Genomic DNA, 72,089 nt, shown 5'->3' with positions numbered 1-72,089 from the left:
CTCGATATTTGGTTTTCATTGCAGCTAGTGCCGAAAAGCCCGTTTCGCATAAATAAGACGTTACGAACGGTAGCAACACTTGCATTTCTTTGCAATACAAAGATTCATACTCTCCACTAGGATTCATCCAAAATTTAATTATGGTTTCATTTTGAAACTTTTGTTTTAGTGAGCTATCGCATGATAATTCATCAATTTTTTTTTTTCGATGGTTCTCAGCTTGAATTTGTCTTTCTTCATTGTACTTAAATGGATTCTGTATCCACAAAAACTTTGAGAAATCAAGGTCTTTGAAATAATTGGAAAAATGCAGCACTAAAACATCCAAGTGGTCGGTAAAATTACTTTACTTGCTTCAATATTGGCTGTGGCCCAGAAATCTTTGGAAAGTGAAAACCTATCCAACCCATTCTTTTGTAAATTTGATTTCCATAACTTTAATTTTTTAATGAAAGCTTTTACTTTGTCTTTTTGAACAAGTGGGTGTATTTGTGATCCCTGCATTGATTTATTTAAACCGCTCAATTTTCCAAAAATTTCAACCAAATAGGCAAGTTTAACAATAAAATTATCGTTCGTCATACAAAAGTGAGGTATAATTAGCTTCCATATCAGCACACAGCTTTGCAAACAGCTTTGCTCTCAAAGGACTATTCTTAATGTTGTTTATAATTTTTATAACTTTTGTAAAAATGCTGTTCAATTCCTCGCTCATATTTTTTGACAATAGAGCTGCTCTGAGAATCATACAGTGTGTCCAGATAGCATGTGGTGCTTTCTTTTTGATCAATGCATTAAGACCTGCTTTGTGTCCGGACATTGAGTGAGCTCCGTCGATACACAGTCCAATTATTATTTTATGTCGTTCACAACGCAATTATTTCACTTTATGTCGTTTTCTTCAACAAAACTGTCTATTATATTAAAAACTTCAATGGATGTGGTCTTCCCAAGAATGTGTTTGCAAAATAATATATCGTCTAATATATTATTATCCGCGACATATCGAACATATGCAATTAAATGGGCATCTTTAGCTAAAACAGAGCGTATGAACAATTTTTACGTTATGAACGTAAAAAACAGGCGCAATTTTTAAATTCTTCTTCTCCGGATAATTTTTTATAGGAATTAAATGTATATTTATAAAAATGAAAGAAAAATAAAAATAAACATTCATGCATTGAATTTTTACTGTTAAGCTACGATATGAAGTTTTATTTATTTGTAGATAATATGGTATGAAAATTATTTTTTTATTAAAAAGTTTTGGTGCCTCCCCTGGCAATAGTCGGCGCCTCCCAGTTTGGAAACCGCTGACCTAAAGGGTATAGACAATTTTTTGTAATCACCGAGACTCTTCACAAGTGTGTTAGTATGGTTATTAGTGATTCTGTCATAGAATCTACTGGTTAGTTTGTTAGTAATGTCTGTAACAAACGGAATATTATATATGGCATGCAGTTTTTTCAAGTTAGTATATATGGGTGTATTATAAATTATATTTAGGGATTTATTTTGTATTACTTGGAGCTTGGAAAGGTTAGTATTCGAGGCGTTATTCCATACAGGTGAAGCATAGGTTAATAATGGTAATATGAGCGCGCGATATAATTTTATTTTATTTTGATTTGATAAAGAACTATGGCGATTAAATATTGGATATATTGAGGATATACCCCGCATCGCCTTGCATTTCGCTCCCTCAATGTGTGGTGCCCATCTCATTATTTTATCGAAAGTTACTCCTAAATATTTGATTATGTTTGGACCACTTTATAGTGTTTCGATAATAATTGAAACAACCGTCTGATCGCATTTATTACGTTTGTGTTGCCAGTGGGTTTATCAATTTGAAATTTCCACATTTAATACTGAAAATAAACAAATTCCAGACAACCTAATTTGCATTGATCGAATAATAGTAAGCCTCTATACCGGCATTGTAATCGGGAGTTAATAAAACGCGTAATTTTGTTTTGTATCAAATTTGTGCATTTTTATTTAATGAAAATTGTCGTATGTATTTAAATAGTGCACACGTGTGTTATTGTATCGAAATATTTAAAAATTAAATTTACACAACACATCCACAGCTTCCACGGTAGCATTTTCCATAAGCTGTTTGGCTGATTGGCTGTGCGCCTTGTTCGCGTGTATTTATTTTAATAAATATTTCTAGGCACAACATATACTACTGGTATTCCAAAATTTGTTTTTATTAAATTCCCACACTTTATTTATTTATTAATTAATTAATTAAATAGCAAATTGCTAATGGATTATTTCACAATTTCACCACTAACAACTATACTCTAATAGACTTGACAAAATTAACAAAACTATAATTAGTAAATCTAAAATAATATAATACTATTCAACATAGCATTTTATCAAACTTACATATTTAATTACGTCATCTTCCACAGAGGTATGCATTAACACCCTTCAAGAAAGCACCTCTAATGCTCTCAGAAAGGGCATTGTATATTTGAACACCTCTGTGGAAAACACCTCCTGCAGTTTTTGCTTTCTTAACTTTTCCTATAGTTAATTTATTCTAGTTTTAAAATTATGCAAATCTCTATTCCTGACTATGTAATTATTAAAATACTTGGGTAATAGATTATTATCTAGCTTATATACCAATTTTAAAGTGCTTAATTTAAGAATATTTCTAATATCCAATCATTTCAATTCATCTAACATACTTCTAACATTCTTACGTTTCCTCACATTTAAAATTGCACGCATTGCTCTATTCTGCACTTTCTGCAGTTTGTCAACATTCAATCTGCTAAATAAATTGAGCACTGTAGCGCAATATATGAATGATTACAATACACTTTGACATAATATTTTGTATGGTATACATATTTGGATTTTGAATGTAGTTTTCATTAATTAAAAAAATCAATTGTAAAGAAATGTCGAAAATGTTTGCATTTGCGTAGAATCTAGGCCATAGATGATAAGATTATTTTTTATTTTTTTGTATTATTGTTAACAACTAAAATTGAAGTATTGAAGTGTATCAAAGTCTATTTTGTATACTTTGTACTAGCAAAGGATCCAATGGAATCTGCAAGGGTGGCAGATACATTTTTATGTATTTTTTTATGTTTATATTTTAAATTACAACTGCATCAATCGTCATCAATGGTTATCACGTGGAATTTTACCGTAAATGCATAATTGGCATTATCTGTCCTATTTTTTTCTTTGGTGTGATTTGAAATCAAAGCTAAGTTTATTTACGTATTATTAAGGGCGAGGATTAATTTTATAAATTTGGAATATAGGATTTTTTAATTATATTATATAAAAATCATTTAGAAGTGAACCTATTTTTTTCCTTTAAGATTTGCTTAAGAACTATCATTCTACTTAGGCACATATTTACACATTTATAGGTATGTATGTATATAATTAGCATCATTGAATAAAACCCATGAGTTTTTTGTATGTCAATTTATTTTAATGAAACAAGTACGAATATATTAATTATGGCATTCCACATAAACATTCACCATTGGCACAGCCTCCAGATCGTGCTTCACGTCCCCATCTTTTGACACAATATGCCTGGCAGTCCGATGGACACTTTTCCTTGGCTACAACTGTAAAGAAAAGTTATTTTAAACCTGTATTGAATCATTGTTAATGAATATTTAATAACGTAGACGTATAAAAAATCATACCGGTATTAGTATTCGTTCTGTAAGCGTCGACTCCAAACAGGGCGATCAAGAAAATCAGGAAAAAGTATATGAATTTCATTTTTGCGATGGCAAAACTTACAGTCCAATGTTTACACTGCAAATATTTGCACGCGTACGTCTTTATATACGAAAATGTTTGTCTGGGATAACCTTTTGGGTTATCTAAAAGTGGAAAAACCCATGACACCCACTTTGCGTAGATTGGGGGTTTTAACCAGTTACTATATTGATTTCAAGGATTCTGTAATCAACGATTTGGAAAATTTCAACTCAACATCTTCTTTTAAGCTACGGTTGATCAATTGAGTTTAAAATACGCTCCCGATCATCCGTGCTAATGGTTGGGAAACTAGCACGTTACAAAGTGGCACAGATCCCTAGTTTTAAATCAAAATTCTACCCAAAAAGCCGTGCTGCGTTCTTATATTATATCTACATTCTTGTCAATATTTCAAAATATTTATATATGTATATACAGTATGCACAAATATTAGGAATATAGACATTCTTAAACTTTTCGACAAAAATACTTACAATGCAGTTGCAATAAAATGAATCATATAATATGATAAGAGATTGCAATTTACCGTCATATTTCACAAACTGCTATTTAGTAAATGACTTTTCCCAATACCGGTATACCAGTATGTACCGGTAATTGAAAAATGTTTGTTTTTTTTTGCCAATTAGATAACGGTATTTGGGTACTTTGTCTAAAAACGTTAACCAACATAGATTGAATCGTTAATCATAAAATATAAATCTGAAGTGAATAGTGTCATTTAAATGCCTTAAAGTATATTCGTAATAATCATTTATTTTTTCCATTTTAAACCAATATAGTTTAGACCACTTTCGATCATAATTGAAACAACCGTCTGATCGCATTTATTACCTGTGTGTTGCCAGTGGGTTTATCAATTTGAAATTGCCACATTTAATACTGAAAATAAACAAATTCCAGACAACCTAATTTGCATTGATCGAATAATAGTAAGCCGGTATACCGGTATTGTAATTGGGAGTTAATAAAACACGTGATTTAATTTTTATTTTATTTGTGCAGTTTTATTTAACGAAAATTGTCGTATGTATTTAATTAGTGTACACATTTGCTATTGTATCGAGATTTAAAAATTGAATTTACAAAATACATACACAGCCTCTACTGCTGCTGCATTTTCCATAAGCTTCTTTGTTTGACTTTTTGCACATTCCGTTGCATTTAGCGTCATTGCATGGTATCGTTCTCCTTTGACGATAACTGCCCACAACTGAAATATTCGAAGATTGATTTTAATTATGGTTTTCGTATAATAAAGTATACACTAAACTAAAATTACCACTTACCTGAATCTGTGGGAGATGCACTCGCGAAAACTGCCATTACAGTCACGAACAGAAACAAAAAACCGAAGAAGAACTTCATGTTTGCTTATCAAATTGCGAACTCGCTCTGATGTGTGTTCGGCGTGTGCTTGTTATTTATTTAGGTGATTAAATGACCTCGATATTTATAATTGCAATCTTACTATAAAACAAAAAATATATTAAATTGTCTTTATATGATAATTAAATAAAATTCCTCTTCTTAATAATAAAAATTCGTTATCCAGTTATCAATAGAATTTTTGTTATTAATCGACAAGATTAGTCAAAATATGATTTTTCTTAGTGGAATTTTATTTAATTCTCATATAAAGACAATTTAATATATTATCCCTATTAATTCAATTCCGATTCGTGTAAATACGAGTAAATACTAGTACGAGTTTTTAGCTCGAAATTTTACCGATTTAAAATTCAGCACACTTCCAGTTAACCCTTTTAAACGAAAACAAAAAATAGTGTCACCAGAAAACTATCCCAATAAACATGTTTCAATAGAAAATACTCAATATAAAATAGTATTAACAGTGGGAAAAAATCCCAACTCAAAATACGTTATTTTGACTTTTGATTTGAACTGGACGACTACTAAGAGAGATTTGAAAGCTAAAAAGTACCACAAATGAAAGATAAAATACCCGACCGTAGATTTCAATATTCATTTTGAACAGGAAATTGACAAATTTTGAGACATCGACCAAATAACAAAATATAGAATAATCGCGCGATTTAAAAAACACATACATATATCTCCGAATTTCAAGCCAATCAACATTTTTTATTACCATATTCGTGTTCACTGGGCATAGATCTACATATAAGAAAAGTCATATTTCGTCTCTGAACCAAAAAAAAAATGGGAACTTAGCAGGGTAATATTATCAATTTTCTCTTTTACATATACTTGTGAGTCATTTTTTTCAGAAATGAATTTTATAAAATGTAGTTTAAGAAATAAAATGACTGATGAATCCAGTTGGCCGTGTGTATCACTAAAAGTGACGAAATACGAACCAAATATTAAGCATTTGTCATCGAATGTCCAACAGCAAAAATCTCATTAATAAATAGCTGATGTGAATTTTTCTTGATTATGACTTTATTGTAATTTTTAATCTTGTAAATAAAATTCAGAAAAAAAATATTTTTTAATTTTTTCTATTTTGTTAATTTTTTTACTGCTTGGGCACGCCACACAATCGAAAAATAATATTTGAGGATTTTTGGCACGCGGAGCCAAAAGGTTCGCCATTCCTGGCGTAGATGATAAGATTAATTTTTTTTTGTATTATTGTTAACAACTAAAATTGAAGTATTGGAATGTATCAAAGTAAACTTTATACAAGCAAAGGATCCAAAAGAATCTGCAGGGGCGGCAGATGTATTTGCATAGATTTTTTATGTTTATATTTCAAATTGCAACTGCATCTAGATCAGTGGTTATCATGCGGACTTTTACCTATACTATTTTTTCTTTGGTGTGATTTAAAATCAAAGCTATGTTTATTTACTTCTTATTAAGTGGGCTGGATACCCGAAACCTTAATTTTGTTGCCGTTCCTTTCTTCGATATATAATGAGTGAATGTATGTATATATTGAGTGAATGCGACACAACATATCAATATATATATTGAGTGATTGCGACAGTTGCGCCTCGACCAGATAATACCTATTTTAAATTGACAAAATCGAGGTTTCGTATTTTCCAGTTTTCTCCTCCGAAACTGGACCAATTTAAAAAAAAAATTCATCATCGGTATGAAAAAGATATTTTCTATGTTTGTGTTTTTGTATTTTTTTTTTAATCAACCGTTAAGTTAGCACGCTGGACTCTTTTCGTGGGTGTAAAAAAGAGGCGATTTTATAGATGTTTGGCGGCTTCTAGCTCCTATAAAAAATAACTAATCAAAAAAATAAAACTACAGAAACATGCCTATGATGAATATCCATAGCATATTAAAAAATAATTTCACTAGTGCCATAATTGAGGAAGGGAGAAGTGTAATACGTTTTGTATGGACAAGGCGCTGGTGTCCAGCCCTCTTTAAGGGCGAGGAATAATTTTAGCAATTTGAAATATAGGATTTTTTAATTATATTACATATATAAAAATCATTTAAAAGTGAAACTATTTTCTATAATTTTCCTTTAAGATTTGCTTAAGATCTACCACTCTAAATTCTACTTAGGTACATATGTACACATTTATAGGTATGTATTATATTATGTATACAATTAGTATCACTGAATAAAACCCGTGAGTATTTGTATGTGAATTTATTTTTAAGGAAACAAATACGATTATATTTATTATGGCATTGCACATACACATTTATCATTGTCACAGCCTAGAGACTGTGCTTCACGTCCCCATGTTGCCTTGCAGTATGGGTTGCAGTCCGATGGACACTTTTTCTTCGCTACGACTGTAATGAAAAGTGTTTTTAAACCAATATAGAATCATTATTAATAAGTATTTAATAACAAATGACATATACAAAAATTATACCAGTATTCGTATTTGTTCTATAAGCGTCGACTCCAAACAGGGCGATCAAGAAAATCAGCAAAAAGTATATGAATTTCATTTTTGAGTTGGCAAAGCTTTCAGTCCAATTTTTATACTGCAAGTATTTACACACAAACGTCTTTATATACGAAAATGATTTTTCTGGGATAACCTTTTGGGTTATCTAAAAATGGAAAAACCTATGGCACCCATTTTACATAGATTGGGCGGTTTTAACCAGTTACTATATTGATTTCAAGGATGCTTTAATCAACGATTTGGAAAATTTCAATTCAATATCTTCGTTTAGGCTACGGTTGATCAATTGAGTTTAAAATACGCTCCCGATTATCCGTGCTAATGGTTGGGAAACTGGCACGTTACAAAGTGGCACAGATCCCTAGTTTTAAATCAAATTCTAACCAAAAAACCGTGCTGCGTTTTTAAATTATATCCACATTCTTGTCAATATTTCATAATATTTATACTAATATATATATATATATATATATATATATATATATATATATATATATATATATATATATATATATATATATATATATATATATATATATATATATATATATATATATATATATATATATATATATATATATATATATATATATATATATATATATATATATATGTATATGTATACATATATATATATATATATATATATATATATATATATATATATATATATATATATATATATGTATATATGTATATATATATATATATATATATATATATATATATATATATATATATATATATATATATATATATATATATATATATATATGTGTATAAAGTATGCACAAATTTTAGGAATATAGACATTCTTACACTTTCTAACAAAAATACTTAAAATGCAATTGCAATAAAATGAATCATATAATATGATAAGAGATTGCAATTTACCGTCATATTTCACAAACTAGTATTTGATAAATGACTTTTCCCACTACCGGTATACCAGTATATACCGGTAATTGAAAAAAGTTTGTTTTTTTGCCAATTAGATAACGGTATTTGTGTACTTTTACCAAAAACGTTAACCAACATAGATTGAATCGTTAATAATTAAATATAAATCTCAAATGAATAGTGTCATTTAAATGCATTAAAGTATAAATTCGTAATAATCATTTCTTTATATACGAAAATGTTTGTGTAGGATAACCTTTTGGGTTACCTAAAAGTGGAATAACCGAGGGTTTTAACCAGTTACTATATCCTCTTCTTCTTCTAATGCCGAATCCGTATTCGGACGTAGGCGACTACCATGGGCAGACATCGTTTATGGCCCGTGCGAATTCTTCCCTATCATGGGCAAGCCGAAATAGCTTTTCGAGACCGAGTCCCATCCATGACCTGATCAGTTCCGGAGCCAAGAGAGCTTATTTCTCCCAAGCCACCGTTTGCCTCCTATTTTCCCTTCTATGATTGTTTGTAGAAGGCGATATTTGGGGCCGCGAATAATGTGGCCAAAGTATTCCATCTTACGGCACTTCACCGTGTCAAGAAGCTCTCTCTTTTTATGAAGAAGCTGGAGGAGTTTCGTTTCTTGCATGCTCCTTCCACGAGATCTTTAGCATACTCCGGTAACACCACATTTCAAAGGACTCTATCCTGTTCATAGATGCCACTAACAGCGTCCACGTTTCGCATCTAATCTTTAATGATTAGGCCAACCTTGAACTGAACCTAACCTATCCTTTATTTTAAGTTTTATTTCAAATAAGAATAATTTAGTTGTAGGTAGAGTAAGAAAAAGAAAGACAGCTGGGTGTGTCTTTCACAGGGGTGTACTAATGTATCATCAGGTCTTTTAAGTGCAAGTGCATCAGGTATTTTAAGACCATGGATGCATTCTTCGAGGAGCAAAGAGACACCTCTGTGAGGGACAGTACATATAACTTAAATATAGAATTATAGATATAAGTTATTGAAATGTATTTTTTTTTTTTTTTTGTAAATTAGCTAATAGCTAAAATTATATATAAATAAAATAAATAAATAAATCAATATTTTCACAAAAAAAAAGCATATCTTAGCAGCCAACACCTATTTATTTAAGGGTCAGGATAGGCTAGATTAAGTTAAGGTTGGCCCAATTCATTTAAAATTTGACTAAGAGATATGTATCTGCTGACGATATTTTGATAGAAATGCTTCGAAAACATTATGGGGCGGCAGGAAAAAACAGAAATTGTAATAAACATTTCGTTGCTACGATACAAATAAAAAAATAGTCGACTGCGATTCAAAGGTAGATCGCATGCTAAGGTAGACCGCATACCGGTACGCTGACCATACGACCATTGTTTGATAGGATAGTCCTTTATTTCACTGCTCTGTTCTTTGGATTTTTAATATTTTAAAATTGCCCTTTTGTCCTTTATTTTGTAATAGCGACTATGGCTAAAAATAATAACGCCAACATACATATTTAAAGATGCAATTCATAAATTTTATCAAATCTGTATTGATTACCCTGAGCAACAAAAAAAATTAATTGAGCGGACATAAATCAAATTTATTATTATTTACTTAAATTGAATTTGCTTGTTTGTCCGTGCTCGCCTTGTTCGTCTATGTGCATCTTGCGTCTTAATTTGGATGCAGCTTAACGTAACTGTAATCAGCTTCAAACTAACCACTCAAGCAACGAATTCCTGGAAAGCTTATGCATGGAATACCTCGAAGAGTTTGCGAAAGCCTCGAGAATTTGCCACTTATTGGGTAACTTTGAACCGAAATCGATCGAAGAGCCGACAATTCGAGCAATAAAAGCCTCCAAAGTGTTTGTCAAACATTAGAAGCTGTCGGGCACGTGATCCACCCCATTGCAAAACTAAACATGTGACCCCCTACCTCCCCCTAATACTGCAACAAGTCGTACAAGTTGCTCGAAAGTGCTCCTTAACTCTTTTCGCGCGGCTGGGCAAACTAATTTCAGCTCACTCCGAACGTTCAGGCGAGATTATTGCATTTGGAATAGAGATTATTGCATTTCGGACGCTTAAATCAATTTCAATTGCAATTTTGAATCAAAAGTTGACTTGCTCGAGGGCATGTAAGTATTATATTATACATAATGAGGCAGCAAGGCCCTTTTCGATAAGAGTATTTCATTTCAAAGCGCACGTGTGACGTCGTTAGCTGCGCCACTGTTGCATTTAATGATGTATCAGGTGTCGAACGTAAAGAATTGAAAACGTTTCTAAAGAAGGATTTATTCCAAAGGCTAATGAGGTCATTTTCTGTAAAACTATTATGCAATATGAAAAAATTTGATATTTCTACACAGTGTCGTGGCAACGCATTGGCAACGGGGCGGTTGCCAAGGGCGCCGGGGCGCTTTGGGCGCCTTCAACTATTTTTTTTAAATTAACAAAAACTATTTAAGATCGACCAGCGGTCAAGATCGCACATCAAATTTAAGCTTTTTTTTCACAGAACATGAACACTCGCCTTTATATAATACATTGACTTAGCCCTTTGAGTGCTGACGTCCTTTCTGTTGAAAGCCCGCCACGCTGAAAATTTCGCCAACATTTCCAACTAGATTTATTTAGAATTCCAATAGAAAGCATAAATTCCAATAAAAATTGTACTAACTACTTGTAATAACTACCGCCGAGGTTTCGAGTTTTGTAAAGGTGTGTTAGACTCTCTAATATATCTTGCAACAGTATAAAATAAACAAAAAAAGTCTATTAATTAATGTATTTTCCAAAACTAGTCAAAATTCATACTCGCTCCGATATATAATTCGGCATACAACTTAAATTTATAGAGATTATTTTAAAACGTTATCCACCCAGAAAGAAAATAAACAATTTGAATTCCTCGAAAATATTCGGTCAAAAAAATATATAGATAATGCTTGCCGTTTTGTTATATAAATGACAAATCTTTTAATTGTTAAGGTCAAATATAATAAAAAACAACTACACACACCTCATCATCAAGTAATGAAAATATCATAAAATTATGCTTATATGTACATATAGATTTTTCATTCCAAATTTACCCATTTTCATTTTAAATTGACATTGAAAAGGGTCAATTTTTAATGAAAAAGGTTTAATTTGAAAAGAAAAAGGGTTGATATTAAAAGAAAAAGGGTCAATTTGAAATTAAAAACCTGTATATTTATTAATAACTTTCTGGTAGTGTGACGAATACATACATTGATTATATAATATGATGAGCATTTATAAGAATTGTTTTTTATATAAGAATAGGTTTTTGAGCTATTTTTCCTATTATGCTGTACATTAACATTAGAATAATATAATTCTATGATTAGTAACAAAATTAAATTAAATTAAATGGAATTAAATTAAATTAAAATTAAAATAGAAAATGATCAGTAGATCAGTAGCTATTAAAATATATATAAGTTGTATTGTGAACATAATTTAGTAATAATAAAAAGCATTTAAAAATCAAATTCAAATCAACAATTAATTTTTAAGCGCACTTTTCAAGTTCCTAACTACATATGTATGTTTTGGTTATTATAAAAGTGGAATAAGTCATATATAATATTTCGTTTGAGATAATTGAACTTTTGCGTAAATTTGTTTTAAAAATTATTTTGATATGTACATAAAAATATATGCATACATTATGATTCTTAGCCTTATATATGTAGATATAATCTGTCATGTACTAGTGGAATTTTATGATTACCTTGTATAATATTGATAATTTTGGTATCATAAATGAATTATTTCACTTTAATAATAGCCCGCACAATTATAAAGAAAATTGTAAAAAATAAACTTTACTTCTTTTTTTTTGTCCATGACAATTTGCAACCCTAATCGGAAAGGAGAAGCCAATTTACAGGAATCGTTTCAATGAAAATCAGAATACTTGGCAAATTCTGATAAGAAACGATTGACCTGACGTCACAAACCATGATCTGGCCAGCAGCAAGACTCAAGTATTGAGCTCCAATATACCAAAATCTCAATTTTTTTACTAGCAATGGCGATAATGATAACCTTGTCGCTTTAAAATAAGTAATTCCACTCTTTATGGCTCTTTATTTGTGTTAAGACATGTACATATGTATTTACATATGATGTCTTTCATTAATTTTGACCCAGCACTCGGGACATGATACTGAAACTGCAAACAGCAAAGTATCCAATTTTCATTCACCTGGAAATTCATTTAGTTATATATTAAAAATAAAATAACTAAAACACATATGTATATTTAATATTCCACGTTCAGTCTTATTACAAAGGAAGAAAGCAGATGTATAAATTGAAACTGAGAAAATCTAAAGCTACATATGTATTCTGAAAACCACTATACGATACAGAGCCATATATAATGATTAGATATGTATATCGAACTTGGATATATATAACTTCAAATTCATATGCAATTTGAACACTTTAAACCTTTGTTCCGGGATCGTATGCAAATAAGTGCATCCCGACATGTGCATACACTTCCAGCCGGGACGCGTTGCAAATGTAAATGCACTTTGTTAAATAAACAGAGCGTATTTTCTTTTGAGCTCGCACTGTAGCATATTATTTCTATACTCATTACTTTCAATAACATTGTCTAGTTTTATCAACAGTTTGCAATGGGTTTTATAACACCTGCATTTTATTTAATCATCCCGAGCAGTGGAATATATAAAAATAAATGTCTTAAGCCAACAATTAACGGTACTATATATGTATGTTTGTATGTATCATATATTTTATTTATTTTTAATTTATACCAGGAAGGCCTCACAGGTAATATTAATATGCGCATTCCTGGCCAGAAACATTGTACATTTGTATTATTAATATTATTATACAAAGTAAATACATATCAACATCCAAGGAGACATCTATGGTCAAATTTGTAAATTTGCAGCATTTTATACAATTCAGTGAAATTTGAGATTGCTGAAAACTCGATATTTGCTAGAAAATGGATAAGGTTGCCAATATGTTGGAACCGTTTCAATGAAAATCAGATAAATTGGAAAACTGTAGTAGAAAACAATCAACCTGGAATCACAAATACAAGGTCTAGCCACCAGAAATCAGTGGGCTTTGAACCCGTGACCACTTAGTTCGAAGCATTATATGCTTTGAACCAAGTTATATAAAAACAATTCGTTGGGAGGGGGGGTGGCCTCATGTTGAGGACTTAAAGGGTCGAATTCTTTGACCTTTAAAGCGGGCTTTAATACTATTTTTGGGCTCTTAAATAAGGATTAAGATTATTAAACCAAATTAATACACGTTTTTATGAAATAAAACTTTTATTAAAACTTTATTTACAGAGGTTTTCATTAAAATATATATATAAATTTACTAGAATTTTAACAGAATTATTTGCAAAAAAATTTACATCAGATAACCATTTCATACATTCACCGATTATACGAGCAATCACTTCCTTCGATTATTACAACTTATGCTATTATTATAATAATAATATAAAATCAAACTACAACTGTATGCGAACTGATACTATTATAATATGATTTAAATGAAATTCATCACTGGAAATGTAAAAATAATAATAAAAAAACACACAAATACACATTCAAAGTTATAAATATGCATATTGTTGAACAATATTTAACAACTTACATTATATAATTTAAATAATGACGGAGAAATTACATATTATCAATTTGGTAGATCCTTATACGATGAAAAGGAACGTTTATACAATTAACCGAGTGCTTTTGATTCAATATAAATGGCACTGAAACATTCAGTTAAATAATAACACTAAAGAAAACTTTAATTAATAAATTAAATTTAAAAAAAAAAATGGCGCTTAAATAATGTACCAGATATGATTCAGAATTGTATAATAGAAAAGTTTGTGTGAAACAGTAAAGGAATTAATTATCACAGAATAACATATCCTAATAATGATGAAGGTTGATTTGGATTATAAATATGAAAGCTTAACAGTTTAGAGACAGTCCGAGGAAATGACAGTTAGACAGGCCGTATTGTACAGAAGAACATACATCGGAGAATTACAGACAACTTGCCCAACTGTCAATCTCGACGAACTCACACTAAACATATACATACAAATTTACCAATATGAGGCAACTAGTAGTATTATGCGTTGTTTAATTTATATTATATATATTAAAATATAACAAGATATGTTGTAATTTTGACGTTCAGTCCAATAACACGCAAAGTTCATCCGTTTCTGATAGAAAAATCTCCAACCGAGCGAATATTTCGATACGTTTTAGAGATAAATTGTGACTTTGTTTGATATTGAACCGAACACATTACTGAAAATCTAAAATATGTTTCTAATGTATACACATAGTAGTGTCATAGAATAATATAGTAAAAATACATTATTAGCATCCTTTAACATGTGGACGTTTTATCTTATCAAATAATATATACATTGATACAACGATCAAAACAAAATCCACCTAATGTTTTTTTTAACTACATATATAATAATTAAGAAAAGTTTACACAAATTGGCAAAGTGAAGTAAAATAGTAAATAAGTTTAATAAAAATAAAAACGAGGCATTCACACCTGCAAGTACAGAATCACATATCACATAAGTAGGGTTGGATTGAACGAAAAGCTATGACTGAGAAAGAGTATGTTATGACTGATTGTGAGAAGGGGATGAAAAGAGGCAGAGATGTAACGGTTAGTCGCAGTTGGACCTGTGCTCCGCGCGGTTAGTCGCTAAACCTCCGCAAGTATCGTCTTAATAAACAACATGACTGACAATGTACGTGTTTGATCTTCACCTCAACCGCCACATCCCAACCGTGGTTCTGAACAGCGTCATCTGTCAGGAATCTCTACCACATATATATATAAATGTTCCCTTTTTTTTAAATGGTAATCAAACAGTTATAATTAATAGGTATACAAGATGGATGATTAATAGGTGACACAAGTTTGAATGGGTGAATTAATTTGTCATTTGAAGTGTTGAGATGATTTCAATTAATGAAATTGAATTTAGCTGAGAGCAGAGAGAAACTTTTGTCTAGATTATATAACGTGTATTATATTTTCCTTATATTAAAGATGCCTGAACTTTTATGATGAGAAGTTCAATTTATAAGAAGACCCGGCTGAGCTAGATTCTACATATTTTTTTGGAAATTGACAAAAAGTTCCTACAGGTTATATATTCTGACCGATAGGCCATAGTTTGCCTCATATAACATATCATCGATGTACAACGAAAGTCCATTAATTTTGTGAAATTGGCTTAAGAATGCTATAAAGTGCATTATATTATATAATGACCTAAATATATAAGAGAGATAATGAGAACCTATAGAGCAAATTTCATAAAATATAGAGTGAATTATAGGCGTTTAAACAATTAAAATCTTATATCGCCATATCAAGGCGAACAGGTTGGAAGATACGGGACGAACGCTTATTAAACGTCAGGGAGATTTACTTTCCGCGTGTTTAAAACGCGTTGTATACGATATTTTATCTCCAACGTAACGGCAGACGATACATTAACGTGTATTGATGACCAAAATGAGCAATATGGCAAAGTATGAAAACGATCGGATAAGAGATAAAAATGACCACTGACACGAAAGCCATGTGAAACGTAAAGGAGATATGTAATAAATAGAGTTTTTTTTCAATCTTAGCATTTTCATGTTTCATTTTTGGATTCAATGTTGGGTTTTTGCATGTTTATAGCACAATTTTTGAAACGCATACAATTTCAAACGAACATAATAAATAAAAATCAATATAAAACGACAATTATTTGGAAAAAGTTCATTTAAAATAAAAAACAGCACAAATTAGCATGAATTGTAAATAAAAATGCTAAAAATATGGGTCAAATTCAAAGTTTATTTATGTAAATGACAAAATTGTCGTTTCATTCCAAGGAAAAATTTACATAAAGTGAAAATTTTATGATATTTAAAAATATACATATTGTAAATTCTAAGTTGTAAAAAAATCCTAATTTATTTCCTTGACTAAGGGTGATTTTTACTAGGCTCTATTTAGTTCGGAAACAATTTTGTCGTGTGACGAAGTTTGGGCTCTTATCTGATCGTTTTCAAACTTTGCCATTTTGCTGGGTTTGGTCATCAATATAATTATTATCATAATTTTCAAACACAATGAACTCAAAATCATAATGATACAACTGTTGTATGCCAACGATATGCATTATACATATATCGGTGTCAATGCCTCAATTAAAATAAAACCAATATAATAAAGTCAATTAAAAGCACTAACGTAAACAAAAATAAAATACACTAAAAAAACTAAACATTAACAATTTTAATTATTTAATCATATTATATAAAAAAAAAAAAAAAAACAATTTCAAGAATTGACTATCAATGATAAAAAGTTCATGAAAAAAAAAAAACACATACATAAGTATATAAAAATAAAACAACAATAATTTTCTAATATCTAACAGGTTGCCAGAACCCTGTGTGCTCGTCTCGACGATAGTAGTGGGGTCTGTTGTCCCGAAATACTGTCACAGCCGGAAATTGATTATCCTGAATGTACTTAAACGTCGCCCTTATCTGAAATCGCAAAAATTAAACCAATTACAAACACCAACCAACACAGCCAGAACCACATTTTGATACAAAAACTCACTTCAGCTACGAAATGCGGGGGTTCGACCTGCGGAGTCGTCGACAAATGTTGCAAAATAAAATCATCAGACTGCTCCAGCCAAAGATCCACACCCCTCAAGGGATCGTAATTGAATGGACCGATACGCAGCATGCCGAGGGACGTGTCGTAAATATCAACCACCTGAAAAATCATAACAGAATTCAATTGATATATGTTTATATGTTATAATTGCATACGTTTGTTAATGGGTATGTCTGTTACTTGGTTGGCTTGAGATGATCCTCCGGCTAGATAGCGGGCTGAACGTAGAGCTCCGTCAGGTCCTTTGTCGGGGAAGGTGGCCGGGAAGAGTTCTCCGGTACGCACGTTGATTCCGACTCCGTACAGGGCTGGCCAGGCGACTCCACTCCTCAATACAGTGTTCACTTCACCCACGCAAGCCAATGTGAGGTCTATTTCGAGAGGGTGCCTATGAAATGCATCTGAAAGTAGGAATGGTTTCTGATTTAGTTTCCGGAATCATTAACAATGCATTAATAATATATGTTGATCTTAAAGTAAGGTTGGTAGATAAAATTTCAAACAAATACACAAAGTATGTACGTCATATTTTAAAATCTTTCCAGTGTTTTTTTTTATTTGAATTAATAATATAACCTTAAAGTTTCATTCCTATACAAGTATTGAAGCAGATTCAAAATGGCCGCTGAATTTGACTATGTAACATTTTTTATCGTAAATCTAATTTATACGACCATGTTAATAAGGTAGAAAAAAAACATTATACATATTTTCCTCAAATATAATTTAACACACTAACATACATATTTTTCATAATAACACAATAACAAAAAAAATCAAGTTTTTTACTTGCCGGAACAGAGACGTAAGAATCTTTACTAAGTGTGACCCACTGAATTCGAATATGACAATGATTTTCTTTGGGTTTCTTCTATATATGTAAAACTATAAATTTCTTCTATATAAATATAAAACTGACCCAACGAATACATAATGTTCTTTTTCGAATGGCTCCTATTCCAAGAGCTATTCGAATTCTCAATGAAATCATTGCTGCCGAGACTGAATGTGATATTTTCCACCTTAGTGAGCGTAAATTGTCGGAAATTACTCTAACCCATTTATCTGGTAGTCTGCGCTCATCATTGTTTTCATGATTGATTGTGATTTATAAGTGAAATTTTGATTAACTCTCTTCCATTTGGGCCTTACAGGGATGGTTTGTATTTGTAGTTGTTTCTTACATATTTATTGAAACTGCCTGTATGTGCAAGGCATTCCTTATGCTATATTTTTTTTATTTGATATTTTTACTTTATCTGTTATTATTAAATGCTATTTTTTATGTTTATTTATGGATGTATTTATGTTTATGTTCAAATGTATTTTTTTATGTATAATTGATGAGTATATTATTTTCGTTATGTATTAATTTATGTTTAATTGTTATTTTGTTTTTTTTTGTGTTATATTTTTTGACCATTGTGGCGCTTTAGGAATTCCTGTTATGCCACAATGATCTGTTTAGAATAAAATAAATAAATAAATAAATAATGATTTTTCCATCAAAATATAACAGTTATTAATAGTTATTATTATTATGATGTTATGATTGTGTAACTGGCCACAGTGACGCAATCATAATATCATAGTACTCTGTAATGTCACTGTGGCTAATGTCAAGAAATAAAAAAATAAGATCTAGAGAAAAAAAAAGAGTATTTTTAACTTTTAAAATTCGCTAGATAAGTAAATGTATAAATGAAATTATTTTTAAGCAATAAAAAATCATAATCAATAAATAAAAAGCTTCGTGTAATGGCATATAGCCTCTATGTATATATCGATTTACGGCCAAATGTGTCAGATCTGACATTTCACAGCTAGAACTACATCTATTCACTGAGCGTTATCTGCGAGACAAGTATTCAATAAGAAGTTATGTTGTATCTAATTGTTAATATCACTTATCAAATAGTTTTTTACTAGCCTCTTATTGTTGAAACTTTTTTGCTCAGAGCATGGAGCGGAGCAGTTGCAAAAATAGTCGGCTCCAATTCACTGGACTTTAAACGCCTATAACTTTATCATTTTCTCACGATATCTTATAAAATTTGCATTATTGACTCTCACTATCTCTCATATATATTTTAACTACACAAATAGGTTATATAATGAATGATAATTAGAACACACACATCAAATAAGACGTTTCCGGACAGATGCATCTCCGTAAAAATACATATAGGAAACAATATGAACACGACGCGGGCAATAAATAATAGGTTTGAAACATTTCCCCCGTACGTTCGACGTGAAATTAGAAGTCGTAATCTGAAAAGTATCATTCGATTAGATTGGTGTAATTTGATTGCGTTCGTGAGTGAACGGTTGTTTTGTTTGCGCATTGTTGTTTGGACCACTGCATTATTGGGACCTGCGTAAGAAACAGTACGAGTAAAAGTAAGATAAGTGTGGATTAAAAATAATAAAAAAAAATAAACACACACGGCACAAAAAAGTTTGACAAGTGCGCGTATAATCCGAGAGAACAAATTATTACATTAGAAATCGATTGGCGGTAAATGTGCGAATGTTCCTCGACGCAATCATTGATATTTTTTTAAGTGAGTTATGTTTCAGGAAACAAAAACCGATTGACCGGCACTTTCTTATTGCCCATTCGCAGACATCGTCACATTCAAAAGTGAACCAAGTCCGCCAAAAAGTACATAAAAATGCCTCATAGTTATCAGCCGTTTGAACTAAAGTCATGAGCATTTGTAAGAGTAGCAGCATAGATCAATGGTTAACATTTTATTTATATCGAACATGTACATACATACATTCGCCTTTACATATGGCTCCAAAGCGACGAGTGTACTAATATAGATACAATACATACAATAATACAATCAATACAAGCAGTGCTGGCCTTACACCCGATGGCGCCCCCGGGCAATTTTTTCTAAACACCCTTAGAAAAAACTTTCGCTTTTGGCGCTATAATTTTAAAATTTAAAGCGCCTTTGGCGTATCGTGTGGCGCCCTAACTTATATGGCGCCCTGGGGCGCCGCCCGTCCCAGCCCCCCCCCCCCTAAAACCGGCACTGAATACAAGCATTTTATACAATGCGAAATCATACAATCATCCACAGTGACATCTATGGATACAATTTTGCAGCATTATATTATAGAAATTGGCGAACCTAAAGACGTTGAATAACTCAAGATTTGCAAGATACATAGATTGGAAAGGAAATTCCAACTTACAGGAACCGTTTCAATGAAAACAAGAAAAATTAGCAAACTATGATAGGAAGCGATCGACCTGGAGTCACAAGACAAGGTCTAGCCAACAGCTACTAGTGGGAATCAAACCATGACTACTCCGCTCGAAGGCATAGTATGCTAACCACAAATCCACGCTGCTGGTTATGAACATGTAATGGTTTCAATTCCTGGCTGTGCTGCTGGCCAAACTTTTGATATGTATGTAACTCCAAGATCGATCGTTTCCTATAAGAGTTCGCCAATTTATCTGATTTCATTGAAAATTGGCAACCCTGTCCTATTTCTCGCAAAATTCGAGTCTACATGTCGAATTTGCTGATTTATAAAATGCTGCAAATTTGTATTGATTGACTCATTGACGTATTGATCGACCTTAAAACGTATTGATTGACTTGATCCATCATTTCTAAGCCAGTAGTGATTAGTCTTGGGTTCGAGGTCTGGTTGTGTGATTTGAAGTATTTCTGCGGTGCTGCTGGTTGGATTTGGATATTTCTGACTCCAAATCCATGATTTCCTAATCAGAATTTGCCAACTTGTTTGATTTAATTGTTGAAACGGTTCCTCGAAAATTGGCCACCTATTCTCTATTTGTCACTACTAGATATCCCAAATCCGAATATTCGAATACTTTTTATACGGACTTTATTTTCAATCTATTTGATGTTACAAATAATGATTCTCTTAAAATTTTAATCATATCTTGAACTTCTTGAACAAATAAATAATTAAAAGCAAATAAATAATTAAAAGCAAATAAATAATTTAATTCAATATTCGATATTCGAATATTTGGGATCCCTAGTCACTACTGTCTGACTGAATATGGTTTCAAATTTAAATTTGAACAAGTTTGGCCATAATTTAAATGGTACCCAAGAGAAAACAAAACTTCATCTATTGTTACTACGTACATACATAGATAAAGTTAATATACGTACAAGGACATATTTATGTATCAGTGGCCTGGTGGACGCATTCATGCATTTGACACACACAAATCTGTCAATCGACAGCTCTTGAAACGGTGTTCACCAGGCCAATAGTATTGGGAATTAATTTAATATGAAATCTTTCAACATAAGAAGCATTTACAGTTTTACAGTCTTTATACGACGAACATTAAGAAGTAGCTTTCTAAATACAATACATAGAACGGAATGAAAAGAGAGAAGGGATAGTGCTGTGAACAATTTATGAGAGGAACTATCTTTACCATTACAACTGCGCATCAACATCAAGTGCAGTTGAGTACGTACTAAAACATCATCAAAAACAAAAACACGCACACAACCAGACTCAGCTCACGGCTCCACTGAAATAATCACCATAAATAATCAATAAGGAGTTACGAGTCGAGGGCCAGCTGAGAGTGAATGGGAATGAAGATGGACATTAAAAATATTGTTAGCATCATGGGAAATATACATATACATACGCATAATGGAGGCGAAGAGGTCCTCGGAGTACCGGTGAGGATCAGCGAACCCTCCCACCATCTGGAGCTCGAGCCGACCCTCAGGATAGACTATGGCCAGCTCCTGGACACGGGCCACCAGGTTTATCACTGCTTCTTCGGTACCCGAACCATCCAGATGGGCCAAAGCTACTGCTCCAGAACCTGAAAACATCAAACGAATAATGAGACCTTGAACTGTTTCAGTGCGTAGACATGCTCCAGCAAAACCCAAAACAGTATCTTTGAGGTCACTGCTCTATGTACAACGTAATATGAATTGTCTTCTACATATTTCAAAATCAATCTACTCTTGAAGCATACGAACTCTATTCTGCTCCAATTATAATAGCCAGCAGTATTTATGTATTACATTTTATACCAGGAAGGGCCTTGCAGGTAAACCCGAATGCGCCTTCCTGGCCAATTACAAACAATACAGCATTTTTATTATACAAGTCGCTGAATTACGAGACACTGAAAACTCGCAAATTAACGGGACATCTATGAATTATACATATATTTTTATTGTACATTATTCATACTCAAATAGTGGTGACATAGTAGGCAGGAAGGATTTTAGCCAGTTTTTAATCGGGAACCGTTTCAACAATGAAATCAGATAAAATGCCAAAGTCTGATAGGAAATGATCGACCTGGAGTCACAAATATCCAGGTCTGACCAGCAGCACTACACATATACTCAGCTCATGGGATCAAACCCGGCGCCTCTCGACGCTAAGCAGAAGCTTAACGACCGAATTATGCTGCTGGCTAAGTATGGCTCGGTGGTTGCGTTTGTGTTTAGCACTGAGAGGTTCCGTGCTAATCTTTAATACTGCTGGTTAGACTTGTATATTTGTGACTCCAAGTCGATCGTTTCTTATCAGCTTTTGCCAATTTATCTGATTTTCGTTGAAACGGTTCCTCAAATTGGTAAAAATCATCCTACTTGCTGTCACAAGTATCTGAATTTGATTTAAGTACAATATGTAAAAATTTATGTACAATTCTAAATCCATAGATGTCTCAATGGATTCATTAATTAATTGTTAATTTCGTGTTCTCACGCCCCTCGAAATACAGTGATTTATGTAATAAAAATGCTGCAATGTTTGTAATTAATTGCTAGGAAGGCGCATTGGGGTCTACCTGTCAGGCCTTCCTGGTAAATATTATATACATATGTGTAAAAAAAATGTATCCATGCTGTAGATTATCTTATGGGTATAATGCGTTCTAAGCTTTTGTGTATTTTGTAGTGTTTTTTGGATTTTTGAAATTCGCTTAAAACTCAGTTGGGTTAGTTTAGGTTGTGGTTTTAGCTCTAAATGAAGAAGTTAAGTAAAGTTGAGTTGGATGAAAGTTTGCTTAGTATCAGGATGTACGTATAAGACCGAGAAGATGGGAAAATCAGATGTTCAATCTGCGAAGCACTCGAAATATGGTGAAGTAAGATTGCTAAATATCAGTATGGTACATACGTAGAAGACCCAAAAGATGATAAAATCATTAGTTCGATATATGTACGAAGTGCTCCAAATATGGTGAAGTAAGGTTGCTTAATATCACTATGTACATATGTACGTAGAAGACCCAGAAGATGAAAGAATCATAAGTTCAATCTGCTAAGAAGATAAATTATTCTAGAAGATTCTAATCGAAACCTCTGACCCAATATTACATGAAAAAGAAATTGAAGATCAAGGAATGTCAAAAGTGCCAGCCAACAGATGATCTAATTATAGTAAAGCAATATTAAATTTAGACCCATTTAAACCACTTTTAGTCTTCTGAGCTATGTATAATAATGCCAATTTTTTATGAAAATATCTTATTGAACTTTGTTTTGATACTGCTGGATTCAATATCTCCAATAATTGCTCTGCATTCTACAATATCTACTACATCTTATAAAATGTTTCAAACCACGTTTTAAGCATTATTTAGGTTATAACATCAATTCCTAAGCCATCTTCCTAAGTTCCAAGCTAATTTCAAACCTTCCAAACTGTTTGCTACCAAATTTGTGGCAACTAATTAATCTGTAAAATCTGGATCACATAAGCCGTAATATATGTATGTATGTATACGTCCAATTAAAAAAATAATAAAAACAAGAAGAATTTCGAGATTGAGTCGGTAGGTGTTGGCGAAGGCTCAAATTGTGCACAAGCCTACTCTCGCATATTTAATGATGCACCGCAGCAGGGTGGCATTCATCTCTGGCAATGCAACGCGCCATAAAACACTTGATTTATCGCATAATTTATGCGGTAAGTCCCAGCAGTGTATACACACGCGCTTCGGCCATCGAAAGGGTTAATCGACCGCCACCGGGTGCATAAATCGACACGTTATTGCTTCATTGCAAATAATGCATCGGCGATTGAGTGCATCCGCTTGAATTCGACCAGTTAATACTTCTGGGTGCCAATATTTTTTCCGATTCACAAAAAAGTTCTGGAACTCTTCCTCAAACGTATGTACATGTACACATGTATTGTATGTACTTCCGAGAAAGCCGTAGTAATGTATCAAGAAGCTTATAAGGATCAAAAAAATTAACCAGTTTCCAAAAAAAGTAACACAAATGACAAAAGACAAAAACCAAAACAGACGCGATATTCTTTAGTGTTAATGTAAAACATAAGCCGAATTCAAATCTGAAAATCCCCTATGGAGAAAGTCTGAAATGACAATCAGTAATAAAATATTTAGGAGTAACGTTCGATAAAAGAATGAGATGGACACCTCACATTGAGGCAGCGAAATGCAAGACGATGCGAGGTATATCCTCAATATACCCAATATTTAATCACCATAGTTCTTTATCAACTCAAAATAAAATAAAATTATATCGCGCGCTCATATTACCATTTTCAACAAATGCTTCACCTGTATGGAATAACGCCTCGAATAATAACCTTTCCAAGCTCCAAATAATACAAAATAAATCTCTAAAATTTATTTATAACACACCCATATATACTAACTTGAAAAAACTGCATGCCATAAATAGTATTCCGTTTGTTACAGACATTACTAACAAACTAACCAGTAGATTCTATGACATAATCACTAATAACCATACTAACACACTTGTGAAGAGTCTCGGTGATTACAACAAAACGTCTATACCCTTCAGGTATAAACGCAGATTACCCAAACACAATCTGCTTTAGATCGTCGACTTTAGAGAATCTTAAATTAATATTATGTATTAGATGTCTTATGAGCATTTATAAGAATTGTAAATAGGTTTTTGAGTATTTTTCCTATTATGCTGTACATTAGCATTAGAATAATATAATACTATGATTACTAACAAAATTAAAATAAAATTGTAAAATAGAAAATGATCAGTAGATCAGTAGCTATTAAAATAGATATAAGATGTATTGTGAAAATAATTTCGTAATAATAAAAAAGCATTTAAAAATCAAATCAAAGACAAATGAAGTCCAATATGAAGAAAAATACATCCAAAGCCGGCCACTTATCGCTCCCCCACCTCTTTCCCACCCTTAAGGACGCTTCGTTTGGTTAGAACTCAAATATAACTCAAGAGAACTCAAAAAGTTTTATTTATGTGAATATTGACAATATTAGATGCAGGATCGGGGTTTCCAGCTTCGAGAATAATATTCAATCGAACCTTAATTGGAACCCTCCAAGTCACGAAGGTGGTCTTGCTAAGGGATTTAGAAACTTACAGTACGTATGGACAATAGGGATTGCAATTTACTGTAAAATTTTATAAACCGGTAAACGGTAAATTATTTTTTCTACTCGCGGTATACCAGTGATTTACCGGTAAATCAAAAAATACCTGTATTTACCGATGGCGAAATTTTACCGGTATACCGGTACACCAGTATAGCAATCCCTAATGGGCAACTATCAAATATCCACTTCCCCCCCCCCCCCTTCCCTATCAAGCGATGAAAGTTTCTCGGTTTGTCATGATTTTTATTATTTGAATAAAAGTTCGTGCTGTGGATGAGGGTTTTATGTTGATTTCGGTGATTTTCTGGTGTGAACGTGCTTTGGGGAAGTTGAATGTGTTTACCTGAATGTCTCACGACGACGATTATGCACGACGTGGTGTCGTCAGATCCCAAGATGGTCACATTCTCTGGAAAACAAATCGGTTTCATTAACACGTGTATGTAATACAGCCTAATACACAACTTAAAACATGATTTCTGTGCATTATAATAATAATAATACAAACTCCATATAAAAAATATCTCTACGATAGATAGACCAGCAGTATGGCTTAAGAGGGCTGTATACCTGAAACCTTAATTTTGTTGCCGTTCCTCTCTTCGATATATACATTGAGGGAATGTATATATTGAGTGAATGTGACAATAAATACCAATATATATATATTGAATGAATGCGACAGTTGCGCTTCGACCAGATAATACGTATTTTAAATCGACAAAATCGAGGTTTCGTATTCTCCTATTTTCTCCTCCGAAACTAGACCAATTTAAAAAATATTTCATCATCGGTATGAGAAAGATATTTTCTATGTTTGTGTGCACGTATTTTTTTTTTAAATCAACCGTTAAATAAGCACGCTCGACTCTTTTCGTGGGTGTAAAAAAGAGGCGATTTTATATATGTTTGGCGGCTCCTAGCTCCTATAGAAAATAACTAATCAAAAAAATGAAACCACAGAAGCATGCCTATGGTGGATATCCATAGCATATAAAAAAATAATTTCTCTAGCGCCATAATTGAGGAAGGGAGACGTGTAATACGTTTGTATGGACAAGGCGCTGGTGTCCAGCCCTCTTAATGGTCAGCTGATGATTTGAGTATGACTCGACACTGTTTTGAACTACATAGGATCAAACCTGATAATGGAGATGACTTAATACTAAGTTAAATATTTAACAAAACCAACTGTCTTGAGGCAGAGTGGCAGCCATCTCTCTCTGCCTGACGTAGAGCAACCCCATGGCGCCTACGACCTTTGTTTGCGTGGTCAGCAGATGAGAAGCACTCTCCCGATATACGGGATGAGCTGCAAATAGCTGCCTGGACTCTGCAGGCCATTCTTCCTGAAGTACTCCGTTCAACACCAGCACCATCCTGAAACAAACAAGACAAACACTTGAGTATACCTTTTTATACCAAAAAAAAAAAAAATCAAAATCGCAGTAATATATTCAATAGTCATATAAAAATACGACAAAAAAAGATTAAATGTGCAGGTTCGTAGGTATATACATATATATACTATAGGTAAGTATCGTAAAAAGTAAAATTTATCGATTTCGACCGGGTCATGTGAGTTTCCTGTCAGCTGACGAATAAAAATCGTGCAGTTTGCTTGGGTCATTATGAAAATCTCGTCATTCGATTTCGTATGCGCATAATATACATAAATAGTTGAAGGATTCGATGTCAGAACGACTTAAGTAAGTTTGAAGTTTTGTCAATATTCTATAGCTTGGTTCTGAAGGACTTGAATTTATATTTATAACTTTAACAAAGATTACTTTCTATCTGTTCAATGACACAAAGAGAAACTATCGGAGAAGTATTTTATGTACTATTTTTTTTACATAGATATACATATACTCTCTAATGATTAGAGGGTGCAAAAAACATTTCTTCGTTTCCTATATAGGAAATAGTATGGGTATTACCCATATCTCTACTCCACTCCTTTCCTTTTTGGCATGCTTGGGTATAATTCCCTTGAATTTTGGAAAACCTTCTCATTACTTCGTTTTGTTTTCCAGATTCAGCGTGGTAATACGTCATGCCTGTCGGTGCTGGTCAGTTGGGACTTTATATCCCTTATAATTATGTACGTGGTAAACATCATTATTTGATGATTGTACCTTCTTCCCGCATAGTTCTTAGTAGCATCAACTTAAAACATGATTTCTGTGCACTATAATAATAATACAAACTCCATATATGTAAAAGATCTCTACGATAGATAGACCAGCAGTATGATTTAATGGTAGCGTGTATGTTTGGCACCAAGTGATCAGTGGGTTCGATCCGCCATACTGCTGGTTAGATTTGGTGGTATTTGTGACTCCAAATCGATCGTTTCTTATCGGAGTTTGCCAATTTTATCTGATCATTGTTGAAACGGTTCCTCAAAATTGGCAAAAAATCATCTTTCCTGTTGTCACAAATCTTCTGTATTTATTGTGTGTACAATTTGTAAAAATTATGTACAAAATCTAAATCCATAGATGTCTTAATAGATTAATTCTGTAATTAATTGTTATTTCGTGTTCTCCAGCTTCTGAAAATACAGTGATTTACGTAATAATAAAATGTTGCATTTTTTGTAATTAATTGTCCAGGAAGTCGCATTGGGGTCTTCCTGTCAAGCCGAAGGGCATGACGTATTACCACGTAGAAGCTGGAGAACAAAATGAATTAATGAGAGGTTTCTCCAAAGTTCAAGAGAATTATACCCAAGCAAGCCAAAAAGGAAGGGAGTAGAGTAGAGATATGGGTAATACCCATACTCTTTCCTATATAGGAAACGAAGAAATGCTTTTTGCACCCTCTCAATCATTACAGAGTAATTTGCTGCATGCAGATTCCACAAAATCGCATTATAATCAAATATAATGAGTATTGCGTTCAATTAAGTCCTTCTTCTTCTGGGTCGCTCGTTATTTAATTCGAGCGATATGTAAAAACGGAACGACGACGTTCATTAGAATTGTTATTATTCAAAACCGGCGACCGTTCACAATGGGTTAAACTTATTGAATATTCAATGCGAAAGTTCAAGAATATAACCTCACATAGTACGTACTCGTGTACTATGTAGGTACTTATACCCGTTACCATAAAATGCTACGGGCTATTTTGCAATTAAATATTAATTTCCCTGAATAAATCGATAATGCAAGGAAGAAATGTAAAGCTTCATCTATTGTGTAAGTATAATAAGGTATAGAGTGTATCTTGGGAAATAACATTTTAAAAAATGTGACAAATATCATAATTGAATAGGACATGTAATTGAGCTACGTATTTGTATTAAAGTATGATGAATTTTATATTGAATTAAAAATAAAATCGTTCAGAAACGGATGTATGTAATATAATATAAAAAAATATATACCTGGGGACAAAATTCGAACGGAAACTATGTTTTAATTAGCATATAGATCTTTACTAAACGGTTTAAGTGTAAATATATACAATCTTATATACGCTTTCCTTCGTCATATCCGGTATATACGTGCATTTATTTAATTGGAATTAAATTATTTAGTTTGTATAGTGTGCGGAGAGTTCTTAACATTATTTATACATATATCTATTAAAGGGAATTAAAAATTGATTTAAATGTCCGTTTTTGAAATCGTGACAAATCTTTACAAAATTTTGTAGCCATTTGTCTGTCGTAGTAGTCTTTCAAAGTTTGACAAGATTTCTGCCAACATGACTGATATAATTTAAATTTAAATTAATTAAATAAGGTTTTTTTCACAGTGCAATACAATCTGTCGGGTGATCCTAGATGTACATAGGATCGCTTTGGTAGTTACAACTTTTTTTTTTAAATGATTCATATATGTATTTTATAAGAATTTAATAATAATAATATAGTTTATAACAATAAATACATACATACATATATGTAGATATAATTTTTGTTCTACAGAAGTTTCTCGCGCGTCAACTCGCAATGTTTGAACCATTACGTTTGTAATGTATCTTTTAATTTTTAATCAAAATTAAAATAAAATTTAAACTAGAAATAATTTAAATATTATTATCTTAATGAGAGTTTTTTATAATAATAATTTTATATTATACTAGTGGTCCTCCGCTCGGTAAATGGAAATTAAATAAAAATCATGAAAAATTCTTCATTTGTTTTTTTTATTAAATTTATTTGAATAAAAAAATGTATATTATTTAACGGCCGACCAATTCACAAACGTCTTTGACCAATCCAGCCAAACAGAAACGACTTTGACGACAGCCAATCAGAAACGACTTTGACAACAGCCAATCAGAAACGAACTACAGATGCCGTTTCAGTTTTATATATAAGATTTAAATAAAATTGCCAAATTCAAGAGTAAAGATTGATAGCCCATTTTTTTAACGGCGTTTTAAATACTGCAATAAATCAAAGTGACTGTATATTAAAATTACAATTATTCTTAATCAACTTCAGTTTATTTATTAATCAGCAACTTGAATTACAGACATTTTTATACAGCCTTTAAATATATGTATATAGATAATTTTAAAATAAAATGAACTTAAATCGAATGTAATTTGTAAGAAAATCAGGTTTATTTAGAAATGCAAATATTAGAGATTTTGTATATGTATAACAAAAAGTAATTTAGTTTTTAAAAATTTCGTTGGAAACCCGTTGCTAAGCAATTTGGTTGAAACCACTGTATATAGCCAAAAAAATCAACTCCATTTAGACAAATCGTGAAGTTATCACTTTGAGCTCTTATCGCAGCCAAAGACCCTACGTGAGACTTGTCTGCCGACAAATTTCTCAGCGAACTTTAAACCACTCATATCACACAAAAAGTCCTTCTCAAAAATGTTCAACATGCACTTTTGGTATAAGCAAGCATAGCTCAGATAAGGCTCAGAGGGATCGTAATCTCATGAGATTTCGCTAACGATAAGAGCTCAACGCGCCATTGTCGAAACCTCATCGGTCCCGGTCCGCTTTGCATAATATAAAAGCGAAAACAAAAAAAAACATGGAGGGGGAACAAAGAGTCGAGTTTTGAAAAAGCCGGCGAGGACACAACAAATAAGCCGCAAGTCACAGATATTGTAGTTTGATCGTGACAAGTGGTAACTGAATGATTGGGGGGCTCCAGATTAGGATCGGGGGCGCCACGGGGCGCCTGGGGCAGATGGCCGCCACTCACGACCCACTACATCTCAGATATACCAGTTCTACTATACTACATATAGTACCTAATCGGTATATCGTCCGGATTATGTTTGCATTGCCCTAATTGAGGTGATTCGGTGCGTACGTGGATGCTATAAGATGATATGCTATCGGTTGGGCAATTTGTCGCGGCGACATACTATTGAGTACCTATGTACTGGCAGTGCTGAAACTAACCCTAAAGAAGGATTTATTCCAAAGGCTAATGAGGTCATTTTCTGTAAAACTATTATTCAATATGAAAAAAATTGAATTTTCTACACAGTGTCGTAGCAACGCATTGGCAACGGGCGGTTGCCAAGGGCGCCGGGGCGCTTTGGGCACCCTCAACTATTTTTTTTTTAAATATTGTTACGTACGCCGCGGATTAAGCGAATAGAATCCCAGAGACTATGTGACCGTTCAAGGGTTATCTGTTAACGGATTAACTAAGTGCTTGCACTTAGGACCAACGGATATCTGTTAACGGATTAACTAAGTGCTTGCACTTACTTCCAGGATTATATCTGGACTCTAAGTGCATTTAGGCTAAACAATGACCGTTATTAGTCCTTTCTCAGAATCGGTACGGGGAGACCTAATGTCGTGGGAATACATATCCGAATACGTGACTATACAATAGGTAAACAGATTAGACGTCCTGAGAGATCTACCCTTTATAAGGTGGTATGTAGGCGATATCAGGTCATTCTGGACTGAGCACTGCCAGTGCTTGTATCTCCTTAATCATCAATATATGCTATGAAACGACTTTGGCCTTTTACTTGGATCCTCCACCCACCCCTACGCAACAATATCAAAACCTATTTAAGATCGACCAGCGGTCAAGATCGCACATCAAATTTAAGCTTTTTTTTCACATAACATGAACCATCGCCTTTATAGATTGACTTGTGCACTTGGCCCTTTGAGTGCTGACGTCTTTTCTGTTGAAAGCCCGCCACGCTGAAAATTTCGCCAACATTTCCAACTAGATTTATTTAGAATTCCAATAGAAAGCAGGTATAAAAATTGTAGCTAATCCAAATTAACCCTAGATAACTACCGCCGGGGATTTGGAGTTTTGTAAAGGTGTGTTTATACTTTCTAATATATCTTGCAACAATATAAAATAAACAAAAGAAACCTATTAATGAATGTTGTATTCGAAAACAAGTTCCATCTTCTTCATTGTAGTTAAAATGTAATGCTCACAATCTAAATGCCAAGCCACAATCTAAAATACTAAGCAGTTACAGATTCCAACGGGAAATTCTGCAATGGTTATAAATTCTGATATTCCGATGTAAACTAATCTTTATAAACGTTAACAAATGAATGACACGGATTACACGACCCATGTTCAATGCATTTTTTTTTCAATGCTACCTGGAAAGGCTTAGCCTTCTGGTATTCTTGTTTACTTTGTAAATGCTCAAAATACAACGCCTATCGACGTTTTTCAGACCCATGGAATTGTCAGCATTCAAAGAGTTAAGCAGATATAAAACCTAGAACAATAAGATATATGTAGTGTGAAAAAGATAAAGTTATAGGCGTTTAAACAAGTAAAATCTGACAAGACGAGCGTATTCAGCATTTTGGACATTGAACTTACAGACTTGGTCTAAGCTACTCGCATTGTGTCAACCTGGTATAAACATGGTACGAAGAGCATACGACGAGTTATTATATCAGTTTGCCCAGTGCAACTTTTACCACAGCGAATACAATAAAAATTCATCATATGACGCAATTTGACGTCGATCACTCAAAATTTCACGTCATATTCAATAAATACCGTTTCGAAAAAAGCACCATGCTCTCATAAGCGAAAGAGCATTGTGAAAATTTCGCCCAGTCATGATGATTCGTAACGTATGTAATGAAATACGTGTACGGAATTATATGTAAATATTTTTCAACGAAATTGTCAAAGTTGCGCAATGCGACTTTCTATCAAAAATAAAATCAAATGATTTTGATTGGTCCAGTGCAACCCTGGAGTAAAATAATAGTTCCAGTATACATAGGATTGGTGACCATATTTTTTTTGGAGAAAATAATGTACATATAAAGAATCGTTTTATAACGATGTTATAAAACATGCTTAGTGGTCTAGGGGTGAGTGTTGTAATCTCTCGTGCTAGGCATCATGGGTTCGATTCCCACTGGAGTCTCGTTGCTGACCAGGTATTTCTTATCAGAATTTGTCAATTTTTCTGATTTGAAACGATTCCTGTAAAAATTGGCTTTTCCTATCCAATTTTATATTGCGAAAACCTTGAGTTATTCTTATTTCTCAGTTTTCGCCAAATTTTCTCTCCATAGATATCTCAACGGAAAATGTTGGATTCTTAAACGTGTTTATTACGATTATATTTCACCATCAACTTAACGGACACAATTGAAATCTCTATCAGCGGCCAAACTTCGCAAAATGGCAATGTTTCAAAGCGATGGGAAGAAAGTAGGAAGATTGTCAGACCAATTGAAGAAGTGAAACTAATAAAATCTTGTAATAAAAACCTTGCAAAAAAATTATATTTTGGGCCTTTTGAAATTCGATAGATAATCAATTAAAAATATTTTAAAGCATAGATAAATCACAATCAATGTGAAAAACATCTGACTATTGATTCCAGAACTTACTTTTGGCAGCGCATTTTTTTTTAAACGCTTATATATATATATATATATATATATATATATATATATATATATATATATATATATATATATATATATATATATATATATATATATATATATATATATATATATATATATATATATATATATATATATATATATATATATATATATATATATATTTGACCCACTAAATTCGAATATTATAATGCTTTTTGTTGGTTTCTTTTTCTTTATGATATATATATATATATATATATATATATATATATATATATATATATATATATATATATATAAAGAAACCAACAAAAAGAATTATAATATTCAAATTTAGTGGGTCAAACTGAGTGAATATTGATTAGACTCCACTCTGGTAATTTTTGTTGTTGCTCAGTGTAATCAATAAATTTATGAATTATTTAAATATTTCGGTTTAATATTTTTAGCGATAGTCGTCGATATAACAAAATAAAGGACAAAATGGCAATTTTATTAAATAAGAACAGAGCAGTGAAATAAAGGACGTATGGTCAGCGTAAGTATATGTAGTACAACTTGAGAAGTGGCTAAAATGTCGTGACTGTTTTGCCAACAGTGCAGGCTAAGCATTCGAAATCGATTACTTAGTGGTTTTCAGTATTGTTGTTGTTTATAATTAGTATTAATTAGAACGTATGCAGTGGGGAATAACAATTTTTAGACGTGTTCGCAATTTTTCTCTCATGAGAATGTTGTCGGACTTAAAGCGTTATCACATATTATATTATACTCGAGTGAAATAAAAACAATATCGTTAAGACAACAGAATATACATTCATATTTTATTAATAGTAATGCCGCGTGTTTACAATTTCAATATCATTCTGCGAGATTAAGATTGTGTGTACGTGTTTGTATGGTTCAATTTTGAAACGCCTAGACTTTGAGTAGATTTGATCTAAATCTACTCATTTGACAAATGAGTAGATTGAAGCGTTCCCACCCGGCAGCGCAGTCAGTCCTATTCCATTACATTATCACTTACTCTATTGACACGTGGGACAAAGGGAAGGCAATGTATTGTTGAGGATATATAGGAGGATAAGTGCACCCCGCCTAATCCCGAGCCCGACTCATCGACCAATCGGAGAGCTCGGCTCACGGACCAATGCTTGAGCTCGATTAAACAACCAAGCCCGCGCGGCTTGCAAACATGTATAAAATCCGATGAGTTGGTCGCAGGATTCATTCGGAACCCAGCATTCACCAGAAGAACATCTATTAAAGATCTGAAACCTTCTTGATGATTTTCTTGTACCTCGACTTGACTGCCCTTACCTCTGAATACTCTTCAGTATATTCAAAAACAAATTTGAGTCATCATGACGGCATCAAATATTCCTTTTACATTTTGTCTTGCCTCAGAGACTTTCCAATACCACTCTACGGTCTAAGATAAGGTATCATGAGATGGTATACCAAGTTTGGTTGTTCTATTTTGAATTGTGCAATTGCATAGCAGACAAACAACCCGAGTGTTTTTGACAAACTACCGATAAACAAACAAACTACCCCACGACTACGACAGACAAACTCCCCAGTACTACCCGAGTGTTTTTGTATGAAAGCCCTTAAGTTGCAAACACATTGAATCGTACGGCACGGATACGTTCTCGACCCCCTGTAGTGAAAAAACCGGGAGGGTTTTTTTGTATAACAAATAGAAAAATGAACTACATACATACATAAATACATATGTATGTATGTAGTGTTTTCTTATGTAGGTCATTCTGGCTCATTAGGTTCTTCCTGTAATGCCACAATGGTCCAAAACTTTTAAATAAATAAATAAATATGTATGTATATTGTAACGTGGGAAAATGAGAGAGATTATCCACGTTTAAGTGCATTCGTGGGTGAACAATAGAGACCAGATTAGGCTAACGGGACCTAGTAAGTAGCCGAACTAAGGATACGCTGGAGTTCTCATAGACCCGGGCGAATGCGTGCGACTTGCCAGGATAGACTACGCGCTTAAGCAATAGACACATTAATGGATCAAGGAAACTATGCTGTGCAACTTGTCCTTAATAAGGAGGTACACACGGAAGATCAGATTATTCTGGAGTGAGCGGTGGTTACTTGTGGACCTCCTGAATCGTTGAATAGATGCTATGAAGCGACTTTGGCCTTTCATTTGGATCCTACGCAACAATATAATAGAAGATATATAACGAAGTGCATATGTTGTATTGGGTTAAAAATGTTATTAATGAGTACTCTTAAGCGCAGTCTCTACGTTTGAAAAACAAAAAAATCGACATTAAATTCTAAATTGACATCAAAGCAAACCATAAAACTTATATATGTACTGATTCATAACATAAACTAACCGCACATACAAAGACCATCTTCCAGCAAGCAATAAAGTCGAAACTTTCGAAACGTTAAGAAATATAATACATAAGTTTTCACAAAGTAGCGGTACCTACACGTGGGGTACCCATGAGTAAATAAGTGAGGACAACAGAGACGAACATCGCCTCGTCCGTGGGGCCCGTTAATTAGCCATGAGAATCCACGGGAAAGGGTCACATAATTAATCGGCCATGATATTGAGTTACACCCTGGACTAATTGGCTAGCCGACGAGATGACGATCAGGTGGACGATGGACTAATTAATCACGAATGTGCCCCTCTCACGTTGGGGGAGTGTGGACTGACCGTCCAGAACGGATCTGTAATTAAGTGGATCATGTTGGATCAGTACTCATATTATATATGTATGCATACTAGAACTGATAGTTGCAAATTACTCATCTTGTTGGTTTTAGTGTGGGTAAGTTTGGTCTAAGTAGATTGTGTCTATTCTATGTATGTAAGTGGGTAGAATAATCAAGAAGAAGATGGAAATATCAGAAGAGCTCAATCTGCAAAATAGTAGGAATACAGTTGAAGCAGGCTCCAGTAGTACATAATGGATTATATAAATACTAGCTTTATTACCCGGCTTCACTCGGTATTTGTAATATAAACCACTTAAACATGACTAATCTAATAGTAAACATTTTATTAAATTTATTTGAATAGCTTTATTTTATATAAATTTATTTGAATACTCATTTGTTTTTTTATTAAATTGACTGTCACGAACAAACAAACATTTATAGCAAGTCTCTTATAAAAAATTATATGTACACCCCCGGTGTCTTCGCCCCCTAGGGCTTCGCTGTCGGCGCCTACACCCCCGGGAACTTCGAATCCTTTGAATCGGAAAAAAGCGAATTATTTGTTCGATGACGTCAGAACAATAGACTACGAACAAACAAACTTTAGTGTTTTACATATATGTAAGGTTAAGCATTGTATACAAAAATATTCGTTTGAATGGTTTAATTAATGTTTGTCTTAATAAGATCTTAAGCGGAAATTAGATATGTATGTTCAAGAATTTTCAAAAAACCTCATATCAGAAGTGTGCGTCATGTAATTTCACAGTACGCAATGATAAGCACTTGCAATAACAAACAGAAGGCATATTTCATTCAAGAAAGAATAATTTTAAATAAACCTTGTACAAAAATAAAGATCATTAGCACGAAAGAGACGCGTGAATGATCTGCACTTTTGTTTACGACAACTTATCGAAATGGAATTATTAAACAAACTCCCATATGTACGTAAATTTTATCTATTGTTCTGTCTAATTTTTCACCTACGATCAAATTAAGACATGAGACGTGCACGGAGACATTAGGCGCGCACGGAGATATAAGGCGAGCACCGATAAACACTGAGACACGATGCGAGTTCCACAAATCACTTTCATACGAGTATTTATTTTAATTTAATACATATGTATATGTATATATACCAGGAATGCCTAACAGGCTAACTTCAATGTACGTAAATTTTAACTATTACTCTCTCCAATTTTTCACCTACGATCAAATTAAGACACAAGAGACACGAGGCGCGCACGGAGATACAAGGCGGGCACCGACGAACACTAAGACACAAGGCGAGTTCTAAGAGTCATTTTCATATGGGTATTTATTTTGATCCCCTTTATTTTACGACGCAAAATTGTAAAATGCCGTGAACGACCGCGCTGGCATACATCGTGTAAGTTCATAACTGACCGCGTGGGTTCAAATGGGTTAACCCCAATGCGCCTTTCTAGTCAATTATAATCATCAATAAACAATGTATAGAACATCATAGAGACATCTAGCCAGCAACATAGATCAGTGGTTAGCGTGTAATGCTTTCGATTGTGTGATCACGGGTTCTATCTCTGGCTTTGTTGCTGGTCAGACCTTGGATAAATGACTCAAAGGTCGATCGTTTTCTTTCAGCGTTTGCCAATTTATCTGATTTCATTGGAAACGGTTCCAACAAACTAGCAATCCTTTCCTATTTCTCACAAAAATTTAGTTAATAGCATCTCATAATTTGTTGATATTTAAAAAAAATTTAAGAAATTTGTTCATAGACGTCTTTATGATGATTGAAATGTTTGATGATCGATATTTGTATATACATATGTAATTGGCCTCGAATAACACTTACATAGTTAATATGAAGATGTCGTGTTCATAAAAATAGGTATATACATTTATAAATAAAAAAATCTATGGATTAATTTGACTTTTCTTTTCAATTACGATCGAAACTTTTAAATGATCCAAACTTTTGTTAAATAAATATGTTTGGTTAAAAATAAAAGTATTTATTATAACGAATTGACTTTAAATATGACATTATTCACCTGAAATTTATTTGTAATTATTTATGATTCAATCTTGGTTAACATTTTTAGGAAAAGTATCCACATATGTACATTTATCTAATCATGAAAAATCATTTACCGTTTACCCGTTTTAAGAAATTTGAGACATATATGGATAAATTTGCAGCATTTTATAAATCAGAAAAATCGAGATGCGCAAAAAAAAGGACAAGATTGCCAATTTGTTGGTACCGTTTCAATAAATCAGATAAATTGGCAAACTCTGGTAGGAAACGATCGACCTGATGTGACATACTCAAAGTCTGGCGAACAGCACCGGGCCAGGGATTGAACTGGTGACCCGTGCTGGTTAGAATTTTTTAAAACTCTATTATAACAATGCACCTGATGATATTTCAACGAGCTTGGTGTTATATAATCTGAATTTTATGCTCACCAGACCATGTTCTGGCGCTGGTAGTTGGACATGTCGATATTGTATTACGAAGACGTTCATAACTCATTGATTTATAGGATCCACCATGATTGATCATACGAGTAGGCCATTTTGCATTCGATTCACAGCGTCCGATCGACTCGTCATCAATCTTGTGTTGGCGACTGATCGTGTACTGATTCGACGTGTTTTGTTTTGTGGTTTTTTTTTTTTAGTGCTTTTTATCTCCATCATTCCACATTTCGTTGGCCGATTTCTCAATTTGTGGGACACGTACATCAGGTGAGATATGGTATTGGAAAAGAAAGGTCGTGTAAGCTGTGAACAAATTGAGAAGGAAACATGCCGAAGCATTCACGTTCCCATGTCGAAGAGTGCTACTGTGGTCGGAAAATATACACTATACACGGCAAGAGAGGGGTATAAATCAAAACATTTCTACAGGCCAAGTCCAAATTATTGATTTATTTATTTGGGCAGTCATTATGGTGCTATGAACATTAATCATGCATTAATGGCGAGACCTCCGTGAAGTGTACACATTTAATTTCATGTATTTTTTTTTTGTATACGCCTCTTTAGTGGAATGTTCCTTATATTCGATAGATAGATTGGTTCAAAGGGTGTAGCAACATATTGGATAGAAGATTAGCGCGTAATACCCAAGAGAATCTAGAAGTAGTCGGATTGAAAGGAAAAAGGTGCTCCTCATTCATCAGTGAATTGATAATATGATACTATCATACTAATATGACCAGAAACTAGAATACTCTTCATAGATAACATACCTATGTAAGTGGTCTCAATAATTCAGACGCTAAAGATAGTTGAAAGATAGCCACGGAAGATGTTCTAATAGTACACAAGAGAAATTTAAAAGGAAGCAAAGTGTGTACAGGCGATCTTCATTCATCAGTAAATTGGTGATACTGTCATACTAATATTACCAGAAACTAGAATACCCTTCTTAAAGAACAGACCAAAATTAAATCAATAATTTAGACGCTAAGCATACATATGTAGCTGAAGATTGTTATGGGAGGTGTTCTAATAATATCCAAGAGAAATTAAAAGGAATAAGTGTACAGGTGATCTTCATTAATCGGTGAATTGGTGATATGATACTATCATACTAATATGACCAGAAACTGGAATACTCTTCATAGATAACATACCTATGTAAGTGGTCTCAATAATTCAGACGCTAAAGATAGTTGAAAGATAGCCACGGAAGATGTTCTAATAGTACACAAGAGAAATTTAAAAGGAAGCAAAGTGTGTACAGGCGATCTTCATTCATCAGTAAATTGGTGATACTGTCATACTAATATTACCAGAAACTAGAATACCCTTCTTAAAGAACAGACCAAAATTAAATCAATAATTTAGACGCTAAGCATACATATGTAGCTGAAGATTGTTATGGGAGGTGTTCTAATAATATCCAAGAGAAATTAAAAGGAATAAGTGTACAGGTGATCTTCATTAATCGGTGAATTGGTGATATGATACTATCATACTAATATGACCAGAAACTGGAATACTCTTCATAGATAACATACCTATGTAAGTGGTCTCAATAATTCAGACGCTAAAGATAGTTGAAAGATAGCCACGGAAGATGTTCTAATAGTACACAAGAGAAATTTAAAAGGAAGCAAAGTGTGTACAGGCGATCTTCATTCATCAGTAAATTGGTGATACTGTCATACTAATATTACCAGAAACTAGAATACCCTTCTTAAAGAACAGACCAAAATTAAATCAATAATTTAGACGCTAAGCATACATATGTAGCTGAAGATTGTTATGGGAGGTGTTCTAATAATATCCAAGAGAAATTAAAAGGAATAAGTGTACAGGTGATCTTCATTAATCGGTGAATTGGTGATATGATACTATCATACTAATATGACCAGAAACTGGAATACTCTTCATAGATAACATACCTATGTAAGTGGTCTCAATAATTCAGACGCTAAAGATAGTTGAAAGATAGCCACGGAAGATGTTCTAATAGTACACAAGAGAAATTTAAAAGGAAGCAAAGTGTGTACAGGCGATCTTCATTCATCAGTAAATTGGTGATACTGTCATACTAATATTACCAGAAACTAGAATACCCTTCTTAAAGAACAGACCAAAATTAAATCAATAATTTAGACGCTAAGCATACATATGTAGCTGAAGATTGTTATGGGAGGTGTTCTAATAATATCCAAGAGAAATTAAAAGGAATAAGTGTACAGGTGATCTTCATTAATCGGTGAATTGGTGATATGATACTATCATACTAATATGACCAGAAACTAGAATACTCTTCATAGATAACATACCTATGTAAGTGGTCTCAATAATTCAGACGCTAAAGATAGCTGAAAGATAGCCACGGAAGATGTTCTAATAGTACACAAGAGAAATTTAAAAGGAAGCAAAGTGTGTACAGGCGATCTTCATTCATCAGTAAATTGGTGATACTGTCATACTAATATTACCAGAAACTAGAATACCCTTCTTAAAGAACAGACCAAAATTAAATCAATAATTTAGACGCTAAGCATACATATGTAGCTGAAGATTGTTATGGGAGGTGTTCTAATAATATCCAAGAGAAATTAAAAGGAATAAGTGTACAGGTGATCTTCATTAATCGGTGAATTGGTGATATGATACTATCATACTAATATGACCAGAAACTAGAATACTCTTCATAGATAACATACCTATGTAAGTGGTCTCAATAATTCAGACGCTAAAGATAGCTGAAAGATAGCCACGGAAGATGTTCTAATAGTACACAAGAGAAATTTAAAAGGAAGCAAAGTGTGTACAGGCGATCTTCATTCATCAGTAAATTGGTGATACTGTCATACTAATACGACCAGAAACTAGAATACCCTTCTTAGAGAACAGATCTAAATGATTGTATCTCAATAATTCAAACGATAAGCATAACTAAGCATGAAAGATAGCTGTGGGAGGTGTTTTAATAGTACCCAAGAGAAATTAGAAGTCTTCATCTATTAGTAAATGGGATGTGTATGACAATTGTATTTTTAGCTTACTGCACTTTAAGAAGCATAAAGGCTAAAATTAACAGCGGTTATGCGTTACTTTAAAAAAAATAGATTAAGGAAAAACAGTTTTTTTAAAAATGATAAAACAACAATTAAAATTGTTAAACTTTGTGTAACATGTGTTGACAGGAAGATGACAGTAATGGATATCGGTGAGAAATTAGTATAATATGTGCGCTCTGACCAACTCGACCCGGTCGACCCACTATGGCGAGTGGGAAATCATTGATTATCTGTTCGTACCTTAATAATGAGGTAACAAGTACAGTTTTATGAATACTCCTCGATTGAAAGAATCGTTAAACTTATTAAGAAATTAAACTTGAACTAAACTCCATTTAGGTGCTTACTTGTATGTAATATATATGGTTATATCCAGGGCTTTTTTTCCAATGTAACACGTTGGAACGGCGTTCCGGCACCTTTTTTCTCGGCATTAATTATGCTTCAAACGAATATTCTATATAATATAATTTTTTCTAATAAAAAACTTGAAAATAAGTGAGTTCCGGCACCTTTATTTTCAAAGAAAAAGCTCTGCTTATATCTTAGATTCATGATTACTGATTTAGACTTACATAGAATCATCAAAGTACTAAATTAAAGTAAAGTACCTCAACTTGTAACTTTAACGAGTTATTACCGATACATATTAAGAACAATTTAATATGCAATACACTGCAAATACTCATTTGGAAATTATCAAAATTTGGCTGATTATAAAATGAGCACAAAAAAATACGCGACATTACCAAACTTGCCCGGTTGAAGTTCACATTTTATGACTGTAAAAAAACCGATCGAAAAATTGTAAATGAAACCTCGTATCGAGAATAAAACTATTATTGAGATAAATAAGCATTGCTGCACTGACATTAGGTTCAGAAAAACAAAATCGAACAAGATAATTCTGCATCGTAAACAAGCTAGTGATAATTTTATATATGTATATTCTTCACTTCATATTCAGTCACATAACGATGATAACGGTATAATTTTATTTATATTTTTCACATTCATACATACATACATACATACAAAATTCAGCTGAATCACATTTTCAATACTATACACATGTTAATATAAAATATGAAAATATCTATACTAAAAAAATAAAGTAAAAATAGATTTTTATCAACACGTGTTCTGTTCAATACGACTATGTAAGCTTATTGCGAATCACTATTCGAAATCATCGAAATTTTCACAATACGTACCTGATGTTTTTTTTTAGATGAGTCTATCGTCGAGTTTAGAACGAGTGTTGCCGAATAAAATAAAAACCCACACAGTAAGTAATAAATGGTGAGAAGACGAGTTTACATTGAGAAAAACGGGCACTTTGTTGAAAAGTCGAACGTTCACTGAATGAACAATCGAAATTATTATGACAGAGCGTCTCAGATATGTTATCTCGGTATGAAACGATTAATAAGATGTTTGTTATTATAAATAATAATAATATATGTATATTATGTGTATAATATGTATCAGTGGCGTACTCGTGTCTTTTAAAACAGGACATGCGGTCAAACGAAAAACAACATACATATAATAAATAGTCACAATACAATAATATTAATATTACAATAATAACATAATTGCTTTCAAAACCTAAAAATCACTACATATAATTTTTTTCCAAATAATTTAATATATAATATGTATGTTAAACCGAATCCGTGAAATCGCCTATTGCGTTAAATCTGCAAAAAATTGCCAAATTCATGAAAAGTGCAAGCCCATTGCTTTATTCATCAAATGGGCAAGTTAGCTGCCGAATGCGTGCATTGGGCAGTGTATGGAATTCTTAAATTGTCATTTTTACAGTTGAAATTTGGCCCCTATCAGTGAAATTATAATTTTTGACAGTTGGATGATAGCGCGTCGCCCCGCTCCTGTCCATTCCCACTCTCCTCGTGGTCCACACATCGTAACATCCATTCAAACACATCGTAATATCTTAGCAGCCAACTTATTTATGCCCTCATCTGCCAACACTTATTATTTATGCAGTCAATCCCCCAAAGGCCATCGGGGGTTGACTGCGTTTCTATTTGAACTATTTCAACAAACGTATTTTAGTCTATTGGTGAATTAAAAACGTATATGAGAAAGATTAAATGAAAGTGAAAAACGTAACTTTTACCACTGTTTAATTAAGTTGCAAAGGGGCGGAATAAAACCGCATTTGGATAGCTAGATAGTTGTCATCACTTTGATCTGACACAAGATTCCAGTGACATTTTTAGTGAGTTCGTTAATGATAAACTCCTCTAGTTTCATGTCGGAGACATTAGATCACTCCAGGAGTAACTGTGTATCTGAGTGTGTTTATTTTTAAACACACTCAGATTAAATTATTTTTACCTCAACCGGAAGTAGTACTTTTACCTGATCGAGGTTTTTCATGTTTTTCTCGGAAACTTTTTGGCGTATTTAGCTGAAATTTCATATCTAGAATTATAAGCTTACATATAATGCCAAGTTGCATACCTATATGTATATACATATGTACATATATGTGTGTATATAAAATTTCGTGAACACTCGTCAACCAGAAGTGGCAGTTTACTCCTGTATTTGTGATCTGATGTGATCCTGTGTTATGCATGAGTGATCTGATTTGAGTCTGATCAGTGGACCTAATAAAATCAATTTTTGATGAAAATCGTTGATTTCAACACGTTTTCTCAGATTATATTTATCATTATACCATTAAATATAAACACCTGTTGTATATTACTTATATATTATAATGAATCTAACAAAAAGTTCAAAACGAAAAAATTCGACAAAAATCAAATAACACATGACATGTGTATATAATGTTTTATTGCAAATGAATTTTTTCATTAAAAGGAAACACACACCCCCTCCCACCCCTCCCATTCTTTCAAGCATTGCTTATATAAATTAATTAATTTTTAAAAATTTTATATTTATACTATGGTGCCATTACAGGTTCGAAACAATCGACTTAGAGTAAAAAATATCCAAGTCTGACGCACCGCATTTGAAGCATTCACGAACCCCACGCCACTGTTTTTTTTTATATACATACATATATTTATAACACAAATCACTATCGCAATTGGACGTCTCTTCGGAGTAATGTTTAATAATTTTATTTGTAAAATGTTGTCGATACTTACGAAAAATATAAAAAGTCTAATTTTAACTTTCAATACATTTATTATAGGGCTATTTTTAATGCAAAATTGGTTGACTCCAAATTTGATTTACGTATTTTTTTCTCAATCAGAGATGCTCGCAAACGGTCAAACAATTTGAAGGGGCGGGTCACCAATTGACTCGCCGAGTCAAAGGTTACGAACCACTGCCACAAGCTCGAATCCACCAGACTGTATCAAATGTCAAAGGCAAGCAAACCAACGAGCGAGTCATTATCGACAAGGAAACAGAAAAAAATCACCCTTCGAATTCGACCCAGAAGATAACACTGCCGCAATCTGTTCCTTTTTCGTATGGGAATACATTTCATTTCCAATAAATCATAAGGAGATGTGTGACACACTCGTCGTAAAAGGCGTGGGTTCGAATCCGTGAACAGATAAAACGGTCCAGAATCTTTCGTACATCGAGATCAAGAGCGGGGTCAGAGCAGACGGATGCGTTTTTACGGCTCCGATTAGATAGCTGTAGAAAATAACCAGATAATAAACCCCCGTTATATTTATTTGTCTTATATTCACAATAATATATCGCCGGAGATAAAATTAACAGGAATAATTTAAAACAGACGATCACGCAACTCTTGGGTTACTCATCCAGGAAACGGTCCGTTCTCCTTATCTCGCTGGTGCATTATTGCTCGCTGGGTATGTGACTAACATGCAAAATCCAATTTGCCATAAAGTTTCATTTAATTAGACGAAGTAATTTATATCGCAAGCACTGCAATATAAAATGAGCTCAAGTCAGACATTTGCTGTTAATAGTTCGGCGGAGTTTGCTAGTTATATATAATATGTAGGTACATACATAGGAATACGTTATTTAATCGTAAACCTTTTATGGCGACGAACAACTTGTCTGCTAAATGATAAAGCTCTTCACAAAAGTATCCAATATATAATTTCGAAAGAGACTTTGTATATATGCATATATGTATGTAACATTAGTTGGTTGGTTCGTAAACAACACATTTGATTTATATATTTTTTTCGATTCATAGGCATATTCGATTTTTTTTCGATTGAAAGGATTCGAAAACCCCGGGGGCGAAGGCCCAGGGAGCGAAAGCCCCGAGGGCGAAAGCCCAGGGGGCGAAGTCCCCGGAGGCAAAGTCCCCGGGGGCAAAGTCCCAAGGGGCGCCGGGGGGGCTGCCGGATTCTGGTATGTATATAATTTCGAAAGAGGCTTAATATATATGTTTGTTTGTTCGTACCAGTCAATTTAATAATTAAGACAGTATATTTTATTTTTTATTTATTTTACAAAATCAATTAATCAAGCACACTCGTCTAACAGATTGCTCCAAAGCGACGAGTGTGCTAAAAAGATTAAGAAGTACAATAGGAAAAAATACAAGTTAAATAAACAAATTATATATACAAATATAAAAATTAAATAAGGAAAGGATAACTAAATAAAACATGAAATCATCATAATTAAAAACACTAACTCAACCTTTCTAAATGGTCGCGACCTCCATAACTTAGGAAGTGGTGCAGAGAATGAAGAGAGACGTGACAAATGTCAATGGCACCATCCAGTGAATTTAAGAAACGGAGGCCGCGAGGAATGGGAGAATAACTAAATGCCACAGTTCTAGCCAAAGGAGTGTGAAAAAGGGGACGATGGCGGGTCCATATCACACTCTCTGGAGCATGAAGGCCCAACTCAGCCAGGATAGACGGACAGGAGATACAGCCTCTAAATATGGAAAACAAGAACTTGATGAGGGCAACACTCCTCCTGTGGTCAAGAGAAGTGTAGCCTACCATATAAAAAACCTAATTAAGAAATCACCAATTCTCTCCGTAAACTTTAATCATGAGTATGGCAAAGTGCTCAACCTGCCATAGCGAGAGGGGGACGAAAAGGGAATAAACGATCAGAACAGTGTGGACGATAGACGTCACCGTGAACAAAGATCCAGTATTTTCAAACGTGTCTATTACGATTAATTTTCACCATGGTAATGGCGGACGTCATTTCCACTTATATTGATGACCAAACCGAGCAAAATGGCAAAGTTTGAAAACGATCGGATAAGAACCCAAGCTTCGTCAGACGACAAAATCGATTCTGACCTAAGAAGAGGTTAGTAAAAATCATTTAGAAGTGCTTCCTGATCACCAGTGGCCTGGTGCACGCATTCGCGTATTTGACAGGACCGTAAATATGCACTAAAACGCTTAGCCTTTTAACGCGTGTATGCAATATAACAAAACGGCATTTGCTAAAATCATTAACATGGGTACGTACACGCTTGGAAATCAAAAGACGTCGGCGCATAACTAAAGTCATAAACGCTAGAAAACGATCGAGTGCACATAAATAGCGACTCTTGAGTGCACCCATAAAACGCACCCACGCACAATTAAACCACGCGGAACAAACAACCTGTATAGTGCACGAATATACATATGTACGTTTACACGATGATTCTGGGGAAGTGTGTCCGAGAAAGTTCCAGCCGATGTTCCGAGCCCGGTATGCTGATGAGGATTGCCGCGATCATTCTCACGGCCCTCGCGCTGGAGCCACTGCTGATGCTGTATCCGATGACAGAAGAGAAAGAAGAAAGTAGGAAGTCCGGGAAGGAAGGAGAAGCAAGTCTCGTAAATCAACTAGTTGTAAACACGATAAATCTTCTGGGACGGCGACACTTTGAGAACAGCTGAATTATTAATTAAGAAGATGAAAAGTTACAGCTGAACGAAACTGACTTTTTTTTGTCATATTGTTCCTACACTTCAATTTTGTTCAACTGCCAAAGTCAAACTGATAGGGCGAAATCACGTGCCACATGCACCGCTGTGTAATTTCGCCCTTATGCTAGTGTGAATAGACCTTTGATGTGACTGAGAGTAGGAACGTTTCTCGAAAAGGTGAAATGAAATGTTACCTTAAAAAATTATACGAAGAAGCAAAAAGACCAGTGGCCAAATTAAAGGCGGCAAACGATTTTCGAATCGTGAGAACAGTGCAATTGAACCGGAATAAAATGATTTTTCACGGTAGTTTTAATTGAGTCTAACGAGACGATCACTTCACACCTGTTGAACAATACTGACGGTAGTCATATTCTTTTGGCAACAATGCTCGCGTTTCGCGTGCGAATATCTCGCTTTTGAATGTCGCCAGTGTGGATTTCCTCCGGTGCAATTAAACACTGCGATTTGTTCTCTCGTTATTCATTTTCCGGTGTGAATCGAGCCGGCCATTGTTTGACACTTGACGCAACGACGTATCTCATTAGTCTCAGCGAGAAATGTCATAATTATTAAAACGAGAGCAAATTTGAAAAAAACCGTTTCCGAATGCATCTGCCACTCGTTGAAAAGCATCCTCTATGCCTATCTGAGCTATCTTCCACATCAATAATAACGATCTTACAAATCAGCTGGAGGGCTTCCTGCATCGGGAAGAAGAATCAATCGAACTTACATATGTAGATTGGAACCCCTTCAGTCTCGAGGGTGGTTTTGTTAGTGGATACAAAACCTTGCTTAAAATTAGGTTAATTTAACATGAAAGTTCAAAACTAGTTCTACATAATTAACAGATACTCCGACTCATAAGCGATCCAACACCTGATCCTTCCCATTGGAGAGAATTCGCTATCTCCTCTCTATCCCATCTTTGTTTGCAAATACTTCACTTGTGCCTTGTCACTTGTGTCTCAGTGTCTCTTCACTAATCTGTGCACTTAATGTGTCTTCATAAACACTTTGTACCTCCATGTGTCCTGACATGGACGGTTCATTATAGTGTACAGCACTATTTTGTAATGTAACTCGACAAAAGCGCCCCGACATAAACACCCCGAACCTCGTAACCAACGTAACCACGAGGTGTCAAAACCGCGGGAGACAAAAGACAAAGCCGCGCGACCAAACCACCACAAGAAAAAGCGTTCGGCGACAAAGCCGCGCCATAATATAAGAAAAAAATTAATATCAATTTCAATGTACATATGTATGTACATATGAGCCGCTATATTTGAAAGTGGCAAAAGTTCACTTTTCTTTATTTCGAGAAATAATTCGCAAATAATAATAATAATTTTAAATAATAATCATAATAATTTTATTTTATTAAGAAATAATAATAATTTTATTCGACATGTCCAGAAGGACATGTCGAATAAAAAAAGTGATAACAATTTGTAAATTCAAACAGAATCAAGCAGAGAGTTTTTGGAACTGATAATTGATAATTTGCCACTTTCAAATATATCGGCTATTATGTATACTACATATGTAAAATACAATACATAAATAAAATAAAATAACATAATTAAAACACAATACATATGTAAAATATCAATATACATACATATGTACATATGTATACATACATATGTACATATGTATGTACGTACAAGGCGGCCCGATGCGTTGCTTAATGTGGAAAGTACAAAATACTACAAATGAGGTCGTGTTCAAAATCAAAGACGAAATTGATATTTAATATTGGCTGGTGCGGTTTTGTCGCCGAGCGCTTTTTGCTGGGGTGGTTTTTTCGGCGCGCGGTTTTGACGCCTCGCGGTTATTTCGGGGTGGTTACGTCAGGGCGCTTTTGTACCGAGCGCTTTTGACTGGACACCATTTTATACATATTAAATACATTCAAGATATTTAAAATCAAAATACTGCAATAGGGTAGGATCCTTTTTTTTTCACAACTATGTACATATACATATACATATGTAGAGGCACCGACTTAAGAAAAAATCCGGAAATATTCAAACCTGTCAGCACAATACAATCGTGGACGTTGTATAAAATAATATATGGCCAAATAAAAATCACATATAATACATAAGTCATAATTCAAACATTATCGGACGTATAAAACAAACACACCTGTTATGAATAAATCTCCAACACCTGATTGTGACTCAAACATGACATCAGATGGTCAAAACTAGACGATAGCATCGTCTCGTCTGACCCAACCCGAATTTAATATTTTGACATTTGATATTCGGGACTTTCCAGAGACTCTGTATAGTCGAAGATACATATGTACATGTATATTATGTATGTATGTTTATTAATTTCAAAACGTGCCCATCGTGCATTGCAAATAAATAAACATATGGGCGTATCGAATAGCCACGATGCCATATCTCTAAATTTAAATTATAGTTTTGCACATATGTATGTATGTATGTAATCTGCACCAGGAATCTGCAGCCATTTTGTTAGAAGTATGACTTTGATAGGTCAAATGGTAAATCAAAAATTTTAAATCCAAAACCGTAGTACTCGGAAGTTAATGCAAACTCAGATGAGCTCAATATATGTACATATGTATCTGCATACAATAGAAAAATAATTAAAAGAAAGAATAGAGATAAAGAAGTAATGTCAGCAGAATATGTTGAAATCAAATCCATTCCATTCTAGAAATTCCCTTCTTTGTTGTTTTTTATAATTTATAATTATTATTATTATCCGCTATTATATATGTAGCTTATAATTTTTATGATTATGATAAATGTGTTGTTTGTGTATACATATATATATAATATGTTTTATTTTTGTCATGTCTAATTTCTTTAGTTATTATTTTGTTTATTTTCTGTTAACTTTTTGATCATTGTGACGCATTAAGAATTCCTGTAATACTACAATGGTCTAAAATTTAAATAAATAAATTAAAATTTGGTTGGCTAATGTAGCAAATGTATATACAATATTTTTCTGACAACTGACAGCTATAATAGTAGGCTTGTTTTAAATTTCTCTATCTAATCTATAATTTGGAAAGAGACTTTGTATGTATCCTTGGTCGTCGTCTTCTTCGTCGTCTTCTTCGTCGTCCGTAGATCGGTGACGTCATCGAACACGTGATTCGTTTTTTTTTTTTTCGATCCATGGGCGCCGATTTGTTTTTTTCGATTCAATGGATTCACCCCCGCGGGGGCGCAAGGCGAGTAGTTTCATGGGGCCCCGCCAGGGGCGCCACAAGGGGCGCAGCCCCGTGGGGCCCCGAAGGGGGCCCGGGGGGCCCAGCCTCATGGGGCGCAGCCCCATGGGGCTCAAAAGGGGGCGCCACGAGGGGCGCAGCCCCGTGGGGCCCCGGGGGGGCCCAGCCTCATGGGGCGCAGCCCTATGGGGCTCAAAAGGGGGCGCCACAAGGGGCGCAGCCCCGTGGGGCCCCGAAAGGGGCCCGGGGGGCCCAGCCTCATGGGGCGCAGCCCCATGGGGCTCAAAAGGGGGCGCCACGAGGGGCGCAGCCCCGTGGGGCCCCGGGGGGGCCCAGCCTCATGGGGCGCAGCCCCATGGGGCTCAAAAGGGGGCGCCACAAGGGGCGCAGCCCCGTGGGGCCCCGTGGGGCCCCGAAAGGGGCCCGGGGGGCCCAGCCTCATGGGGCGCAGCCCCATGGGGCTCAAAAGGGGGCGCCACAAGGGACGCAGCCCCGTGGGGCCCCGAAGGGGGCCCGGGGGGCCCAGCCTCATGGGGCGCAGCCCCATGGGGCTCAAAAGGGGGCGCCACGAGGGGCGCAGCCCCGTGGGGCCCCGGGGGGGCCCAGCCTCATGGGGCGCAGCCCCATGGGGCTCAAAAGGGGGCGCCACATGGGGCGCAGCCCCGTGGGGCCCAGCCTCATGGGGCGCAGCCCCATGGGGCTCAAAAGGGGGTGCCACAAGGGGCGCAGCCCCGTGGGGCCCCGAATGGGGGCCCGGGGGGCCCAGCCTCATGGGGCGCAGCCCCATGGGGCTCAAAAGGGGGCGCCACAAGGGGCGCAGCCCCGTGGGGCCCCGAAGGGGGCCCGGGGGGCCCAGCTTCATGGGGCGCAAGCCCTAATAGGCATTAACTAAGGGGGGCGAAGCCCTAGACGGCAATTAATCATGGGGGCGCGGAGGGGCGAAGCCCTAAAAGGCAACTGATCATGGGGGCGAAGCCTTAGACGGCATTTAATCATGGGGGCGCGGAGGGGCGAAGCCCTAAAAGGCATTAACTAAGGGGGGCGAAGCCCTAAACGGCAATTAATCTTGGGGGCGCGGGGGGCGAAGCCCTAAAAGGCATTAACTAGGGGGGGCGAAGCCCTAGACGGCATTTAATCATGGGGGTGCGGAGGGGCGAAGCCCTAAAAGGCATTAACTAAGGGGGGCGAAGCCCGAAACGGCAATTAATCTTGGGGGCGCGGGGGGCGAAGCCCTAAAAGGCATTAACTAAGGGGGGCGAAGCCCTAGACGGCTTTGAATCATGGGGGCGCGGAGGGGCGAAGCCCTAAAAGGCAACTGATCATGGGGGCGAAGCCCTAAACGGCAATTGCTCATGGGGCGTGGAGGGGCGAAGCCCTAGAAGGCAAAGGCTCAGAGGGGTGCCGAGGGCGAAGCCCTAGAAGGCAAAAAAAAAAATTAGATTTTTTTTTTGATTTTTTTAAATTTTTTTTTTGATTTTTTTTTTTTATTTTTTTTTTGATTTTTTTTTTTTTATTTTTAATTTTTTTTTAATTTTTTTTTTTAATTTTTTAATTTTTTTTTTTTTTTAATTAAATTAGCTTAGTCATGTTTAAGCGGTTTATATTATAAACACTGAGCGAAGCCGGGTAATACAGCTAGTAATATATAAATACGTAAAAGCAATATGCAATGACATTTTACATTGAAAAAGATCAATACAATGAAGCAATGAAGTTATGTTAGAAGTACAAATTTCTTGTTGGATCTTGGATTGCTATTGATGTGTTAAATTCAAACGCTTTTGCAAAACTATATCCAATCCTTTATGATATATTTAAAAGTTGTGTATTGTTTTATTTAAAGTCAGATAAATGACTAAAGTATGGCAATATAAAATTGAAACTATCAAGAAAATTGCTTCAAATTTGCAGAGAATATTTTTGAAATGATGGGTAGCAGATTAAGATTTCGTTGCAGATTTAATTCGATTAAATCGGGATAATTTTAGGGTATCATCACGCCACGTTCGCCATTTTCGGCGAGTTCAAACCAGCCACCACAATAGACATTTAGAAAACGCCAGTCGTGAAACCGATTTTTTTCTATTTTTTTTTTAATTAATCGATGAGCTTCTTAGATAAAATCCGGCTTGAATTCAATTTTCAGATAAAATAAAGTTAGGTTCATCTCTCTCCCGTACAAGCCCGTTCTCACGTTTACTTTATCAACGAGGAACGAGACACAATGATTAACGTGAGAATCTATACCGAGGGCAATTCGCTGAGCGAAATCATTTCTGACGTTGGCGATATGATAAGTCAACAGATTGCCAAATTTAATCGCAAATTACTATAATTATACGAGCGGAAATTAGTGATGGAATCAAGTGCACGCCATATGTAAATATGTATGACGCACAGTGACGACAGATAGGATTCTTCTGGGTATAATTATATCAACAGACAGTCTATTGTAATGCATATATAGATTGTAGCTTGCTTTATTTTCTGGGTTATGTTTCTAAGATGTATGGAGAGAATTGTCGAAAAGGATTCTCGGTAGTAACCGGAAGTTAATTCAAAATAATATGAGCTCAATCTAATGTTGAAACTCAAGCGAGAGCATGCCTTGTATAAAATAATTTTTATGGAAGAATTTAATTAGAAACCAAAGTTAAATAAGGTATGATCTAGAACAGGCTGTGATTTCAATCTGCAAAATGCTGGGAATATAGTGGGAGAAGGTTTTGATTTAATATAATCAAAAGTTTTGGGAAAATGAATATAGTTTTAGATTAAAAATACGAAGGGCCAAAAAGTTTCAATGTTCTGTGTGAGGTTTTGGTAATTTTATACATTGAAAAATAAGAATATGCCGACATAAAACAGCCTAGTAAGATTTAGATAAATAAAAATAGATTTTCTTTCATGAAAAATTAATCGCAATCATCAACCCTTGCTATATGACTGCCAGTTTTCAGCATATCTAATCTTACATTCATCAATTTGTTACTATCTTCTACATTCTCTTACTGACTTTATTATTAGTTATATTTATATGATCCAAATTAAGACCACCCACTACCATTCCAATCTTACATACATATCTCTTCTACTAAACCGAAAGATATGCACTGAAAAATGAATGGCTAAAAAAATATTTGGACTGTCCTACCAACCAAGTCCTATCCATATAACTCATACAAACAAGTCCTGCGTTTCACCAGCCACTGCTATAAGAATGCTTTTTTAATCACATTTCTGCATATTTATTCCGACTTTCATCAATTAAGACTTCTTCACCTCTTTCTACATCAACTTCTGAGTTTGTTATTAATTCTATATGAAAATGGAGACAACCTATTATCATTCGAATCTTATCTCTTCAACTAAACAGAAAGATTTCCACTGAAAAATTACTTGCTAAAAAAACATTGCCTCAAAAAATTTAGATTGTGCTACCAACCAAGTCCTACCTTTCATCAGTCACTGCTATAACAATGCTTTTTGCATCACACTTCTACATATACAATATTCTTACTTCTATCTATTAAGACTTCTTCACTTCCTTCTACATCATCTTTTGACTTTGTTATTAATTCTATATGAAAATTGACACAACCTATTACCATTCGAATCTTATCTCTTCAACTAAACAGAAAGATTTCCACTGAAAAATTACTTGCTAAAAAAACATTGTCTCAAAAAATTTGGACTGTCTTATCAACCACGTCTTACCCATAAAACTCACAAACAAGTCCTACCTTTCACCAGCTACAGCTATAAGAATGCTTTTTTCAGCATATTTATTCTTACTTCCATCCATTAAGACTTCTTCACTTCCTTCTACATCATCTTTGGACTTAATTATTAAATCTATATGAAAATTTACAAAACCTTATTACCTTTCAAATCTTATCTATTCTACTGAACAGAAAGATATCCACTGAAAAATCACTTGCTAAAATACATTGCCTCGAAAAATATAGACTATCCTACCAACCAAGTCCTACCCATAAAACTCATCCAAACAAGTCCTACCTTTCATTAGTCACTTGCGAATGCTTTTTTCGGCATATTATTCTTACTTCCATCCATTAAGACGCCTTCATTTCCCTCTAAATCATCTAATTAGCTTTATTATTAGTATTATATTAAAATTGACACAACCTATTACCATTCAAATATTATATATTCTACTGAGCAGAAAGATACGCACTGAAAAAGCTTTTACAAAAAATACATCACCCACAAGATTTGGACCTAACGATCGAATTAACCGAATCTTACACATGAAACTCAAGCGAAATCGAGTATATTCGTAGATAGTATTACAGTTTCATCTTCTATCGGCGGGGTAAAGGTGAATTTAATGGGTTTTAATTGAAAACTCGGTTGGAAATGCCTTGCGAGATAAATATCATCGTGGTCTGGCCTCCTCCTGTCCGACGAGCGGCACGATATAATCCGGTTTTATTGCTTTATTATATTATATATGTGTATCTATAAACATACACAAACATGTAAAGTTAATATTGAAAATAATTAAAATGTGCAATCAAGCTTCTAAACTGTCGGTCGAAGCATTGCATGATGAATTAAATATACGTTTCAAAGTCGGATGCACTGTCCAGTCTATGTATGTAGCAGTGTTAAGATCGAAGGCTTTACGTTTTACGACACTTAAATAATAAGATTAAGTTATTTTAATTGAAGAGATTAGTACATTAATCAATTGTAGTTTGACAGATTCCATTGCATAAGCAATAAACTCACCGGACCCAGACAAGAACCTTTGATTTAATGTAGTCCCCGAAGCGGTTTGGCGACACACGTGAAGCACTTCAGTCAATTTATGGTGGTTTGGAATTAACTCTGCACGGATATTAGAAAATGAATATAATTTTAATTAATATATATTAATAGAATTAACATAGTCGTGTTTGCAAGCCTATTAATATATTGATAGTGAAATTTATCGAAGTGCTTATTTCGCCGCAGTAAAAACCATAAATAGATTATACAAATTGAGTAAAATAAAAATAAAATTGTAATAAAATTATAAAATATTCATTCATACGATTATACATATGTCTTTATATTATATTATATCTTTATTTATTATATTATTGTATATAGTTATAAATATATCTAAGATTTTTAACAGATTTATTTTATTTTAATAAAATTTAAATTTTACCATGATGCCATAACGGTTTGCCGTTTGTATTAAATTTGTTCATATGTAAATAAATTTATCTAAATATATATCTAAAACCGAATGTCTGTTTGTCTGTCTATCTGTCTCGTATAGGCTTCTAAACCATTCAACCGATTACGATGGACCTTTCAGGATTTGTTTTATGCATGTCCGGGAAGCTTACTGTGAAAAAAAAATCGCCCAAAAACGGGAAGAGAAACGGGATAAACGGGAATGAGTGGCTGGATAACAAAACGAATTAATGAGAAGTTTCTCTGAAGTTCAAGGGAATTATACCCAAGCATGCCCTAAAGGAAAGGAATAGAGTAGAGATATTGGTAATACACATACTCTATCCGATATAGGAAACGAAGAAATGCTTTTTGCACTTTCTCAATCATTAAAGAGTAATTTGCTTCATGCAGATTTCATACAATCGCATTATACTCTGGCTTACTTCTCAAAAGCGAGAAGACAAAGGGTTGGAGAATAACCTAGCATATCTCAAGACAAATCCGAGTTGACGAAAGGAAACGTCATATGATGTGGTTGTGAAAGGTGAGTTGAGGATTTAAAGTGATACCCAAATCGACCATAGATTCCACACACTTCAACGAGACGGATCCAATGGCATATGTATTGCTTGCAACAATCAACAAATTTCAACTAGCCAAATTTGCAAGAAAGGAGAAGGATGTCAGGTGAAGGAAGGAGAACCGTCACCCCAATTGAATCAGATAAATTGACAAACTAGCAGAAGCCAGTCGATTTCGATTCACATACTAATCATCTAAATATTATGCATACACAAAATCATTGAATAAATTTTTCGATTATAACCAGGATTTGAACCCACGACCTCTATGCTTTGCTATATAGAGTACACGTGCAATTTTACGTGTTTATTTTTCTATGTGCGCTTCTGTTCCAATTTTTCGTGTGCGGTATTTTATCATATAATATGCACGTAAGTATGAACAAATTTAATTACAATAATGCAAAAACAGTAACGAATAAAAAAATCCTTGCATAGTGCACTTATTTAATTCAATCAACGTCAACCAATAATTAGTAATAATATTATTGTAAAGCAACGCTAATGACACATGCAAGGACAGGATCATTACGACTCTCGACCACAAAACGAAACGGCAATTATTATAATGCACATAATAATAAATTGTATTTTTTGCACAGCCCTGAATTCCCAGTCCGCGTCCAGACAGTTCCTGAAAATGGCATATAATAATAGTAATAATAATTGCACACTTCAAATAGCAATTTCCATCGAGCGAGTCAGATAGTCCCGAGCAACGCGTTGTTGGACGATTTGAATATAATTGCCAGTTTACATGATATATTGTGCTTAGTGTTGCAATTATTTCTTTGTAAGATGACTTTAATAGGCCGCACCGTGCAAAACAAGTCTCGGTCGGTCGTTCGAATGGTACGCAATCGAATTGCTACATTTCAATAGATCCACGTCGTCGTCATGATCTTCGAAATGACTAGTTTTGCTGCTTAAAGTCAACGATGATATGCTGCCACGAGTTCTAGGTCTCGCTCTAAGCTTGTCGTAATTAAAGCCTGAATGTAGAATGTATATGGTAGTTGTAAAGTACATATGTATGCTTGATGTTGAATTATATAAGTGTCGAGCTACGTTCGGATTAGGTGCGCAAGGGCACATAAGGCGCGCACGGATACACAAGGCGCGCGCACCAACAAACAGAGACACACACAAGGCGTTTTATCAAGTTCCACAGTTGATTTTCGTCCATGCAAAATATTTTTAAGCAAACAATGGTGGAAAACATGTGGGAAAGCCAACATTTTCTAATGGGAAAGGATCAAATCAACGCACCTTAAAGCATCAAGTAACGTAAGCTCGACGCGTTAAGGCATTCCAGCTGTAAAGAGCTCTGTGGATCGATCGAATATGTAACTATGCACATCGGTCAGGGCATGCAAATACCAGTCTCTGCGCTATCCATCACCATCACACGGTCTTAAAGCATCCCATAATTAGCTAAATAGCTAAAATTATATAAATAAATAAATAAAAAATACAGAGAAACGCTGCGGAATCGGCGTATTTGACAACTATAAATGTAGGATAAACTTGTCGAAAAAGGGCTTTTTCACGACGGGAGTCTAAGATCGTGTCCGTGCCACTCGAATCAGTGTGTTTTCGCCCTAAAGGTCTGACCACACTATGCGTCAAACGAACGAGCCGACACTTCACAACAGTGTGCGACAATATTAGGTAAACCGCACGTGAACGACAACGATGCGACACTACGCAGTAAATTGTGTCAATCATTCGTTCGGTACCTCGGAGCAAGATGGACGAAACGGACGCTATTATAGTATTTTTGATATGCGAAGAATAAGAACAATCGAAAAAAACGTCACGATATGTAGAAGGAGAATAATTGTCGCAAGGCAACCTCCACCCAACGACACTTGCGTCACGTCGCCAACGACAATTTGCGTCAAAGTTGGTCGGAAAGTCAACTTTGACGCAAGTGTCGTTCTACGTCATGCGACTGTCGCGCAGTGCGTTATTTCTCATACAATTTCATACAAACAATATTTGGTCGCGTACTATTGTCGCGTGGAGTGTCGGATTGTTCGGTTGTCGCATAGTGCGGTCAGACCTTAAGACTTCACATTTGTATTCGGAGAAATTCAGAAAACACTTCAATTGAAAAAAAATACGTATTTTTTTATTTTCCCGTGTGTTTTATGGTCGCGTTGAAACACGAAATGAGTTATTGGGTCATATAATAATTGAATTTGAATAATTTCGAGTCGTTATCTCGGCCAGAGTGGAGACGACAGGCATGACCTGTCCAGTGGCGGCGCTATCTCTATAACTGCTTTTTATATCGTCTATTCTTGTATGAGTGTGCGCACTTAATCATCTTGTTTTTAGTCTCCCTCCGACGCATGATTTACACATCCTTGAGTGGAAGTTGTCTACAACCTTCGGCACGCGCGTCTACTGACCATAATCAATGACCTACTGACCATAATCAACACATACATATATATGCAAGTATTATTTTGTTGTAATTTTAAAATACAATACTAAAACAAATTAAAACATATTTACATACATATATGACTTTAACGATAGCCAATTAGCAGTTGAATGGTAAAGTACACATATTAAATTTGAATTATTTACAATTAGTTTGTACAAAGAGTATAGATATGTGCGTATAATATCGCATTATCTGCTGAAGAAATAATACAGCAGTTAAATAAATCGGTCGTAAAGCTAATACAAGTGTTTATCATTCAAAAAAGATGTTCATTCACACCTATGGGCAATTTAACGGACAAAAGAGTTATTACGTTACGCCATAGTCTTAATAGGGGTAATTGTTCTCTTTTAGTTCAGACGCACGTCATACACACACACACTGTTCTCTTTTAACAATAGGACATAAAACACAACTAGAGAATAAAAAATTGTTATTTTTCTAAAAATAATTCCAAAAAAATCATTTTCACGACAGAAATTGTCCATATTTTCATATAATTGCGGCGCACTAATTAATATTAAACGCGCTATTATAATTAATAAACCGAAACAATACTATTTATTGCATCCATAGTGTGAAAGTACATTAGATTATATAAAATCATCGTAAATATTAATGCGGCCCTTGATTCTGACGCAAAATGGCTCCACTGGTACAATCTATCTGGCGAAAATAATAAATATAGTACACACATATGTACATAAAATGAGTGTTTAAGACTTTAAAAGTTTGAAAATACAATAAAACTATCAAACGATTTTGACTGATTTGAACTTAGCATCGATTACTGATCACCTTTTCATGATCTAGAAAAAATGTGTGTATGTGTGTCTGTGTGTGTGTGTGTGTGTCTGTGTATTTTGGGGAAACTTAGTATCGGTTACAGTTTCAAATTTTTAATTTGACTGGAAATGGTACCTCCCCTTATATGTACATAGGTGTCCTCTTTTTTTAAGTTTTTGAATTAAATTATCTCCCAAACCGCTAACTGAATCGGACTGAATTTTTTTTTAAATTTGGTAAGCATCCCTCAAACGGAAGTGGCAGTTTACTCTTGTTCGATTTTTCTTCCACTATTTTTTTCGACCCCTTTAAACATATGTTCTTCACGAAAAATTTCAAATATATGTAATTCTTATATCAATGTGATGAAAATAAAAAAAAAGCACTAAATTTAATAAACCAGAAGTGAGATTTTTTCCTCTTAGAAAGGTCACAAATGTTGTGCCCACTACTCTGTCCACACCCCTCAACGTATTAAGCTGAAAATTTATATTTGCATTCTTTATGTACTAACTTAGAGCTGCTAAGGTTTTGGTCAGAATTCGTTAACCGGAAGTAATATTTTTTTTTAAAACAATATTTCATTATTTTATTTTGACCTCTTAAATTATTTTTATTTTCTTGAAATTTAATGTGTATCATACTGACAGTTATTTTAAGTATTACAAAAAAAATTGAACAAAATCCGACAACCGGAAGTAGAACTTTTGTCTTGTGCAAGTTTCCATACATTTGAGCTCAATTTATAATGCTGTCATAGTTATTAGTATTTAATAATCTGTCTGTGCGGTTCAATATCAAATTTTATTTTGTAACCTTCTTATATTCCTCAAATACATAGATAAAGCCATGGGTTGGTCACACCCGAATTTTTAAATATAATATAAGTAAAATTAATACAGTATTTGTTAATTGACTTCTACATACTCAACGAACAAACCGATTTATACGTAGCTTCCAAAAGTGTCATATACGCATAGTACATTTTTATGTGTTTTGTTTTCATAGCCAAAACTTGGCAGTCAAAAGGTCAAAGAGTCGATTCGGTGCGACGCGTTACCAAAACCTGATTTCACCATTCGATTGTCAATCAACGTGTCACAAATGCACAAAATTGAATGCAACTCTTCGTCGAAGGTGTCGGCTGCCAATCAAAAGCACCTGGGAACGACCGTACACATATCCGCGTATGAATAGTACACATATCGGTATGTGCAAAGTGAAATTTACACACATTGTGATTGCACAACTTAACATCGAAAAACCTGCCAACATCACTCTCGAAACTTCAAACTTACATCTGACGATCGCTCCGGTGTTATAATACGAGATGATGCCGTTCGATGGCTTTTGTCCATCGAAGGTGTTGTTTCTGATGTTGGTTTATCGCTCGTGAATGAGGACTATGTAGATGACAGGTGAGTGAAGAGTACATGAGATATGTATGCCATGTGCATATGTAGAGGCATCAAATTGGGTATGTTGAATCTGCTATAAACTTGAAATAATGCCATCAATAATGTTGGATACCATTTTCGTACGCAACAGAAAGTAATTGAATGACCATATGTATATGTAATCGTACTAAGTTGATCATTTACGTAATTGGGAATCAAAGTGATGGAAAGTATTTCATACTACATACACACTACAGAATTGAAACTTTCTTACGCAAAATCTATGTACATACAGATTAGGTTTGTGAGGTAATTCTCAATGAGAGTAGGAGATGTAAGCGCCTTTTCAGCGCCTCACTCTAATGTTGTGCAATGATTCAGCGTAATTGACAACCACTGAGAAATACTCTTTATGAAAATCTACATACATATATACATATATTGACTTGCGGGCATTTTTAAACATATCTTCATAGACAAATTTTGGAGACGGTGACAGCTAAGCCTTTGCCACTAGCCTGTAGTTTTATATGTTTGACTTTCCGCCCTTCTTTATCTTTATCTTTTTCACTATATCTTTGCATCATAGGCTAGCATTATCTCTCACTAATAGATTATATAATGAATGATAAAAAAATTGTATTATAATGTCGATATGCATGTTATGGCCAAATAGCCGCTCGCATTCCGCTTCTTTTGACGTATCTGCTCGGAGTGGTCAATCTTTGTTTTCAGCTCTCTGATTTCGACTTGATTTTTTGGCTTAATTTTAGACTGAGAGCGTCTAATCCGAACTGCGATATTTTACAAACTTTATATTATATGTACTAATTTTTAAGTGCTTTTTAATTTATTTTAACAAAAATCAATTAATCAAGCGCACTCGTCTAACAGATTGCTCCAAAGCGACGAGTGTGCTAAAAAGATTAAGAAGTACAATAGTAAAAAATATAAGTTGAAAAACAAATTACATATACAAATATACAAATTAAAAAAGAAAGGATAACAAAATAAAACATGAAATCATAAAATCATTAAAGAATAAAATACGTCTATTATATCATAGTATTGCGAACTGTAAGATAAAATTAAAATGTATAAATTAGTGTAAATTTAAACTAATAATTCAAAATTAAAGAAAATCAATCCAAAAAGTTGAAAACAAAGATAGAAGAGATCGAAAAGAAAGACGTCAAACAAGCGGCGAGAAAGCCTTGGCCAAAGAACGAACAACGCGTCGGCCATTTCAATTTTATAAAAAAAATATATATATGAGAGATAATGAGAGCCTTAAATGCAAATTGTATAAGATAAAGTGAAAAAAATGATGAAGTTATAGGCGTTTAAATAATTAAAACCCAACAAAATGAGTGGGGGGCAGAAAGTCAATTAACATGGCTACTGGCTGTTAGCAGTGGGTGAGCTGTCATTTTCTCCAAAATTTTTGGATTCTTAAACGTGTTTATTACAATTATATTTCACCATTCACTTGAAATTGATCTCTATCTCCATCCCAATAGAAATCTCTATCGGCGGCCAAACCTTGCAAAATGGCAAAGTTTCAAAGCGATCGGGACAATGTAGGAAGTTTGTCAAACTAATTGGCGAAGTGAAACTAATAAAATGCTTGTAATAAAAAAATACTCTAAATCCCATCTATGAACTCCGATTATATTATACATTCAAATTTAAACACATAAGATGACCCATAAGCATTCCTTAATACGTGTCCAAAATGTAAGTTTGTGCATTTTTTTTACTACACCATGCAATATATCAGTGCTAAAAACCTTAATGTGGTACAACATTCGCCAAAAACCCGACCTTTTTACCACCCACAACGTACATACTAACACATCTATCAAGCAACTGGACTAACTAACCAAATTTGGGATTTGAAAGTGGCGAACGAGAGCACCCAGGAGAATCTTTGCATTTTATTGTACATTCGTGTTCCGAAAGTACAAGTTGATGTATACGCGATAGCCAATTATGTGACTCGTTCTTCTCCTCGCCCGTTATGGAAGTTTTCATTTTGTTCTCGAAGGGGGCACTTGTGTGTTATGATTTAAAACCAGTTTAAAGTTTATGTGTTCTCCAAGACTCAATTGTTTTATACTGTGAATCATCGATAGGCACTCAAATACAGATATGAAAATTCGCACTAGATAAGAAGCCGGTAAGGTTTGTGAGGTAATATCCTCAAAGACAAGTAGATAGTTCTGGGAAGGGTCCCTTTCTAGCGTAATTATAAAGATACACATAAATAAATCTGAATTTAAGGGAAAGCTCATATATGTGGGACAGATCCTCACGCAATAGGTGGTCGACCGAATGTGCAGAAAAGGATAGGTTCAAGATAGATCCAAGACTGCACATGTATGGTTACCGGGTTCGATCCCGTGCTAATCTTTAATATAATATATATTAAAGCTCTGACCGCACTATGCGTCTGCGACACGAACGGCAGCGTGCGGCCAAATATTGTTTGTATGAAATTGTATGAGATATAACACACTGCGCGTCACGCGACGTAGTGCGTTATATGAAGTGGAATTTTATTTAATTCTCATATAAAGATAATTTAATATATTATCCCTATTAATTCAATTCAGATTCGTGTAAATACGAGTAAACACTAGTACTAGCTTTTTGCTCGCAATTTTACCGATTTAAAGTTCACCACACATCCAATTAACCCTTTTAAACGAAATCAAAAAATAGTGTGGCCAGAACACTATCCTAATAAACATGTTTCAATAGAAAATACTCAATATAATATAGTATTAACAGTGGGAAAAAATCCCAAGTGAAAATACGTAATTTTGACTTTTGATTTGAACTGGACGACTACTTAGAGAAATTTGAAAGCTGAAAAGTACTACAAATGAAAGATAAAATACCCAACTGTAGATTCCAATATTCATTTTGAACAGAAAATTAACAGATTTTGAGAAATCGACCGAAAAACACCAAGATATAGAAAAATCGCGCGATTTAAAAAACACATATATCTCCGAATCTCGAGCCAATCAACACTTTTTATTACCAGATTCGTGTTCACTGGGCATAGATCTATAAGAAAAGTCATATCTCGTCTCTGAAACATTTTAAAAGTCGTCATTTGTCGAACAGTGTAATTTGTAAAAATTATGTACAAAATCTAAATCCATAGATGTCTCAATGGATTAATTCTGTAATTAATTAATTGTTATTTCGTGTTATTCAGTTTCGGGAAATACAGTGATTTATGTAATAAAAATGCTGCAATGTTTGCAATTAATTGTCTAGGAAGGCGCATTGGGGTCTGTCTGTTAGGCCTTCCTGGTATATATTATATGTATATATGTAAAAAAAAATGTATGCAGTATATGCATAATACAGAATTAATTTCTTATCAGTAGAGTGCGGATAGCCAAGGTGCCGCTCATTGTTCAATTTTTGTAAATGCTTTGTAAAAAAGGTTCGGCAAACCTTTAACAATGCATTTACAACATTTGAAACATAAACGGCACCTTGGTTACCCGGGCTCTACTTATCAGTATATATCGTCATCACATAAGTATGTATGTATATTATACAAAAAAAATAGTCAAGCTTAAAAACACTGTGGGCAAAAACGTCACGAAACAACATTGTATGTATGTAACAATTAAACGTGATCGAAAATACAATATACGAGAGAGTTCGCATTTTAATTGACGATCGCGAATATCCAGAGCCAGGGCGGGACTGGGCCGTATCGATTCGTGGTTCATAAATTCTAATGTGCAGCACAACATTATTGGTATATGGAAATAGGAAACTCCCAGTCTATATAATACCGACCGGAGGCCTTATTCATGCGCCATCTTATCTGATCGCGAAGACCACGAGATAATGCAGCATCCACTTCTATACAAATCTACGTACGTATATAAATAGGTAGGTGTGGCTCCGCCATTATAATAATCAAACTTGTGCGCTCTTCGATCCACTATACGTCGGTAGTAGATGCACTTTTTTCTTTTACTTTTATCTGATACCCTCTAATACTGTCCTATGTTCATAATATAATATTGTTTTTTTTTAAATAAATAAAATTAACATTGAAAATTAAGTAGGTTTACATTATTTCTGAGCAAGGTGCAAATCTGTCTGTCAAAATGATGATTGTTCGTACAGACGTTAAACCTAAAATGCGCATGCGCAGACGGTTGACTACCGTTTTTAGTAAAACACTGAGCCGTTTTTTGAACGCTGTTCACTTTTATTAAGTTTATTTATTATTAAATAGCAAATTTCTAATGAATTATTTCACAATTAACAGTTTTAAACTAAAACTAACAACTTTAATATAACAAAATTGACAAAACTATAATTAGTAACCCTAAAATAATATAATATACATATAATTACAAACCGGTCTCCGTGACGAGACAGAATGTTAAATTACAGAAAACGCAAATATCGGAAGGCAAAGATCGAAAATCGAAAGACCTGAAGTCGAAAGATCAAAAAAAATGGTGCATGGTAAACGGTACATACTCACTTAATTTGCGCGAGCAGGATACAACAGGAACAAGAGGAACAGGCTTTTCCTCCCGTATTAATGTACCGTTTACCATGCACCATTTTTTATTGATCTTTCGACCTAATATCTTTCGATTTTCGATCTTTGCCTTCCGATATTTGCGTTTTCTGTCATTTAACATTCTGTCTCGTCACGTAGACCCATTCCAAACATAGCATTTTATTAATCTTACATATATATGTAATTACGTCATCTTCCACAGAGGTATCCATTAACACCCGCCAAGAAAGCACCAATGTTATTAACACTTCTAATGCTCTCGGGAAAGGCATTGTATGGGTATATTTGAACACCTCTGTGGAAAACACCTCCTGCAGTTTCTGCTTTCTTAACTCTACCTATAATAAATTTATTCCTATTTCTAGTTTTATGATTATGTAAATCTCTATTCCTAACGATATGATTATTAAAATATTGGGGTAATAGATTCTTATCTAGCTTATGTATATAAAAATTTTAAAGTTCCTAATTTAAGACTATTTCTAATATCCAACCATTTCAATTCATCTAACATTCTTACAAACGTTTCCTCACATTCAAAATTGCTCGCATTGCTCTATTCTGCACTTTCTGCAGTTTATCAATACACAATCCACTAAATAGATTATATATTAATATTAATACATTATATAATAATACAATTACGTATTAATATTTTACTTTTTATACTCAATAAATTTATTAATCTACAAAGTACACCAACTTTTTTTGCCATTGTTTTAATAATATAGTCTGCGTGCACATTAAAACTTCATTTACAATCTACTACTTCTACCACTCTCCCATCCAGAATCACATCACTCACAACGATTTTATTATTCATCCATATTATCTTAGTCTTAATTAAGTTCACTTTCAGTTTATTCTCACATAACCAATCACTTACATACTGTAATTCCCTACATAAAATAGCACTCATAACTACAATATAAACTAACGTATCATAAAATAGCACTCATAACTACAATATAAACTAACGTATCCATTGATTAAAACAGTTTTATCGAAATTTATACGAAATTCTTGTACTGTCCGAAAAAAATTATCAATACTTTCGTAATTTATAAATTGATTACAATAAAACCGTCATTGGAATAATCACATTACTTATAATATTTCGCACATATGTAACTCATAACTTATTATATAAATATGTATGTATAATAAATTTTGTTTTCTAAATCTTTCGAGCTGATAAAATAATACTAGCAATAATCACGTTTAATACATATATTATTATACAAATTGACTAATCTCGATTTGTACGGATTTTAAATATAATATATATGTAATAAACTATGCAGACGTTCTCGCCCAACGATATTGTAATAAACGAGACATAAAACGAGGTATATAATAATAATAAAAAATGGGGCACACGTGGAGTGGCCATTATAATAAATTAAACTTTTGTCTGAAAAGTGTGCAAACTAATTAATTTAGTCGTACGGATACCGCTAGCATTCAAATCATAAAAAGTTTACACATCATGTACAACAATTTGTGTGAGAAAATATTTATTTCATTGTTTTTTTACGAAAAAAAAAGAAAGAAAAATATTTTAATTATTCCGTGATTTTCTTTTGTTCGAAAAAAAAACAAAATTTAATACATAAAGAAACTGTTCCGGTGTAAATCGTAACGCTTGACACGTGATTTGCATTACGGCGTGTAAAATAACAATATTATAAATACATTAGTTTCACCGATAAATTATACTAAACAACCAAAATTTCGGCTTTTAATTGAATTGAATGGAAAAAAAATTACGGTTGTAAAGCAGGAGTTCACTTCGATGCGCCATGGGTCACCTCTTTTCGGTGTAAATTAAATTAAAATAATAAAATGTAAGCAGAAAAAACGAGTTTTTGTAACGTGTCAAGTGTAATTGGTCGTTATGTCCAACAACTAATGCCTTTCGCACGTTTACAGCAAAAATTGATTTTGCATTATGCATTTTTATTAAATTTTACATAAAATTAAACACCTACTTTCTAGTGAAAAGGAGTATTTTATAGAAATTGAAAATAAAAGTATAAGTATTGGGATTTTTACTTATATTTTATTTAAATACATATGTAGGTGGTAAAATCTCATATCTAATATATTATTATAGTAGATCTCTCAGGACGCCTAATCTGTTTACCTGTTGTATAGTCACGTATTCGGATATGTATTTCCAAGACATTGGGTATTCCCGTACCGATTCTGAGAAATAACTAATAACGGTCATTGTTTAGCCTAAATGCACTTAGAGTCCAGATATAATCTTTGGAAGTAAGTGCATGCATTTAGTTAATCCGATAACAGATATCCGTTGGTCTAAGTACAATTCGCTCAATCCACGGCGTACGTAACAATATAATTTCGAAAGAGACTTTGTAAGGTTTAATATATGTTTTAACTATGTATGTATGTACATAAGGTTTGGGCGAAGAATCCGCTACGTTAAATTTAATAAAAAAAAAACAATTTTTTTTATTATTTTTTATTACATTTTAAACCAGGAAGGCCTTACAGGTAAACCCCAATGCGCCTTCGTGGCCAATTACAAACAATACAGCATTTTTATTATACAAGTCTCTGAATTACGAGACACTGAAAACTCGCAAATTAACGAGACATCTATGAATTGTACATACATTTTATTGTACATTAATCATACAAAAATAGTGGTGACATAGTAGGTAGGAAGCATTTTAGCCAATTTTTAATCGGGAACCGTTTGAACAATGAAATCAGAGAAAATTGGCAAACTCTGATAGGAAATGATCGACCTGAAGCACAAATATCCAGGTCTGACCAGCAGCACTACAGATATACTCAGAAAAGTTCTTTACAATCGAGGTCAGCTCATGGGATCGAACTTCTGTGCCTCTAGGTGTTAGGCAGAAGCTTAACGACCGAGCTATGCTGCTGGCTAATATATTCAAATAAATTTAGATAAATAATATAATATTTAAATAATAATTTATATATTTTAAATAATGAACTTTATCATTTAATTTTAGATATTAAACCTTACGATACGATTCTTACAATTTCGAATCTAAAGTTAAATTTCACATTAATTTGTGTCATAATGACAGTTAATGATTTTTTATAAGAATACAATACACAAAAACGATTCATAACAAAAGCAACTGACTTTTCATCGTTCAACTATGCATTTTTTGACAACTTCATAAAATTACCAATTTTGTCATTTGTAAAAGAATCTAATATATAATTTCAAAAGATACTTTGTATGTAACTATTATTGGTTCGTAGAAAAACAAATATATTTAAATAAAACAAAAAAATTAACGAAATATTTACTATTAGATTAGCCACGTGTAGTTCAGGGGGTCTACGTGACGAGACAGAATGTTAAATTACAGAAAACACAAATATCGAAAGGCAAAGATCGAAAATCGAAAGATCTTAAGTCGAATATAAAAAAAAAAGGGTGCATGGTAAGCGGTACATACTCACGTACATACTCACTTAATTTGCGCGAGCAGGATACAACAGGAACAAGAAGAACAGGCTTTTCCTCCCGTATTCTGCGCGCACACATTAATACGGGAGGAAAAGCCTGTTCCTCTTGTTCCTGTTGTATCCTGCTCGCGCAAATTAAGTGAGTATATACCGTTCACCATGCACCATTTTTTTTTTTTTGATCTTTCGACTTCAGATCTTTCGATTTTCGATCTTTGCCTTCCGATATTTGCGTTTTCTGTAATTTAACATTCTGTCTCGTCACGGAGACCGGTAGTTCAGATACTTATATACCTATAATCATATGCACCCAAACGAATATCCATACGTAGTCGGACGTCAAAAACGATACAAATAACAATTCACGTATTCGATAAAGCGGCGGTACATAAGTCCTTTCGCAACCGAGACTCGGATTTACAGCGCCTCACATAAACGTTGAGACTAACGGTAAAGTTCGCCCGGCCGCGTTTTATTTATACACTTTATTTATTTATTTTAAACTTTATTTGTTATAAACTAATAAATTTCGTCTTGCCCGGTTATTTGTTACGGACGACCGGCGAGATAACAACGCCGTTCACGAATTCGGTTTGTGTGTTTTTTTTAATTTATCGTTACAGTTATACCGGAGAGTGCGGCCCTGGCCCTGGTGAGATTTTTTTCAATATCACATACATCGCCTTGGAAACGAAGGAATAAATAAAATAAAAATATCCACAATATATAATAATATATATATGTATGTATGTGTTTAATAATAATGATGATGATGAGCGAAACGGTAAATCAACCTAAACCCGTTCGATAAGTTAACAGGCAAAACCTCGTTATAAATAATATACAATGTGTAGTTAAATTAAATGATACAATATTGATTAGAATTTTTTTTTACATTATATAATGCGAGCGTGTTTTCGATATTTTCAAACTTTGAATTGGATAAAGTTTTGTTTAAGGGAACCGACACATGGTACATAGTCTCTTTTATTTTTATTTTATATGTTTGTATTGGTGATTTTTTTTTATTGATCCTCATTTATACATATGTATGTATTTATGAAACCACTTACATATAATATTCCGTATCATGCCATTTTTAATTTACGCAAATTAAATAATACACCCACGACTTAAAAATAAAGGTAAAAAAATGGGATAATATATTTTTTACGTTGCAATTGTTTATATGCACAAGTTGTGAGTGAAAAAGTCAGAAATAATAATAAATAATAATAATAATAGATAAACGAATAATAATAATGGAATAACGCTTAACACAGCCAACTACTGTGCTGGACGCCAAGCGTCCAGTTCAAAATGTGTATTTTAAGTTAAAATCTGCGAGGTTAATTATTGTAAATAGTTTTATCGTATATTAAACGTCAAATAATATAAATAAGTGCGAGAAATGAAAAAAATTACGGCTGAAGCAGAGCCGTCATTCCAAGGCGGATTTCATTCTCACACTGACCACTGAGCGGGGCGCGTACTGAATTCCCCCTCTCTCTCGTATCTACGAGGCACGTGTACGAAGGGCTTCGAGCAAAAATAATTATTTCTGTTGAAATTTATCAATATTTCTACTTCGTTATGACATTATTCGAATCATAGTTAGTTAATATTATGCATTAGATGTATTATGAGCATTTATAAGAATTGTAAATAGGTTTTTGAGCTGTTTTTTCTATTATGCTATACATGAACATTAGAATAATATAATACTATGATTACCTACTAACCAAATTAAATTAAATTGTAAAATATAAAATTATCAGTAGATCAGTAGCTATTGAATACGAATAAAAATGACATAATAAATGACACATATTTGTTTCATTAAAAAATATATTAAAAAAGCGAGTTCACAATCGAAAATTGGAATGGAAAAATAGCTGTAGAAAAATGGGTGGTTATATTTTCGCAAATAAAAATGAAATTTCCCGAACAGTAAAAAGATTTATGAGCATTTATAAGAATTGTAAATAGGTTTTTGAGTTATTTTTTACGCTGTACATATAAAAATTATAATAATATATAATACTATGATTACTAACAAAATTAATTTAAAATTGTTAAATAGAAAATGATCAGTAGATCAGTAGCTATTAAAATAGATATAAGGTGTATTATTAACATAATTTAGTTATAATAAAAAACATTTAAAAATATAATTCGAATCATAGAGGTTTATGAAGGATATGAAGAAAAAAATTTAAGTCTTGGTCACTCACTATCCATCACAGTGGGCCGTGTTAACGAACACACCACCACCCATATCTCCTAACAAGATTTTATGTATGTACATATGTATATTCGAACTTTTTCAACGAAAACTTAAAAGATAACATCAGCGGACATCCGATCTTAAAAATAAACAACACGCACTTTCTGTTGCCAACTTCGTAACGGCCTCGAGCCAATATTTTCAATATTTGTAATGACAAATCATTACGAATACCGACAGTAGCATGTCGTCCACTTACAATAAACAGTGGGGGCGTTAATTACGCCACACGACAATTTGTCCAATTGCATTGGACACTTAACGGACCAAAAGAGACTACGATATGTCAAAAAAGCGTTGAAAAATAATATCGCATACATGTACAGATGTAAAATAAAAGTGTA

General features: G+C 33.9%; 1 protein-coding gene and 1 long non-coding RNA gene across 3 annotated transcripts; both read right to left on the bottom strand.

Annotated features, from left to right (window-relative positions):
• Positions 1-3,461: 3,461 nt before the first annotated feature.
• LOC143918946 (uncharacterized) lies at positions 3,462-5,185 on the bottom strand. 2 transcript variants are annotated; one of them, XR_013261173.1, is made up of 3 exons: positions 5,073-5,185; positions 3,702-4,996; positions 3,463-3,620 (listed from the first exon to the last, which is right to left on the bottom strand). It is a non-coding gene; the product is annotated as an uncharacterized LOC143918946 (long non-coding RNA). The 2 variants fall into 2 exon arrangements; XR_013261172.1 differs by having other exon boundaries at positions 3,462-4,996.
• An 8,730-nt stretch (positions 5,186-13,915) lies between these two features.
• Ntan1 (N-terminal amidohydrolase 1) lies at positions 13,916-43,285 on the bottom strand. Its single transcript, XM_077441365.1, has 7 exons — positions 43,082-43,285; positions 26,962-27,149; positions 26,113-26,178; positions 22,023-22,205; positions 17,531-17,751; positions 17,288-17,449; positions 13,916-17,211 (listed from the first exon to the last, which is right to left on the bottom strand). Exons 2-7 carry the CDS (start codon positions 27,146-27,148, stop codon positions 17,086-17,088), a joined length of 945 nt encoding a protein of 314 aa, XP_077297491.1. The 5' UTR covers position 27,149; positions 43,082-43,285; the 3' UTR covers positions 13,916-17,085.
• Between the last annotated feature and the right edge of the window lie 28,804 nt (positions 43,286-72,089).

This window comes from Arctopsyche grandis, chromosome 11 (genome assembly GCF_051622035.1).
Source record: "Arctopsyche grandis isolate Sample6627 chromosome 11, ASM5162203v2, whole genome shotgun sequence".
Taxonomy (NCBI): domain Eukaryota; kingdom Metazoa; phylum Arthropoda; class Insecta; order Trichoptera; family Hydropsychidae; genus Arctopsyche; species Arctopsyche grandis.
This window is presented reverse-complemented; position numbering and strand designations above follow the sequence as displayed.

Excerpts from the sequence above, each read along its gene's own strand:
- Ntan1 (XM_077441365.1), bottom strand. The coding sequence starts at position 27,148 with ATGGTGCTGGTGTTGAACGGAGTACTTCAGGAAGAATGGCCTGCAGAG. Across the intron at positions 26,179-26,961 it reads TGCCACTCTGCCTCAAGACA|AGAATGTGACCATCTTGGGA; the intron begins GTTGGTTTTGTT and ends TTTGTTTTCCAG. Across the intron at positions 17,752-22,022 it reads CCTCTTCGCCTCCATTATGC|ATGCATTTCATAGGCACCCT; the intron begins GTATGTATATGT and ends TCCTACTTTCAG.